The sequence below is a fragment of the Benincasa hispida genome, chromosome 11 (assembly GCF_027475165.1).
Source record: "Benincasa hispida cultivar pf3 chromosome 11, pf3_genome.v1.1, whole genome shotgun sequence".
Taxonomy (NCBI): domain Eukaryota; kingdom Viridiplantae; phylum Streptophyta; class Magnoliopsida; order Cucurbitales; family Cucurbitaceae; genus Benincasa; species Benincasa hispida.
Genome location: NC_143488.1, coordinates 58,564,803 through 58,636,891, shown reverse-complemented (window position 1 = coordinate 58,636,891; position 72,089 = coordinate 58,564,803). Strand labels below are relative to the sequence as shown.

Here is a 72,089-nt window from a genome sequence, read left to right as displayed (position 1 = left end):
CAATGCATAGCCTATCATTAACGCATATCAAGCCAATTCACTATCATTACAATTCAACTTTGTCATCGCAAGGATTAGTCATCACCAATGCATAGGGTGACCGTCCATCCTCGAGCATGGCTCACTAGGTAGCATTGCACGGCTTGTTTGGCATAGGCGCATGGTGCTGGCCATCAATGCATAGGCGCGCGACATAGGCTGGTCGCTCGACGCATAAGCGCACTTGGTCGCATGGGCTGCGCATGACACCTTGATGCTTGGCCGAGTGCTTCAGCGCATAGACGTTCTGGTTCAACGCATGAGCGTGTGACGTATGCTGGCCATCGCTCGCTCGCTCGGCCACATGGGCGTGCTTGGCTGCATGGGTTGTGCGCTTGGCTGCACGGCAGGGCACCTCGACGCACGACATGGCTGCTCTATAGGGCGCTCACCGCATGGGCGTGGCTGCTCGACGCATTCGCAGGGCGTGCATAGGCAGGGCGTCTGGCCGAGGCTGCTCGACGCATGGCATAGGCGCTTGGCTGGCCGCTCGACGCATGGCTGAGGTGCTTGGCTGGCCACTCGACGCATTGGGCAACGGCGCTGGGCGAGGCTGCTCGACACGTGGCTGCCTTCCAATGCATGCCTTGCCTACCCTTGTGCCTTCCAACGTGTCATCTCCATTTTCCTTCTTCAGCTGCATGCTCTCACCAACAACCCTTCCAATGCATCAACACCACCCTTCCAACGCATCAACACAAAAAATTCTATACTTAGACAAGTTTTCCAAATTTTCCCCAAAAGTCAAACTTCCAAATTTCCTCTTTTCTTTTAATTTTCCACTCTTTTCTCTACCATTCACACTAGTTTCCATATCAACCTACTCATCACACTGATCTCAATAGAAAATATACTCAAGTAGAGAAATTAGGATTCGGGGTTCACAGATGCCCATGCCCATGTTGTGCAATGCGACAAGTGTTAGAGAACAAGGAACATGTCCAGACGGGATGAAATACCTTTGAATTTGATCTTAGAAATTGAACTGTTTGATGTATGGGGAATCGACTTCATGGGCCCATTTCCGACTTTAGAGGGTCATCAATATATTTTGATTGCGGTTGATTATGTTTCAAAGTGCTTTGAGGCCATCACATGCACTAAAAACGATGCGGCCACGGTGCGAAATTTCTTAAGAAAAACACCTTCACGCGATATGGAACGCCCTGTGCATTAATTAGCGATGAAGGCACACATTTCATCAACCGCATCATCACCAACCTGTTGATCAAATTTAATGTCAGCCATAGAGTTGCTACTGCGTATCACCCACAAACCAATGGGTAGGCAGAAATCTCGAACAGAGAAATCAAGACCATCTTGGAGAAGGTAGTTAGTACCTCCAGGAAAGACTGGTCACCCAAGCTTGATGAAGCACTATGGGCATACAGGACTGCCTTCAAAACTTCAATCGGTATGTCCCCATATGCCCTGGTCTTTGGAAAAGCTTACCATCTGCCTCTCGAGCTGGAGCACAAGGCAATGTGGGCAATTAAAAAGCTAGATTTTGATTTGTCAAATGTAGGGGAAGTCTGGAAGTTGCAGTTGAACGAGCTGGTTGAGTGGCGAATGAATGCCTACGAAAATGCCAAACTTTATAAGGATCGAACCAAGAAATGGCATGACGACCGCATAAACAAAAGAACGTTCTTCGTGGGTCAATGGGTAATTTTATTTAACGCATGTTTGCAATTGTTTCCAGGAAAGTTAAAGTCCTGCTGGTCTGGGCCATTCCGCATCAAGACTATCTTTCCCCATTGATAACTTGTAGAAATACAAGTTATTTATACTGTTTTATTTAGATATTACAACTAAAAGAAAGGAAAGTTGTGTCGATTATATAGAAATTGGCTAAGAAATGCGAGAATTATAAATTGTCGTAAATACACCCACTAAAACCATTACGATGGTAGAATGGAATGTTTTGTTTCTGTTTTGCAGGAAATCAAGTCACCGCATGCGTTCATGGCTCAAGATAAAATGAACAATGCATCTACGTCGCATTGCGCCCATCTTTCAGGAATGAATAGATGATCAACGCAATGACGGCGGATGCGACAATCAATCATGAGCTAAGCGACCAATGCAATCTCAACCGCATGGGGTAATAAAAACCAACACCGTATACGGGCGAACGATCAAAGATGTAAAGAGCAATGCAATTACTTAACAGAAGGAATTGATTGCGTACAGCTGACCGTTGTGCATTTCTGATGGGATTGATTGCGTAACAGAAGGAATATTCACTTCACCATTTCCGGAACTGCCATAACAATAAAGTGGGGACCACACTGCAAAGAGTTAAGCTCGCCTATAAATAGCTTCTGAAATTTCATTGAAAGACATGCTTGAATACATAGAAATGTGTATATACTGATCTGAGAGAGAAACTGGTTGAGTGACTAATCAGAGTAGATTTGGGAAGAATCAAGAGACAAGGCCGAGAGGTGAGTCTCCGGGCAAAGAATCCTTCCGATCCCCGCCGTTGAAGCTCTGTACGAAGGTCACTTCTACGAAAAGAGCAAGCCTGAGAAGGAAGCTTTCCCCTTCATCCATTCCACACGCCGGCAAGCAAAACCCCTGACCAGATCTGTGTCAAGACGTTGGCACTCTTCTGTATTTGTTTCTATCTCTTTATCATCACTTGTATTCATCTTCTTAGTCTTTCATTCACACCACGTATTGGACTCTTAATCTTAGTATTGAATGTTATGATCATTTTCATTATCATCTCTCTGCCTATTTCTGTTCATCCATAATTCATTTTCTCTACGATGTTTTCTTAATCCCTTGGATAGTTAGCAATAATTAAGCAAGTAAATTAATTGGGTTAAGGAAATAATTAAGTTTAGTCAAAGCATGCTAGATGGAATCTTCACCTGTGAGAGTAGAAGTGAAGATGCTATTCCGCCTATCGAGAGGGTTGGAAGAATGCGTTAACTAAAGCTAGAAGTACTTCCAGAAATGGAAGTAACCTTGTGTTCATCATGTTCATCCTTGTTTCACCATAGAGATATGGGAACGCGGCCGATCACCAAGAGGTGTATGCCAAGGGAAAGCAGAACCTTAGTTGTATCTTTAATGCAATTAACAAACTTGCGATGTTTTTATTAATTATCCTTTCTATTTCTGATTCATCCATTAAGACTTGCCATCGCATACAACGATCCTTTGTATAAACTTCACAGTCAGTTTCGAACTCAGTATCATGTATATTTTGTATCTTGTATCTTGTATCACGTTAGCTTAGGACTTTATTTTCATCGCAATTTATTTTATTAACGCAATTTTATTTTACCGCAACTTTAAATTCATGTACAAACCCAATTCTTTATTAATTGTAAAAACCAGTCGCATGTATCACGAAAGTAACACACTAACGAAAACAATCCTTCTGTTCGACTTTAGATTACTCTGAGAAACTTGCGTTGGAATTATACTTAGTTTTAACGCAAGGAAAGTTGTGACAATGCATTACTCCATAGCATACTACAAGCATATTATTAACAACGCATACATTTAGAAGTAGTATCGCATAGAGTGAGCATAAGCGATAACACAACATCACATTCCACAATTTCACCGTTACGAGTTTATGGCAACATGAGCTTGTTGTTCATTCATCTATATGCATATTTGTTCCATGCTGTAAGTAGAAGACACATTTTAGCGTTACACCCATGGTGCAGTGGAGTTAACAAACGAGGATGGAAACAACGCATTCAGAGTCAATGGGCAACGAATTAAGCCCTACTATGGGGGCAATGTGGAACGACGCATGGAGACCATCGACTTAGGCAAGCAAGAATGATCACTTGCGAGGATGCGGATGCGGTAACCCTTAAGAATCTTTTTCAATTAGCATCCCTATCACTATCTTTACCGCTTTCTTTACTGCTTTCTTTATTGCTTTATCATTGTGTTATTTAAATCAGTTTATTGCTTTCTTAAATTAGTTTTCCTGCTTAATTAAATTTACTTCTATTTCAATTCTAGCTTGCGTTAATTTAATTTCATGCCTAGTTGAATTTAATTCCATTCCAATTTGCATTGATCTCAATTTTCTGTGAATGAATGTTATAAATGAACACCACAATGCCTTATCAATTTGGTTTTGGGATAAGTGTTGCGATGTTGGTGATACATAATAACGTCAGGTATGCATTGCAACGACGGGTGTATCTTGCGCTAATAGATACACTTTGCGCCCGTCTTCCAAAAATGCATTGCGGTGACGGATGAGTTGTGCACGTATGTACACTGCGCCTTTCATCCGCAAATACGCATTATGTCGATGATTGTGTTGCACTGGTAGAAATATCGTGTGCCCGTCCTCCAGAAATGCGTTGTGTTGATGGTTGTGTTGCGCTAACGCATACGTTGTGCCTGTCCTCCGCAAATATGCATTTGCAGTAACGGATGTATTGCATTAAACACTTAATATTGTGCCCGTCCGATTCAATAAAAAAAAAAGATAAAATATTTATAGAGAAGGTAGTCGAATCGCTTCAGCTTCCGAGGGAATTATTACTTAGCAGATGAAAGGACGTCCTTTCTGCTAAGTCATAATGGGAGGGGCGCGCAACAGGCCTTTTGGGAATACCGAAGCCTGCCACGCAGCGATCGCGTTGGGCCCATCAAGGCCCAACCTATAAATCGCACCCTTTCAAGCTCGATGAGCTCATTTGTATCTCTTCGTGAAATAAAAACTCTAAGCAAAAGTTCTCTCTGCATACCCATTCCCTTCCAAACCTTCTTCCAAAGAACAATAAATTTCCAGTCTCTTTCACTTCACTGAAAAAATGGCCGGACAAACTTCCCACTCTTTTTCCCAGCCATCATCCTCTTCTCATGCCCCGTCACCGTGTGGGAGGTGACTTTCCTTGATGCCAGCTACTGTCTCACCGCCCAGCCAAAGCCATCAACAAGAATCGTCAGAAAACCCTGACAAAAAACCTCAGTAGCCGCAAAATCTGAGGTGAGGAATAAAACAAAAGGACAGTAGTGAACCAGCCCCTGCCGTTAAAGGAGAAGTTGGCGGTGGCTTCGCGGAGAATGGCTGTAGCTGTTTCGGATCCTAAGGAGAATCTCCCAATAGACTCCAATGAGGGACCCATCAGGGCTGTTTTGGAGGTTGTAGAGGCGTAGAAGCAGACGGGGATGGCTGAAGAGAATAATAGAAAATTGAAGAAAAATGGGTGTAAGACGATGAAGTTGCCCGACTAAAGAAGGAGAAGAAAGAAAAGAAGAGAAGTGAAAGAAAACAACGCAGGCGAGAAGAGAAGCGCCTGAAGAAAGAGGAGGAAAGAAGGAAGAGGGCGGTTTAGATTTCGATGGAGAATCAACCACCGCAAGGGTGGAAGAGGGGATGTCAGTGCAAGCTAGAGCATCAGCGCAACTACCAGCTTCATCGCTGCATACTAGATTAGTTGCGTCTGAAGACAAAGAAGATCCTGACATCACCCCTCTAATGCGGCGTCACAAGGAGAATGCACCGCAAGGGTCCACAAGTGACCCAACATTTTTTTAGCGCATAGCAGAGGAAAAGAAGGAAAGAAAAAGAGAATTAGAAGAGAAGAAAGAGAAGATATCACGTGCACGCCAAATCATCGCATCAGGCGATTTGGCCAGAAAACTTCACAATGAGAAGGTTTTCCGTGACAATGCAAGGGTGGAAGAAGAAGAAAGAAGAAGGCTTGAGGATGAGCAGCGCATTGTACTCACCTCGGAGCAATTGGAAAGAGAAATGAGAGAAGAAGAAGAAGTGGAGAGGAAGAAAAAGGAGGAAAAATAGAGACGCCGCAAAACAAATGTTCAGCGCGTCAGAGAGAGGAAGAGAAAATAAGTGGAACAATGGAAAAAGGAAAAAGAAGAGCAACGCAAGGAGAATCTCCCGCCTTGTGGTTGCTCAAGAAAAGGGCAAAGCTAACGTGGAGAACAACGAACATGCGTCGACCAGGAGGCTCCTAGCAACCAAGAAAGAAAATGATGATCTATGGATGGAAATGGGCTTCTTTTCTGCGTCGACGCCACTACCGGATCTCATCGCTAGCGTGGTGGTAGAACATGGGTGGGAAACTTTCTGCCAATGTCCATCCATTGTTATTCCAGCGGTAGTGAGGGCCTTCTACCACGGCCAGCTCAACGACACCAAAGATGCAGTGATCGTCGAAGGGAGGGTAGTGTCGTTCAGCGTAAAGGACATCAATCAGCTCTATCAGTTGAAGAATTTCCCAGAAGCACTGGGTAACAAACGGATTGATGATCCTGAAAAAGAGCATATGGAAGATGTGCTAGAAGTATTAACGCAACCAGGCACCAAGTGGATGGTGTCCCTGACAGGCATAAGAACCCTCGCCTCCAACCGGCTGCTACTAGAAGCACGCCTTTGGGTTTATTTGGTGAAAAGGCGACTCATCCCAACAACGCATGACAAGACAATTTCAAGGGATCGAGTTATGGCTGCATATTGCATAGCGCGCGACATTCCGATTGATGTGGGCCAGCTTCTTGCAAAGAAAATTCAAGGTTTTGTTGCTCGTGTGAGAGGTAAGTACTTCTTCCCATGGACTATTTCAAGCTTATGTCTATATGTGGGTGTGGGCATTGAAGAAAAACCCATGCCAGAAGTTCACGGCATCATCAACATGAAGATCTTGAGAATGCTTCTCATGGATTCACCGCATTGCCCCAAGCTTCCACCGAAAAGGCCCCTCATTGATTTAAATGCGCCGTAACCACCAAGATCAAAGAGGAAGCACCACAATGACAAAGGGAAAGAAATCGTCTAAGGAAGTTCACCGCAGAAGCAAACTAGTTTACCCTTGGACCCTTTGCCTTTAGTCATTTGCCCACTAAGCCCGCAAAATGAACCCCTTTCCCATCTTCCCAAACAATTCACAAACCTCTTCCTTGCCCCCGACTCAAACCTCGCATCTCTAGTAACATCCACCAGCCATCCATCTCCACCCCACTTCTCACCGCCAACATCGTTGCATGTTGATGACCCAAACAGTTTGGGAGAAGGCCCTTCCGCTCAACCCTAAACCGGTGCTAGTGAAACATCGACGACGCAACCCTCCACCGCATCCCTTGCTGCTGCATTAGAGAATATGAGAGTCTTCTTATCTCAAGAGCTCACCTTCTTCCACCATTCATTAACGAAGTTATGAGAGAGAAACACAGAGTTGCGACAGGCGATGGTCAATATTCAACGTAACATTTTCACCATTCGCTTGAATCAAAGATATATGGCTGAGCGCAACCTTGAGTACTTCAATTTCTTAACGGTATATCTACACGGTCCCATGGTGCCTCAACATTTGCAGCAACCTCTGCAATTTCAAGAAGCGCCTCAAAGGGCTCCTCCGCAACACCCTCCTCACTAAGAGCCCCCGCCGTAACTCTAAATTTGGGGGTGTACCATATTCTTCATAATTTTTCATTCTTTTTTTTTTTGCGGCCATTCATTTTTTTATAGATAGTTGTACCTTGTATTCTTTTGTACATGCTACAATTTTGTGTTTGCAATAATTATAATTCTTTGTGTATTTAGACAAATTTTATACAAATGAGTAATCATTCTTTCCTTATGCGTTGGCCTCTTTACTTCTATCATCCTTTGTCAATTCATTGCGGTAATTCTTTTCTTTTCTTTTGTGTTGTTTATTTGTGCTGCCATGATGAGTAGTATGTGTAACCTTAGCAAAAAATTTTTATACATTGCAATTTCTGCCTAACACTTAGATAATTCATCGCAATAGCTCTACTTTACCTTCTCTATTATAAGACTCTGTTCAAACCTTCTTTTCAAAAATTTGACTGAGTGTTTTTTCTTTTCTGTCCAAAACAACGCAATGAGGACCTTGCACATCTCTAAATTTGGGGGTAGGGAAGGTCTGAGAAAATGCGATCAAGCAGATGCGGTCATATCAAGCAAATGCATTCATCATCATCATAAAAAAAAAAAAAAAACTCCGCTGTCAGCGCAAGGGAAAATCCCAACCTGATAAAAGCTAAGTCGTGAAAGGAAACTACTCGTAGTTTGATGTTCGCATGACACCCATGAGAGCAAGCCAAAACAAAGGTAGGTTACCAGGATCGATGCAATACAAAAAAAAAAAAAGAGAGAGAAAATAAGAATAAAAGAGACAACTCCACTGACCAGCAAAAGTAAAACATGGCTAAGGATCAAGAGTTGAAGTTGAGCTTGGTACACAACCAAAGTTGGATGTTCGCATGACACCCGTGGGAGCAAGGCAAAACGACGAGTGTAACCATGATCAACGTTTTCAATAGGATGATGCAAACCAGGCCACTGCATAAAAGATGCACTTCGTTGTATTCACAAAAAGAGGTCAAACATTCTTTTCAAAACAAGAAGAGAACTTTGGGTAGAGGTTTTTCTTAGATAAGAATAAAGTAGACCATGTTGAAGAAATGCCAAAGGATAGAAGGAACTTGTAGGTTGAGAAATTATGTAGAGGTGGAACATTCGGAGTAGCCGATCGACGCAGTTAGGATAAGATTTGAGCTAAATTGCCTTAGTCGAGGATATGCTTGAGGACAAGCATATATCTAAATTTAGGGGTGTGATAACTTGTAGAAATACAAGTTATTTATACCGTTTTATTTAGATTATGTGGAAAAAAGAAGGAAAAATTGTGTCGATCGTATAGAAATTGGCTTAGAAACGCGAAAATTGTAAAGTGTCGTAAGCACACCCGCTAACCCCATTGCGATGGCAAAATGGAATGTCCCAGTCTTTGTTTCGTAGGAAAATAGGTCACCGCATGCGACAATCGCTCAAGGAAAAAAAGAACAACGCATTATCACAGCATGCGGCAATCATTCAAGAACAAAGAAAGAACAACGCAATCGCAGCGCATGCGATGATCGATTGTGGACCCAAACAATCAACGCATTTCCACCGCATGTAGCAATCGGTAAAAGATCAAAGCAATTACACCGCATGCGGTGATCGATCGAAGATGTAAAGAGCAACACATTCGCAAGGACTTCTGACATTGTACAGCTTTTCTGTTGTACAATTCTGACAAATTGAACATGGAGCAGAGTGGACGTTTCCACTATGCCATGGCAGGAATTATCAGCTTTTCAGAGCGGGACCACTAATGCAGAAGAAGCCAAGGTCTATAAATAGCTTCATCAAATTCAAAGAAAGAAGGCTGGTCTGAAGAGACAATTCATAGAAATCCGAGGAGAAAGACGAGACAAGACCGAGAGGTATGTCTCTAGAGCAAGCAATTATTTCCATTCCCAAAGAAGAAGCTCTATGCAAAGGATTACTTCTACCTGGAAAACAAGCCTGAGAGGGAAGCTATCCACTCCATTTCTACCACACGCCGGCAAGAAAATCGTCTCTGATCGGGATCCGTGTCAAGACATTGACACTCTTTTCGTGTTTGTTCTTATTTTCTATTCATCTACTGTGTTCATCTCTAAACTTTCATTCACTATCTATAACAAACACTTATCCTTAGATTTTAAATATCATTACCGTATTCATCGTCATTTCTCTGTTCCTCTCCATACATTCATTATCCATTTTCTTCATCATGTGTAACTAATGCCCAAGGCAAGGGGAAGGATTAAGAGAGTAAGTTAATCTTTGTTGAAGAAATTGACTGAATTTAGCTAAAGCATGCTCAACGGCATCTTCACCTGTGAGAGCAGAAGTGAAGATGTTATTCCGCCTCTTGAAAGAAGGTTGGAAGAATGCGTTAACTAAAGCGAGAAGTATTTCCAGAGATGGAAACAACCTTGCATTCATCACGTTCATCCCTGTTTCACCATAGACGTATGGGAACGCGGCCGATCACTGAAAGGTGTAAGCCAAGGGAAAGCGGAACCTCAGTTGCGTCCTCAACAAGATTGATGAACTTGTGATGTCCTTTCCCTCAACCCATTCTTTTTCTGACTCATTTCACAAGACTTGCCACCACATTCATCAAATACTTTTGCACAACTTCACAGCCAGTCCTCAACTTGTGTATTATGTGTTTATTCATTTATTTATCACCGCATTCTACTTTGTTACCGCAACTTTAGTTTATCACCGTAGTTTATTTTATCATCGCTTTACTTTTATTATCGCACTTTATTTATCAGCGCATTTTATTCTCTATCGCAATTTACTCTTTACCGTAATTTACTTGTCAACACAATTCATTATTCTTTATGTTTAACCGGTCGCATATACCACATTAGTATCACAACAATCCCCGTGTTTGACCTCAAATCAGTCTGAGAAACTTATGTTGGAATTATACTTGGTTCCAATGTAAGAAAACTTGTGACACGCACTACACGAACGCATACTACACAAGCATTTAAGCATCACTGCATACATCATTTAAAACATAGTATCACATATTATTATCATCGCATACATATATACACATACACACGAATACAACATCAGCAACCTCACAAGTTGTTTGACGTCAACACAATAAAGAATCAAATTTGTATTACAGATGCCTGGTAGCAATTTCTTGCTCCCCATGGCTTTTACACTGTGTTTTACTCTACTCTGCCCAAAAGAATGTTCTTGCTTTCACAAGTATCGACCCTCTCTTTGTTCTCAGCGCTTCCTGACAGTCTCTCGAGCTAACCAGGAATGATCTTTCGGCATCTTCTTCTTCTCTTCGCTCGCCTCTGCCTTCTTAGTATAAGAATTACAGATGATGGCTATCTATGATCTATCTTCTACGTATATGGCGAACTATGTATATTTCGAACTCCAAAGCTCCGAACTCCATTAACAGTGGTGGCCTTCTGTATTTATAGAGCTTCAAGGTGAAGAAGCTTTTCTCTCAAGTGATTGCAATGATGGGAGGTCATTAAATCTCTTTCTGATGGGCCAATTAATGGTCACTGAAAAGTTGAATGTACTTGCTACAGTATGTCATTGACGGCTTGTCAACTAAATTCGGATTTGACCATCGTCAGCTTTCCATCCCATCATGATTTATTATGCTTTCAACTTGATGTGCCATCTTTATGCGGCCACCTTCTTGAGTAGATCTTCGCGAGCACATACGATTGCATAGCTTTGCGGTCGCAATCTTCTAATGCGCTCAGGTGCCAAATTCCTTGGATCACAATTTTCTTTGTGCCAATGCATTTTCCTGCACAAAATAAATAAATTAGCTGCTTTAATGCAATGGACGCATTCGATTGTAATGTTCTCAACTTAATACTTTTTGGACACGATTTTTCATGTTTTTACCGTTGCATTCCCACATTGTTTTATATCTTTGCATTGTAATAACGTGCATTTCTACTCGTGATCACACCCCCAAATTTAAAACAATGCTTGTCCTCAAGCATAAACTAAAGATTTTCTTTAGAGAGTCAGCCACCTTCTCCTTACCTAGATTTCTTGAGGTGCCTTATTCAAATCTTATGAACCAAAATCTCCTTAATTTCTATTATGGTCTCTTCTTAAAATATTTCTAAGACATAGGGACCGCAAGTTTAACCTTCAAAAAGACTTTACTTGTTTCTAGGACATCGCATGATTTATTTCAAGAACTTTTTCCAACTGGGGTGTTTCCAAATGATTTTTATCCTTGCATAGTTTAGATATTCTTTTCATGACCTTGCGTTGATCCAAGTGCCTAGCCTTCGTTTTGGCTTGCTTCCACGGGTGTCATGCGAGCATCCAACTACGATCATGACGCTCTTTCACAGTCTAAACTCAGGCCCATTTAGTAGTGGAGTTGCGATCATTTTATCATGCATTGATCATGATTCCTACCTTCATTTTGGTTTGCCCCCACGGGTGTCATGCGGACATCCAACTACGAGTGGGATCCGATATCAATGTTATTATTATTTTTTTTAGAGAGATGTCTAAAAGTAGCAAGGCTGAAAATAAATACTGGCACCCCTAAATTTAAATGCAACAATGTCCTCATTGCTAATAGACTGAAAGAATTCATGCGATGCTCTTAGGAAGTTTCGTAAAAGTCAGTTAAAAAGAAAGCTGGTGGACCACTAACTTCTAGAAATGTTTCATGATGTGACTGTCCTGAAATTGAGTTGATTCTAGTACATGCGATGAGAAATGGAGGCATGCGTTTCATCATTGAAATCATATTTGGTACGGAAAAAAAATGTGGTGACTAACTAAAGTAATCGTCATTTAATGATTGTGCCAACTAAAGAGGATGCAATGATAAAATTATCAAAGTTAAAAATGAGATGCGAGGATGCAAAATTTGGAGTAAACAAAGTTAAAGAAAGATACAACCCCCAAATTTGCTCTGTTGCCTGCATCATCTGTGATCACATCCCACTTTGCGGCGAGCCGATTTCTTCAATTGCGAATGGCTGCACGAACTAGTTGCATTTTTTGGTTATTGCGTAGCTCTACCTCAATTGTTTACCATGATCGTTGCTAAAAACATCGAGAGGGTAAAAAATATAAAAGACAGAGTTAAAAACTTTTTTTTTTAATGTAGAATGATGGCGTAACAAGGATATAAAAATGATAAAGGATATAAAAAGGTGGAGTGAGTTCATGAACTGAAGATTTCAAAGGGTACTTGAGAAAGATTACGTCCTGATGAGTTTGAATTGTATGATTGCTCAGGGACTGGCCACTTTTTCTTTAGTCAGAATTCCTCAGGTCCATAGAGGTTTTCTCGCGATGCAAGTCTTCTCTGTGATATATTTTGACTCTTTGCCCATTGACTTTGAATGCGTTGGTCCCGTCCTCATTGGATAACTCAACCGCTTCGTGCAGGAATACATCTTTGATTATAAATGGACCAGACCATCGTGATTTAAACTTTCCAGGAAAAAGTCGTAGTTGAGAATTGTACAACAAGACCTTCTATTCGATTTGGAAATTCTTCTCGCATAGTTGTTTGTCATGCCAACGTTTTGCACGCTCCTTGTAGATCTTGGCATTCTCATATGCTTGAGTTCTCCATTCGTCAAGTTTGACCAACTGAAGTTTTCTTGCCTCCCCTGTGGTCTTCAAATCAAAATTGAGATTTTTCACTGCCCACATTGCTTTATGCTCCAATTCAAGTGGTAAATGGCATGCCTTTCCAAACACCAGTGCATACGGGGACATGCCTATAGGTGTTTTATAGGTGGTTCTATATGCCCACAAGGCATCATCAAGCTTCATTGCCCAATCTTTGCGTGAAGGCTTCACCACCTTCTCTACGATCAGCTTGATTTCCCTATTGGACACCTCAGCTTGGCTGTTTGTCTATGGATGTATGCAGTGGCAACCTTATGGTGGATATTATACTTAAGCAGCAATTTTTTGATGATGTTATTAACAAAGTGGGAGCCCTCATCACTTATTTTGGCATGTGGGGTGCCAAAACAAGTGAAGATATTTTTCCGCAAGAACTTGGAGACTACTGCCACATTGCTGCACGATACCGCTTCAACCCATTTGGAAACATAATCGACGACCAACAGAATGTATTTGTGACCATTTGATGGTGGCAATGGCCTCATAAATTCTATGCCCCATACATCAAATAGCTCCAATTCTAAGATGATATTCATGGGCATCGCATTCTTCCATGAAATGTTTCCCATGCATTGGCACCGGTCGCATTTCATTAAGTAGTCTCTTGCGTCCTTAAATAAAGTTGGCCAGAAATATCTACTTTGTAATACCCTTGCTGATGTGCATTGGCCTCCAAAATGTCCACCATACGGTAAGTCATGGCATTGGGATAATATGCATTGGTGAGCAGCTTCTAGTACGCATAGGCATAAAATCTGGTCTGACCCCCTCTTGTAAAGACTTGGCTCATCCCAATAATATGATTTACATTCGTGTCTAAGCCGCCTCTTCTGGTGGGCTGTGTAGTCTCAGGAAACTGTTCGCAAACCAGATAATTTACCATATCTACATACCATGGTAATTCTTCAATTTTGAACAGGTGCTCATCTGGGAAGGTTGTGTTCACCTCTGATTGATTGCGGTCGATTTTCGAATTTTCTAATCTTGATAGATGGTCCGCAACTTGGTTCTCCGTCCCCTTGCGATCAATGATTTCAATGTTGAATTCTTGAAGGAGGAGAACCCATCGAATTAACCTCGGTTTTGCATCTTTCTTTGTCATTAAATATTTGATTGCCGAGTGGTCGGTGTGAACGATCACTTTGGATCCCAGCAAGTAAGCTCTGAATTTCTCCAGCGCAAAGATCACTGCAAGAAGTTCTTTTTCAGTGGTAGTGTAATTTGTTAGGGCAGGGTTCAAGGTTCTACTCGCATATGCAATGGGGTGTCGCATTGTTTTCTTCTTTTGTGCTAGTACCGCCCTATCAAGCATAATTTGAATTGTGTTCTCTAAATAAGCATGTGGATGGTGATGAATGATGGATCATACAAGCTCATGTTGCCATAAACTTGTTGACTTGGAATGGAAATGGAATGTGGATGCTGTGTTATGCTTATTCATACTTTATGCGATAATACTTCTAGATGTCTGCATTATTAATGAAATGCTTGTAGTATGCTATGTGTTGTCACAAGTTTCCTTACATTGGAACCAAGTATAATTCCACCGCAAGTTTCTCGATGTGATCCAAGGTCGAACATAGAGATTGCTTAGTTAATGCGTTACGTTCGTGATATATGCGACAGGGGGTTTTTCAATTAATAAAAGTTGTATGTGTACAGGTATTTAAAATTGCGGTAAAGTAAAGTTAATGCCTTTCCTCACGCCTGCGCTCTTTCCTTTCACTTCTTTCTTTCCTCCTCTTTAACTTGGTCTCCCCATCTTCTTCATCCTCCTTCTTTTTTATTTTCTTCTCTGCTTTGCGATGATGTGATGGCTCACCTTCTCCAGCCTTCTTTTCTTTGCTCTTCTTTTTCTTCTTCTTCTCCTCAGCCACCTCGGACTACTTTTCAACCACCATTTCCTCCAATGCAACTCTGAAGGGTCCTTCATAGGATTCTGCGTTGGTAGTCTCCTTAGGATCCACGATGACCAGAGCGCTTCTCCTTGTCTCCTCCTCTTTTGCCTCCTCCATAAGAAGTGGTTAGTTCACAACCCCAGCCTCGGGCAGTCCTCCTTCTTTCTACAGGTTGCTAAGGATGCTCCCAAACACCTCCTTTTCATCTTGTCTCTTCTTTTCGCTCTCAGTGGAGAGTGTTGGTGTTGGGAGTGTGGTGCTTTCAGAACTTTGCCTCCTTTTGAACTGGAATGGCTTGGCTGCTAGAGGGTTTCGCCTGAGTCTTCTGGCGACTCGAGGGACGGTCTGTGGTTGAGCAGCAAGACGGTGACTGGCAGCAAGGAATGCTGCTTCTCGCATGGAAAGTTGGGCTGTTGAAGGTGTTGAGGGTGAAGCGGATGGCTGGGAAGTTTGATCTGCCATGGATGCTTGAGTGAAAGAAACTGGAAATCGTTAGGGTTTCTGGAAAGGAAGAAGGGCTCAGTATGCAGAGGCGCTAGGGTTTCTTTTTTTTTTTTCCACAAAATGAAGGAAATGAGCTCATAGACGGAAGGGGTGTCTATTTATAGGTTGGGCCTTGATGGGCCCAATGCTATTTTTGTGGTGGCAGGCCTCGAGACACTTAAAAGGCCTGCCGTTTACACTCCCTACACTTATGAGGTATCAGAGAAAATGTCCTTTCGTTTACAGACTTATTATGTCCTTGGAAGTTGAATCGATTAGACTTCTCAATTTTGCAAAAAGAATTATCTTTAATGTTTTATTCGAATGGGTGCAAGGTAAATATTAACGCAATGAGTTCACCAACACAAATGCATCATTGTAGAGGACGGGTAACAACACATGCATCTCTGCAACACACCCCTTAACTAAATGCATTTCTGGAGGACGAGCGCACGGTATTTCTACCAGCGCATGACTACCTCAACATAGTGCATTTTCTCTAAGGACGGGCAAAGAACACATACACGTGCAACACACCCCTCAGCGCAATGCATTTGGGTTGGATGAACGCAAAGTGTATCTTGTTGGTACAAGATGCGTCCATTATCGCAATGCATACCGGGTGTTGATTGTTTTATTATTATTATTAATTTTTTTTCATCAACGTAAGCTGCTATGACTTGCGGTAAGAAATTTCTTCTTATTACTCAATCATTCACCAAGTTAAAGAATAACACATTAAATACAGAAAAGTTAAAGAAATTAAAGAGAGTACAGAAATAAATGCACGAGAATCAAATGAATCATAAATTCATAAAGCATTGAAAGACAAATTAAATGAAGCAATAAAAGACAAAGTTCATAAATCAATAAAGACAGGAATTAAAAGAAAGCATGTAAACATAGATTTGAGATATGGACCAGAAGATAGTTTTCTTTGACGAACGCAAACCACACATCCGTAGGCGGTCCAGCTTGCCTACCCAATGTCTTCAGGGACATTGCTCCTTTCCGTGAGATCCCAGGGCTTTAAAATTGTTGGGCAACGTTCCAGGTGTTTATTTCGGAGCTCAGATGCCAACTGCCCCACTTGAATCTCTAAATTTTGAATTGAAGACGCCTGCACCTACATCACTGCATCATTTTTATCAATGTATTGCTTGAGCAGGGCCTTCAATGAGCTTCCGGAGGTGTTTGAAGATGAGGGTTGTTAGTTATGCGACTGCCTTTTTTGGCCCTGATTCAAATTGTGGTGAAGGGTGGAGGGTTTCCTCGATTCCCTAAATTGCCACTTTGATGGTTACTTGGCTCACCTTGGTTAGGATTCCCTCCCCAACCGAAGTTAGGGTGGTTCCTCCAACCCGGATTATACGTGTTGTTGTAGGGATTGTTTTGGATAGCACATACTTGTTGCAGTTCGATGGGCACATTTCTGCCGCATGGGCCCCTCCATAATTAACACAACTGATTGCAGCCACTTGAGCCGACGCAGCGGGTTACACTGTTCCTTTTTGGGAGAGGGCACCTTGATTGATTGCCATCGATTGGAGTATAGAGGTCACTGTGGCCATCTGGGCGGCCAAAGTAGTCATTGTCTAAACAGGGATAATGGCAGTTTCATTTCTTCTTCTTTCGAAACCTTTCCTCCATAACCATCATCAACCCAATCATCCATATTCCGTGAAATGTGGTCAAAGATGACCTTGGCCTCGGTGTACGTCTTATCCATAAAACCTCCTGTCGCGGAGGCGTCAGCAACAACCTGCGTTGATCTGTTCAGGCCATTATAGAATGTCTCCATCAAAACGCAATCGGGTATCCCGATATGCAGAAAATTCTTCACTAGTCTTCGAAATCGCACCTAGGCAGTGCTCAGGGTCTTGTTATTCATTTGTTTGAAGTTCAACACGTCCTTCCGTTGCCTTGCGTTGATAGCCGGCGGGAAGAACTTATTTATAAATCACTCAACCAGCTGATCCCATGAAATAATCTCATTTGGCTTCAGTAAGTGAGCCCACCTTTTGGTTTCATCCCTCAAGGTGTAAGGGAAGAGATATAATTTGATACAGATTGGGCACCGCGTAGTTCTGCACATCTCGACAAAACTGGTCTGGTGGGCATGCGAGTCTTCACCTTACAGACCCCCAAATTGCTCTGCATTCTGGACCGTTTGGAGCATGACCAGTTTGATCTCGAACCTTGCCTTCTCCTCGACGACCGGCCTTGAAATCCCGGGCAAAAAATCATACAGATTGGGCGCCGCGTAGTTCCTCATGGGAATGTTGCAGTCAGTGGCAAGGAAAATCGGATCTTGCGCTGGCCGTCCTACCCTTGATTTCCTGTGGGAGCCACGTTATCGTTATTATCTACCATGTTAGCCTTCTTTCGCCTCGCTCAGTTCTGACGTGCCCTTGCGCGAAATGTACACCCGATCTCTGGGTCAGCTTCAAATTTTGGTTCGGTCCCAATACTCATAAACTGTCAAACTGCTCTCCGCGATGAACAGCCAGTACAAAGAGATCTGTCCAGCAAAATACCACAAACATACTCAACAATAACCATTAACCAATCCCCGACAACGACGCCATAAACTTATCAAGCATAATTTGAATTGTGTTCTCTAAATAAGCATGTGGATGGTGATGAATGATGGATCATACAAGCTCATGTTGCCATAAACTTGTTGACCTGGAATGGAAATGGAATGTGGATGCTGTGTTATGCTTATTCAAACTTTATGCGATACTACTTCTAGATGTATGCGTTATTAATGAAATGCTTGTAGTATGTTATGCGTTGTCACAAGTTTCCTTGCATTGGAACCAAATATAATTCCACCGCAAGATTTTCGATGTGATCTGAGGTCGAACACAGGGATTGCTTCCTTCTTCATTGGAAACCCTTTACCTCACTTTGGCAAACCAAAAACCCTAAGCGTCTTGCATCCTAAACCTTTCTTTCTCCCCATCAGCTCAAGTTTTTACCAAACCTTTCCAAGCTCATATCCATGGCTGACCAAACCCCAAACCAATCCGCTTCACCTTCCACCCTTGATCAAGTAGCCATGCGAGAGGCAGCATTCTTGGCTGCTAGTCGTAGGCTTGTCGCCCAAGCTCACACTGTCCCTAGACTCGTCGGAAGAGCCCGAAGAAAGCCTTTGGCTGGTAGATCTCCTATGTTTAAGAGAGGAGGAAGCACCAAGAGCATGCCTACGCCAACACCTGCCGTCTCCACTAAAAGCGAAAGGAAGAGACGAGATGATACGGAGGTGTTTGGCAACATCCTAAGTACCTTGGAGCAAGAAGGTGGACTGCCCGAGGCAGGGGTTGTAAACCAACCACTGACTACGGAGGAGGAGGCGGCAGTAGTGGCGGATGAACCAGTGAAGGATGGAGTAGTGGTGGTGGGAGAAGTGGTGGTTAAAGAAGAAGAAAAGGAGAATGATGTTCTGGTCCCAGAGACTCAGGAGGCAACTATCATCGCAGAAATTTATGACGAACCTCCAAAATGAAAAGAAGAAGAGATCGCAATCGAGGAGGCCAAGGAAGCGAAGGTTGCATTAGTGACCCCTGACATTGCGATGGAGGAGGTTGCAGAGGATGCACGGCCAGAAAAGGCCGAGAAGTAAGATAAGAAGAGAGAGAAGCAACCAGAAAAGCTGAGAAGGAAGATAAGAAAAAGAAGAAGAAGAAGAAGAAGGGAAAGAAGGCTAGAGAGGTGGAGTCTTCACATCATTGCAAGGCAAGAAATAACAAAGAGCAAAAGGATGATGATGAGGATGAAGAGGCTAAGAAGGAGAGGAAGAAGAAGGAGAAAGAGAAGATTGTGCCGACGTGAGAAGAGGCGCCTAAGAGAAGAAGAAGAAGCAAGGCAGAGGGCTGCGAGCCCTAAAAAGGATGGAGAATCAACCTCCATAAAGGAGGATAGGGGGGAAACAACATAGTTGATGGAACCGGCGCAACCGAAAGCAATGCAATTGGTTACGATGGATGAAGGAGAAGAAGCAAAGGGAGCCCCCCTAATGCAGCGTCGCAAGGAGAATGCGTCGCAAGGGTCCACAATTGACCTCAAAGATTAATTTTGGCATTGGAAGAGAAAGAGAGAAAAAGAAAAGAAGAGGAGGAGAAGCAAGAAAAGATGGAAAAAGGCAAGCTCATCATCGCAGAGGGGGATAGAAGAAAAAAATTGGAGTTTGAAGAAATGTGACGCAACAATGAGCTTGTCAGACTTGAAGGGATCCGAAAGCGCGAGGAGGAACAACGCCTGTTGCTGGCCTCTGAGCAATTTGAAGAAGAGTTTGCGAGAGAAGAAAGAGAAGAAGAGGAAGAAGAGAGAAGGAAGAAGGAAGAAAAGGACAGATTGTTTTTGGAGGAGAAAAGGAGGAAGCGTGAAGCCAATAAGAAGCACTTATATAAGAGCAAGGGTAAAGAGCTCGCCGAACGCGATAAATGGGTGTAGGCATTGATGAGAAGCCCATGCCAGAAGTCCACGGCCTCATCAACATAAAAATCTTGAGGATTGTCCTCAAAGATTCTCCACACTGCCCCGAGTTGCTAACAAAGAGGCCTGCGATCGATTTGAATGCGCCGCTGGAACCCATACCAAAAAGAAGACGAAGAGAGGATAAAGGAAAAGAGAAGGTCCAGGAGTTACCAACGCAAAATCCTGAACCTATGGACCCTCTTCCCTTATTCATCCGACTTCCAAGCCCGCCGAGCCTGCCAGCGCAACCCTCTTTCCCCTTACACGAGCATTTCATAAACCTTTTTCTTATCCCCAACTCTCCTGTTTACCCAGCAGCCCCACCTTCACCATTAGCATCATCATCACAACCCACCATTCCGCCGCTGCAAGTTGATGACCCACATGGTTTGGGTGAAGGCACCTCTGCCCAACCTCAAAACAATGCTGGCGAGACATCGCAGGCACAACCCTCCATCACCTTCATGGCGGCTGAGTTAGCAGAAATGAGATCCCTCTTCTCCCAACAAAAATAACTCTTCTCTCAACAACAACACTTCTTCAATAAAAAATTTGAGGTAGTAATAGAGCGCATTGATGAGATTCAACGCAATGCTGTCATATCAAGAGAGGCATTGATCAACATGCAGTGCAACATTTATAAAGTCCATATGCACCAGAGAATGATTACGGAGCATAATCAAGAGTACTTCAACTTTCTTACCGCATATCTTCATGGTCCAATGGTGCCCCTACATCTCCGGCAGCACTTAAACTTTGAAGAAGTACCAACTGCACCACCTCAAAATCCGCCAGATCCCCCTGCTCCTCAACCTTAATATTTACATTTTCTTCCAATACGATTTTTTTATGCGGCCATTCTTTATTTGTATTCAATTCATTTATTATTTGTAAAGTACTCAAATTCTTTGACTCTTGTATAGGCAATAGAAAATTTTGTAATGCGTTCTTTTGTAATTTATTTGTATACTTTGTTAATAGTCAATACAATTAGAGTATATATTCACTCCACTTTTTGCCTGTGCCTTTTTCTTTATCTTCCTTTGTCAATTTTTGTAATGTTCTAAATCTCTTATTTTTACGATCTTCATTGCATTGCTATGATTTATTACATGTTTATACTTAGAAACATTTCCCACACTTAGTAAATTCTGACTAACTTAGTTAATTCTTAGTTTAGCAGTACTTTACCTTTTCTCTTTCAAAGTTCTGCTCAAACCTTCTTTTTGAAATTTTCTTTTAAGTGTCTATCTAGTCTCTCCAAACAACGCAATGAGGACCTCGCTCATCTTTAAATTTGGGGGTGGGGAAGGTCTGAGCAGATGAGATCAAGATTATGTTGTATTTTAGAAAATGTTTAGAAAATGTGTCCATTCTCATTTTTTAAAAAAAAATTATGCAAAATTCCAATGTCAGCGCAAGGGAAAACCTTAAAAATATTCCCAACTTGATAAGAGTTTAGTTGTGAAAGGAGTCTGCTCGTAGTTTAATATTCGTATGACACCCGTAGGAGCAAGCCAAAACGAAGACGGGTTTCCAAGAACAACGCAATACAAAAAAAAATGCAAAAGACAACTCCTCTGATCCTCATGAGTTGAAATTGAAATTGGCACACAACCGTAGTTGGATGTCCGCATGAAACCCATGGGGATAAGCCAGAATGAAGAGTGTAACCATGACCAACAGTCTCTAAATAAAGAAATGACGTAAATTTTTGTTCAACACATATAGATACATCAAGTTGTTTTGACAAAGAAGAGATAAACATTCTATTTTGAAAACTAGAAAAGCATCTTTGAGCAGAAGTTTGTCATATAGAAGAATAAAGTAGGGCTTCCTAAGAATTAGCAAGGATAGAAGGAAATTGCGATGTCAAGTAATGTGCCTAAGTGCAGCATTCGGAGCAACCAATCGTCGCAAAAATAGAGGATAGGAATTGAGAATGATTGCCTTAGTAGAAGATATGCTTGAGGACAAGCATATATTTAAATTTGGGGGTGTGATAACTTGTAGAAATACAAGTTATTTATGCCACCTTATCTAGATATTGCGGCCAAAATTTAGTAAATATGCACCTATTGTATGAAAATTAGCCTAGTATTACAATAATTATAAATGTTTGCAATTACACCCACTAACACCATAAAGATGGAGAACCAGCCAAATTTTACTCTGTTTTGCAGGAGACCAAATCACCGCTTGCGCTCAAGGCTCACGAGAAATTGATCAACGCATCTCTGTCACACTGTGCCCGTCAATCAAAAATGAAGAGACGATTACCGCAATGACGGCGCAATGCGACAGTCGATCCAAAGCTGTGTTTCAACCGCATGCGGTAATAAAAGCAACACCGCATACGAATCCAAGATTGAAAGATGCAGCTGAGCAATGCAAAAGCGGAGGATTGAGACACGTGTACAACTAACGGTTGTGCAGAATTGATGGTCTTATTGCATAACAGAAGGAATAATATCCCTCCATCTTCAAAATTACCATAACAATCAAGTGGGGACCACAAGGCCGGAGTCAAAGATTTGCACCTATAAATACCCCATTGATTTCAGAAAAAAAGTATGCTACGGGATACGGGGTAAATGCTACAAAACTGTTGAGAGAAAAGGCTGAGCTAAGTGCTTAAGAGAAGAAATCCGGGAAGAAGATGAGATAAGGGCATGAGGTGAATCTCATATCTAATCTGCCAAACACCCGATTGTAAGCTATGTGCAAAGGTCCCTGCTACCGATGAAGCAAGCCTAAGAGGGAAGCTCTTCCTACCATCAAATCCATCCTATCCGACAAGCAAATCTCCATCAAATCAGTGCCAAGACATTGGCACTTGTTTGTATCTGTTCTATCTCTTTCATCGTTGTATTTCACTGTTTCTTTATCTCTTCATTCACACCATGTATCAAACGCTTAATAGAGATATTAAATGTTTCGATAGCTTTCATTTACCATTCTCTGTCTATTTCCATTCACCCATCCATCCCTTTCTTCATGATGACTTCTTAATTCCCTGATAAGCAATGTGAATTAACTAAGTACTTAATCTGTGTTAAAGATTTAAAATGCGTTTAGCTAAGGCATGCTGGATGGCATCTTCACTTGTGAGAGCAAAAGTGAAGATGTCATTCTGTTCCATCGAGAGAAGGTCAGAAGAATGCGTTAACTAAAGTAAGAAGTACTTCTAGACATGGAAGCAACCTTGCGTTCATTACGTTAGTCTCTGTTTCACCACAGACACGTGGGAGTGCGGCCGATCACTGAAAGGTGTACACCAAGAGAAGAGCGGAATAGCATTTGTAGCTTCAACGCAATTGAGAACTTGTGTTGTTTATGTTATTTGTCTTTCTCTTTCTATTCTATTCATAAGACTTGCCGCGGCATCCCACGTCTTTGCATAACTTTCACAACCAGCCTTGACCCAAGCATCTTGTACATAAAGCCTGTATCTTGTATCATCTAACTTAGGTTTACTGTATTTTTATGTTATTATCGCATCTTTACTGCTTTCCTTTATTTTATTGCAATTTATATACCTATACAAACACATTTTTAAAGATTGAAAACTTGGTCGTATATATCATGAATGTACCACAATAACCTAAACTAGTCCCCGTGTTCAACCTCGGATCACACCAAGAAACTTACGGTGGAATTGCACTTGGTTCCATCGTACGGAAACTTGTGACAGTGCATGGCATACTACATGAACATCCATAATTAATGCATAAGTAGAAGTAGTATCGCATCATCATGAGCATAGAACATCATCAATCATACCTATCAAAACCTGCGTTACAGAATGCGGCTGATCACTGAAAGGTGTACGCTAAGGGAAAAATGGAACTGTGTTTATCACTTTAACGCAATTAATGAACTTGTGTTGTTTATACTAGTTATCTTTCCCTTTTTGCTTCGTACATAAGACTTGCCATCGCATCACATGATCTGTGTATGATCTTCACAGCCAGCCTTGACCTCAGTATCTTAAAACATGAAGCCTGTATCTTGTACTATCTTAGCTTAGGTTTATTGCACTTTATTTTATTATCGCATTTTTACTGCTTTCCTTTACTTTATCGCAACTTTATATTCTTGTACACAAATTCTTTTATTAAATTGAAAAACCTGATTGCATGTATCATAAACATAATGCAGTAACCTCAAACAGTCCCTATGTTCAACCTCGGATCACACCAAGAAACATGCGGTGGAATTATACTTGGTTCCAATGCAAGAAAACTTGTGACAACGCATAGCATACTACAAGAACATCCATTACTAACGCATATCTAGAAGTAGTATTGCATGAATTAGGTCAAGTCAGGTCATTAGTGCATAACATTGGACTTCAACCGTGCCTGCATATCATCGCATAAATCCAACGTTACAAGTTTATGGCAACATGAGCTTGTAGCACATCATCTAAGCATCGCATACATTTTGCGTTCAACACCTTGCGTCAACATATTTTCCTGCATAAAATACATAAGTTAGTTGTTTTAATGCGATGGATGCATTCGATCGCAATGTTGCAAACTTAGTGCTTTTGGACGCAATATTATGTATTTTTACCGTCATAATCCTGCATTTTTTTATAACTTTGCGCTGTAATAACGTGCACTTTTGCCCGTTATCACTATGCATGGGCGAGTGTGCGCATGTGCGAGGTGTGCACGCAGAGTGAGTGTGAGGTTATGTGTGATGGTTGAGGCGCGCCGAGGGTTGCGGTCACAAGCATTCATCGCATAAGCAAGGTAGGCGCATCCTGGTGCCAATAAGCACCTATGTGCGTGCTGCCACCCACCAACCTAACTGCATGGGCAAACACATATAGGGGAAGCTTACAACCCTTTGAGGAAGTAACTCAAAGACAGTGAGTGTCCAATTTTCATTAAGTTAAACTTGATTTGATTTCCATGAACTCAAGCCTATATTTTACTAAGTTTTCCAATGAGGTTTCCAATGCATAGCTACTTACTCTACAATGATGTTTACTTTTCAAAAACATGCTCTACATTAAGTAGCTTTCAACACATGCTTTGATTGTGGTTTGATAGGTGGACGCACGGTCCCTTTTCTTTTACAAGTTTAAGTTTTTATGTGAAATAAAGCATGCCTTCAAGGAGTTCTATTATAAGTTATAAAGTATGCTTTCCTAGCTTTCAAAACCAAGTTTAAAGCTTATGTGTGATGAATTCTAAAAGAGATTTATAAAGCATACTTAAGTTTAAATGCTTGAAAGCATGTTTTTACTAGCATTCCATGAGTATAGCTATTCTTTATGATTTTGATACTTGTGATATGTTTCTACTAGAATGCTTGAGATCATTGAAGTTTAACTTAAACAAAGTTTTATGAGGTTTTACTGAGGCAACCCAATACTGAAGGTAGGAAGGTATTCAAGTCCCCTGATACCTAAGGGATGACGGTATCCAGGGCATATGAGTAGCCTTTAAGGCTTGACCACGTGCACATAGGTTCTATATTAACGATGTTGACTGTATTGAGATTACTCTACATTAGCTAAGAAATTCGACGTTGAGTGATCGAGCAACTCCCTCAACTAAGGCTAGAGAGTGATGTTTTCCAAATGAGGTGAATGTTATTCGAGGTTTTCAAGTTTCCTAAAAGCATTTTCAAAGATGTTATATTTCCAATGTTTTAAATGTTTACTGACTCCTGAGTTAATGAGTTTATGCTTTTGATGTGAATATGTTTTCATATCAAGCTTACTAATAGGCATGTTTTAAGAAGTCACTCAATAGGCAATTAGCTCACTCTTTCCAATATTTTCATTTTCCCTGGTAACGGTCAACACCCCGGAGTCTAGCTCATCTTCCAGTCTGCCACTCAAAGATCAAGATTTCTATAGGACCCAAAATATAAGGAGCTTAGGTGGTTAATCTTGTTTTGTTTAAGTAAACTTCCATGTACATATTAGGGACCAATGGTAGACTTGAGATGAGGACTCACGGTTGTGCAACTTGTGTGTAGGTATGTGGTTATGTATGTATTAAGTTTGTGCACCTGGTTTTAGCTACATCTGAATGTCGAGTGTTGAGGAAATGTATGTTTACCAGGTTCTTAGGGATTTGGAGATCAGATTTTGAGAGTTGAGATGAGCAGCTGATGTCATAAGAGGGTTGGCATCTGCTATCTTCACATCTCCTCCTGCATTAAGAAGGTAATCTGGGAAGGAGTGTGACAGTATGTATATGGGAAACATGGTCTCGAACTCATTGAGGTGCCTTCCTATTCGTCTCGGGTCAACCTGTTATACACTCGTGTGCATGGCTCTCCCGCGTGTGCCAGGTGAGCATCAAGGTAGCCCTCTCGTGCACAACATGTGCGTGTGTGCCTTGTCACTTTAGTGCTTGACACACGCCTTCATTGCTCGCTTATGAGTGCATTGTTGCCCTATCTAGGCTACGCTCGTGTTGTGGGCATCTGTCGATATGCATTGCGCATACCCCTTGTGGCACTCATAGGGTGGCAGACATCGGGCGCCACATGAGCCTGATTGTGTCATGTGCTCTACTTGTTCCAACTTGAGCGCATGCCTTGGCACTCTCATGCGCCACGTGCATGTGGAGTTTCTGTGCTAACCTCTAAGCATGGTGCGTGGGCCACTTGTCCACATCATGCCCAATGTCGTGTTAACCTCTTGTTAGCCTGATGAGCTAACCCACATGCCTATGACACCCTGGGCATTTGTCTCAGCTAACCTTCAGTTAGTCTTGGGCGTGCTCTCTGCCCGTAAGACATGACCCTTCTGCCACATCATATGCTTCAAGACACCTTGCCATTAAGTTGTGTTATATAGTTTTAAATGATGAGTTCTATACAAATGGCCACCCCAATGAAAATTATCAAACTCAACATATCACTACCACCTCATTTAAAATTTATCCATGTCATTTTTTCATTAATCAACTATCAGTCAAATTAACTTAGGGACCATTTAGAAGTACTTTCTTCATGTTCATTTTGAAACTTCACGACAAGATATATTTATATATCATTATATTTTATTTTTTTACAAATGTCGTTATTGATTGAGCATTAGCATTATTCACGAAATAAATAATAATAATAATAAAGCATTTTAAAGAACATTCTACGTACTACTGCCACCTCCCTATTTATATTTTTAAAAAGGTAACAATAAACTCACAAAACCTCTTACAAACTTTTCATGGCCCCATACAATTTGGAGAGTTATTTTAATGGAATCCAATGGATTTAGCGAATCAAACTAAAGTTCAACGGGTTTAAATTCAGAAATTTTTCTTAAATATGTACACAAACAAGGGTTACTTGCAAACATAACATTTTGACCTAAACTAATTGCAGATATAACATTAACCAAAAAATATAACAAATATGACTAAATTTGATTCCATCCCATAGAAAAAGACTAAAAAGCCCATCAAAATCTAATAAGCCCAAATTTGATTCCATAATCAAATGCATCCATCCAATCAACCGACGATTTGCCTTTCCATTCATCCATGAAATCTTCTTCCAGTCGACGATTCGTTTCCATCCATCTTCACGATCCATCCATCCACACCCAGCTTTTTTTATTACAAGCTCACGATCAATTTCATCGACTAGAAGCCCTAACTTTTCTTCTAGTTTCGTTGACGAAATTCTTTCAATTTTTTTCGGAAAACTCTAAACCTTTTCTCCCAGTTTCATCGACTAGAAACCCTAATGTTTCATCGTCTATCTTTAATATTTCCAAAACCATCAGTCGATGTTAGGTTTCTATCCATCAATTGATTGCACAAGAGAAATCTATCGTGAAGTCATTGATCGCACAAGAGAATAAGTTAATTTTGAGTAAAATTCCTCTCTAATAGCATTGTAATCGATCGTGAAATCGCACTTAAAAGTAAGAAAAGTAAATAAATGTATAGTTTCATTGTTGCTTTTTTTTTATTATTAGTGTCTATGGGTGATATTTTTCTATCATTGGTAGACTTCAAGAATGTTGAATTTATTTTAAGAATATTGAATTTATTTTCATGGAAAGTAAGTAAATGTATAGGTTGATTTTTTTTTTTTTTTTTTTTTTTGGTGTTGTTGATTAGAGTCTCTCAGTGATAGGTTTCTGTCACTGATAGACTTCAAGGATATTGAATTTATTTTCATTGAATGTAAGTAAATGCATAGTTTCAATGTTGTTATTTTTTGATGTTGTTGATTAGAGTCTATCAGTGATAGTTTTCTACCACTGATAGCCTTGAAGGATGTTGAATTTATGTTCATGGAATGTAACTAAGTGCATAGCTTCACTGCTGTATTTTTGGTATTGTTGATTAGAGTCTATCAATGATATGTTTCTATCACTAATAGGTATGAAGAATGCTCTCTTAGATTTCAAGTGTGTTTGTGATTGAAGTCTATCAGTGATAGGTTTCTATCACTGATTGACTATTCTTAGTGTGATTAAAGTCTATCAGTGGCATATTTTTATCACTGCTAGATTATTGACAATTTCTGTGATTCTTTTCATTGATATACTAATACTAATATCTACAAAAGATTGGAGATAATGAGGAAGAAAGGGACAAAGAATGTGAAAATATGTCAAAATTGGTGCATGACAGAACAAATAAGGTATGATTGATATACGCAATATATATTTATAAACTTCTAATTAAATATTGACATTTCAAATTTTCAAGAAAAGACAAACACAAGAACGAAAAGCATGGAAATAGCAAAGAATGTTGAAAATGTTAGGTTAAAGAGAGAACCTAAACCGTCAAAGCAAATATTGAAAAATGCAAAAGACCAAAAGATTGCAAGAGACCAAAAGAATGCAAAAGACCAAAAGAAAACTTCTCCAAAATAAACGAGAAAAAAGGATTTTACCCCTAATTTTGACTTAAAAATCTCTCAAATGCCAATGTAGTACAGTAGTTTTGTGGATATTATAGTATCTTAGTCTTGTGGATATTTTTAATATCTCAATGATAGAAAAAATAAGTAATAAACTTCACAATGACATTATTTTACATGTTCAGTGTTGTCGTATTAATATAGAAAAGTGTTGGCAAGTTTAATCATTACAAGTTATGTGTCTTTATGTTTAGATTGAGTAAAACTTATAAGAATTAAACATATGTGACTCTTTAATTGATGCTAAAATCTATCAATAATATGAATGTTGAAGTCTATCAATGATAGATTATATTAAAGATAGACTTCACAGTGACATTATCTTCATATGTAGTTGATTTTATCATGTTGATATAAATAAAACTATTAGATCACAGGTTGAGTCATTGCAATTTATGTGCCTTTGTGTTTTCATTGAGAAAAAATTGTGGATTATACAGTTGTTACCATTTAATAGGTGCTAAAGTCTATCGATGATAGACCATATTAGTGACATTACTTCAAATTTATGCGACTCTCTTTAATATGTACTTGATTTTGTATTTTTACTATAGAAAAATGTTGAGTCATTGCAAATTATGTGCATTTGTGCTTTTATTGAGAAAAAGTTATGTTACCATTTAGTTCGTGTTGAAGTCAACACTAATACAAACTATGAGTAAAGTGCAAAAGTTATGTTATTATTTAGTACATGTTGAAGTCTATCACAGATAGAAACGATTAGTAAAGTCTATCATTGATAGAAACTATCAATGTTAGACTTCCCAGTGACAATCCTAGTCAATGAGACTTCAAAATGTATTGACAAAAATTGTTGGTTATCATTGAAAGACTTGAGTTACAAATAAATTGAATGTATTTACTACTAACAAAATGGAGAAAAAAGAATGTTCTTTACTCATCAAGCAGAATGATTCTTATCGACAATATAATGGTTACACTTTCTACAATTATGACCAGCACGACGACAATGACGACATTTTGAGTGACTTTTCTCCTCACCAATTGATAATATTCTTTTTTATCTTTTGTTCGAGGTCATCATGCTTGACACTTGAAAACTAGAGGTAGTATATTCATGGCAATGTCTATAGACTTTCAATTAGCATGGTTCCCAACTACTTAATCATAATTCTAAATTACTGCAAAAAAAAACACACAAACAAATTATTGATATCAGTCTATCCATATTGAGAAGTCCACTGTTTGCACCAAAAAAAAAAAAAAAAAAAAAAAGTGAAGCCTTAACCTAAAAACAAAAGTTAACTCATGGAGCCTCAAGGGAAAAATCAAAGTAGATGATTTGTGTGCAATTCTTCCTCTAAGATTAAAATCAAATTTCAATTAAACAACAATGACTAGTATAATCCTCAAATTGACTAGTATAATCAACCGACTCCAATTAAATAGTAATGAAGCACACAAAAATACAAAATAAATCCAATTTCAAAAATTAGATGAAACTGAATGAAAAAATTGAAGAAACATCTAAAAACATAGATGAAATCTGATCAACTAGCATAGTGCTTGTACTATCAAGCTCGAGATTAGAGGTTTAATTCTCTTACCCCACGTATTTAATTCAATACCTTTGCGGAAAAAAAAAATCTGAGAACAAATCCAAAAACTTAATAATATGCACGGGCAAGAAGCCTAAACAGAGATGCATCATGCCTGCAAAAGCATAAACTGAGAGGAGAATAACTAAAAACAAAACCAAAAAATTAAGTTTGATCACATAAGGAACTGCCCGAAATTGATTGCACAACCTATCAAATGCAAAGAAACTATCGAACGCAAAGAAAGGGGAAGAGAATCGCCGCAGAAGCAAAATTGAACGGAAGAAAATCTCTTGTCGAACAAAAAAGAGGAGAATCGAATGCAAAATTTCTGTTTTTAGCAGAATCTCCAGAAGAAATCGAAATGGAGAAATGGGGAAGAGAAAATCTCCCCAATTATGTAGAAAATTGCGTGAGTCAATGTTCTCTTGAGAGAATGAAGAGAGAATCGTGCGTGATTTTTTCCTTTGAAATCAAGGATATTTTAGGAATATATAAAAAGTAAAGCAGAATATTGGGGGAAGATCTGCTATATTTGTAATTTGTTTTAAAAAATGCTATATTATTAATTAGTTTCCATAAAAAGGATACTCATTACAATTTTCCCACATCACAACTAGCACGAAAATAGCGTTTAGAAGCCAAGACAAGTTCCACATTTTAGGCACAAAGAAAACAGAGAAGCTTATTTCAAAGTAACATAATATTTATTTGAAGAGTTGCACAATACAAGATTAAAAAGGTGATGAGATTTGGGGGCAGTGAAGGAATTAGGCAATCTCTATAACAGCTCGACCCAAGATTTTTCCTTCATTGAGGTCTTGAAATGCTTGGTTTGAATCCTCAAACTTGTATTTTCGAGAAACCGCATCGCTAAGATTGAAAATTCCTGATTCTGCCAATTTAACCAACTTAGGCAGATCCTGCCTTGCTCTTCCTCCATAAGACCCAATCACTTTTATCTGCACCAAGTAACACATGGTTAACACACTCAAGCTCATATTGTGCATAAAGAGATAAAGAGGCAAAAACTTCCAACTCGTGGAGCCTTGTTTGTTAAACATATTCCAGCTCATGAAGTAACATTTAATCTACATGTTATGTCTTCAGGGAGAGAAACACCAAAAATACAGCAAGAATATACAAATGTAGAGATGCTACAATTGTAATCTATAGCAAGAATATAAAGGAGCGTTTAGAACGCTGAGTTGGTTATTATAGTCGGTGGTTATTATAGTTGGTGAGTTATATAATAATTAATATTTGGTGTGCAGACTATTTTAGTTTGAGTTGTAATAGTGTTTGAGTGTAAACTATTTTTGTTTGGATAGGAAATAGTAAATACTGTAGCAAAAATGAAACTAGAGGATGAATAACATAGTAAATATTGTAACCTTGAAGGTTTTAAAATTGTCACTATACTTAATTATAGGTTATAAATAGTTGTACACGCCACCGATTATATTTGGTACCCCAAACATAGAGTGAACTATAATAACCCACTCCACCAACTTCTAGTTGGTGCCCAAACGCCCCTAAATTGCTACCCTCTTTTCTGTCACCCATTCTAACTAACTACTTCACTCAATTCCCCATTTTGCCCTCCTAGTATACAGATTAATTCCCCATTTTTCCCCTTCCAGCATACACGTTAACACCACAATACCAAAGTTAGTAAAACCACATACTCCAATTAAATTGGAGAAATAGAAAACTGACGCTGAAGAAACGTGCAGCAATGCTACCTCAGGGAGAGAGAACATAAACAAAAGAAGAAAAGGCTGACCTTTCTACGAACAAGGCGGTTAATATCAATCTCGCCTACAGAACCAGCTTGAGCAAGTCCAATCATTACAGCTTTACCTCCATCCTTCACACTTTGTGTACACTGCATGAACGTCTGTGGCCTTCCCAATGCCTCCACAGCAATGTCCACTCCCATTCCACCTGTTATTTCCTGTCAGCACCTCAGTTACATTGCAGCGATATGGAATTACAAAAAAATGCCCCTCCAATTGCATAAACAAAAATTTAAAGAATCATTGACATTCAAATACCTTAAAAGCCAAAATAATCGAGTTCCCCCTTTCTCTTCTGATCCATCGAGTGGTGGGGGAAGGGAAGGATTTTTTTAGGGAAGACCAATGGGTGGGGGATAGACCCCTCTGGTTGGCATTCTCAAGTCTCCATCATTTGTCTTCTAAAACTCGTGTGGTGTCCGATTTTTTAGTTGGGTCATGGAGCTCCTAGTCGTCTTTGTTTGGTTCTCCTCGTTTTTTGTCCAATAGGGCACGATGAATGTAGTCTCTCACTTGGCCTTGCTCAAGGCAATTGTCTTTAGATCGGGGAGAAATAACCTTAGGGTGCGAGTCCCAACCCTTAGGAGGGATCTTCTGTAATTCTTTCTAGCATAGTCTCATTGATCCTTCCCCTTAAGTGAGTCAGTTTTTTCTGCTCTTTGGGGGATAAAAGATCCCAATGAAAGTCAAGTTATTTATCTAGCAAGGTTTACATAGAAGACTAGCCACGGTGAACCGGCTTGCAAGGAAGATGCCTTCGTTAGTTGGTTCCTTTTGTTGTATTCTCTATTCAAAGGAAGAAGACTTGGATCACATTCTTTGGAGTGGTGAGTTTGTGAGGCCTATTTGGAGTGATTTCTTTCAAACGTTTGGTTTCTCACTCGCTCTTCACAAGGATACTAGTGACGTGATTAGGGAGTTCCTCCTCCATCCACCCATACATGAGAAGAGTTTTATCTTTGACTTCCTAGGTGTGTTCAATTATGTGGGATTTTCGGATGAGAGGAATAATAGTGTTTGGAGAGTTGGAAATGGATCCTCGTGATATTCGGTCCCTTGTTACTTGTTAAGTTTCATGTTTCCCTTTATTTGTTAAGTTTCATGTTTCCCTTTACGCTTCGATTTTGAAGACCTTTATTACTGGTTCTATAGCTAGAGCCTCTTCGTATAATTTGGCTCCCCTTTTGTCGGCTTGGTTTTTTATGTCTCTGTATTTTTGTTTTTACTCAACCAAAGTTGTTTCGTCCAAAATAAATAAATAAAATAAGATAAAATATACAAAACCACACCTTATACTGAAGTCAACTTAGTAATACACCTCATGTAATCCATTGGAATCAACAATTATTTTTCCCAAACTTTGAATAACAAACGCAGCCTTTTATAAAAACACAAATTTTGAATTAGATGAAGCACTGAGATGTTGAAAAACCAGGACATGTAGATAATTTGAAGAATGAGAACAAGGTCTCTTAGTAAAAGAAAAATACGAAATTGAATGCGAGAAAAGAGTATATTAATCAAACACGACAAAATAAATAAATACATAAATAAAGAGGATCATTTGAAGATGATTCCATCTACCGTGCATATTACTGGTTTCCCATGATTCATGATCCATACGACAACTTGTTCTTAGGCAGAATCCTGGAAACTTTTACCAAGGAATTTACTAACAAAGTACATACTTTTATCTTTTCAATAGCATCTTCTTTACGAGAATTAATGGTATGAATCTTGGAAACTTCTACTAAGGAATAAAGTACATACTCTTATCTTTTCAATAGCATCTTCTTTACGAGAATTAATGGTATGAGTAGCACCACTTGTCTTCGCTTTTAGCAGTTTATCATCCTGAACATCAACGGCAATAATATGAGAAGCACCAAAGGCTCTTGCTATCTGCAAGCAACTGGAGAAATATAATGTTACAAAAAGAAGGGAAAAAAACACCGGATTGGAAATTGTGTATACTTCCGGGATACATGCCTTCCTAGAATGTTGTTTAAATGTTGAATCTCTATAATTCAGATATGATGCTCTGACTTTCACCAAATTAGTTTTGCAATCTTTCTTTCTTTTTCATTTTTCCTATATATTTTACATACTGTGTTGAGCATTCTAAAGCTACAAAACATTTTTTCTTTTTGTAAATATTATTTGAAAGATATATTCAACCGAAACTGAAGTATTTATTATAGTATCACATTTCTTAAATATTTGGAAATGATACGGATAGCAAGGGGATTGCACACATCAATGAGAATACTTTAGTATGGTTAGAGCAGTTGAGATATTGCTATGACTGAGCAATTGGTATTCAACTCGTTTAGAAATTGGAGTGTCCTTATGTTCTTGTCATGTCATGTGAAGACCGTGCCATGCTCAGCTTAGGGATGAGGGAAAATATGCTTCATAAATGGCTACATTCACAAGACTATTCCCCAAAAAAAAACCTGGACATTGTCCATGAAATCAGCTTCGAAGATGTTCCAACTCTTTTTCAAGAACCTTACAGTGGAACCATCAGGAGTATGTGCTTTGTTGGAGCCCATATTCATCAACCATTTAATTTCCTTCACCTCGAAAGGCCTAACAAGGAAGTCTTTAACCACCTCCAAAAATGGGAGACCATCTAAGCTTAGTGAGGAACCACAAAAAAGAGTCGTCCCGAGCAAATAATCCTTCATAAACTCTCTTTCTATATCTCTGCATCAAGAACTAGCAAGTTATTGGCTGCTAAAATTTCTAACAAGTAAATCCTCAGGTAAACAAAGAATCAAAACTCGGGTTCTGGAAATTGCAAGGCTGCAACCATCCAGTTCAGAAACGTCAAGTATGATCTGAAATCCAAAAGGACAATTCTTCCTACAGTTGCACCACTGGAAAGTGGACTTCCTCCTTTAAGAATTTTTCTTTTTGAACGAGAAATGACTTCTCATCGAGGTAATGAAAAGGAATTGAAATTTTTGGAGATACAAACTCTCAAAAGGACATAAAAAGAAATTAAAAAGATATGATACAAACTATTGAAAATAAGAGAAGAAAAAAGAAAAGGTTTACGTGAAAAACCCTAGATCAGGGAGGAAAAACCACGATTAAAAATCCTAGAGCCGTAGACACAAGTAAAAAGACAAAATTGTCCTTTAGGACAAATACATCATATTTCAACTCCCCTCAAGTTGGGGCATAGATATCAATAAGACCCAACTTGCTAACACAAGTGTCAAAGCTCTATCTTGGTAATCCTTTGGTGAGAACATCAGCAATCTATTGGCTCGAAGGAATGTAGGGAATACAAATACTGCCACTGTCCAGTTTTTCTTTGATAAAGTGTCTGTCAATCTCCGCATATTTGGTTCTATCGTGTTGCACAAGATTGTTGACAATACTGATAGCAACCTTATTATCACAGTAAAGTTTCATGGAACCATGACTGTCCTGATGAAAATTAGCCATAACCCTTTTTAACCATATTTCTTCACATATTCCTGGTCTCATAGCTCTGTATTCTGCTTCAGGGCTACTTCTAGCAACAACACCATATTTCTTCACATATTCCCAGACTCGTAGCTCTGTATTCTGCTTCAGCGCTACTTCTAGCAACAACACCCTGTTACTTACTTCACCAGATAACTAGATTTCCCCACAAGGTACAGTACCCTAAAGTAGATTTTCTATCTATGACAGAACCTGCCCAATCTGAGTCAGTGTAGGCCTCAATGCACCTTTTGTCATGTTTTCTGAACATTAAGCCTTTTTCAGGAGTAGACTTCAAATACCTCAAAATTCGGGTAACAACTTCCATGTCTCTCATAAGGAGCCTGCATAAACTGACTAACAATACTGACAGCATATGATATATCAGGTCTGGTATGAGACAGGTAAATCAATTACCCCACAAGACGTTGACACCTCTCTTTATTTACAGGAACATCTTCAATAAATCTCTCAACTTGCTATTAACTTCCACAGGCGTATCAGCAGGTTTACCCTCAGTCATTCCTGTTTCTTTCATCAAGTCCACAGTATAACTTCCATAAGCGTATCAGCAGGTTTACACTCAGTCATTCCTATTTCTTTCAATAAGTCAAGAGTATACTTCTGTTGAGAGACGGATATTCCTTCTTTTGATACTTCCGTTGAGAGACGGATATTCCTTCTTTTGATCTTGCTACCTCCATCCCAAGAAAATATCTCAGACTTCCAACGTCTTTGATCTCGAATTCATCCCCCATCCTTTGTTTTAATTTGACAATCTCAGCGGTATCGTCACCTGACAAAACGATATCATCAACATAGGCAATCAAAACAGCAACCTTCCCTGATGTCGATCTCTTAGTAAACCAAGTATGATCATAATGCCCTTGAACATACCCTTGGGACTTAACAAAAGTAGTGAATTTATCGAACCAAGCTCACAGAGACTGTTTTAAGCCATATAGGGATTTCTTCAGTCTACAGACTCGACTATCAAAACGTGCTTCAAAACCTGGAGGAAGGCTCATATAGAACTCTTCTTCTAACTCACCATTCAGGAAAGCATTCTTTACATCCAGTTGATGTAAAGGCTAGTCTCTGTTAACAGCAACCGAAAGAAAAACTCAAATCATATTAAGCTTCGCCACTGGAGAGAAGGCTTTCGAGTAATCTACCCCATATGTCTGAGCAAACCCTTGTGCAACCAATCTGGCCTTGTACTTACCAAGAGTCCCATCAAACTTATATTTAACAGTGAACACCACTTGCACCCAACGGTTTTATGACCTTTAGGAAGTACAACCAGATCCCAAGTTTTATTTGTTTTAAGTGCTCTCATTTCTTCCATAACCGCAGCTCTCCATTCGGGAATTCAAGGGCAATTAGCAAATCAAGAGTAACATCATAATCACCATGTTGTTCTAACTGCTCATCAGTACAAGACTAGTGACGAGGCCCACGTTCATCCTTCTATTGCAAGCTTTCAGTCTCCTGAGTACCCCCTGGTAACTCATTACCATCCACGATCTCGACTTCATCTGAATTCATCTCATGAACCACATCACCCCCAACATACTCATTTATATCATCAGAAACAGAGGTACCTTGAGCTGGTGCCGGTTCCAACTCTTGGACAATTTCAGGTGGAGCAACAGGGAGAACTATTTCCTTTCTAAGATTCTTTTTGTAGTATGTTATCCAGGGCACTTGTTTCGTAGAAAGGACAAGGTTGTTTGTATCTGGGATAGGCTCAAGAAGGTCTATAGGAAAAGAATATATGGATGTGGATGTGTTAGCCTCTTCACTAATGGTCTCCTCCTGAAGAGGACTAACAGGAAAAAAGGATTTATCCTCGAGGAACGTGATGTCCATAGTGACAAAGTACCTCCTAGAGGACGGATGAAAACACTTATAGCCCCGTTGATGAAGAAGATAGTCAACAAACACACACTTTTGGGCACGAGGAGCAAACTTAGTTTGGTGAGGACTGTGGTTATGAACAAAGGTGGTACACCCAAACACCCGGAGGGGAACATCTGGAAAAAGATGAGTGGATAAGAAAGAATCTTTAAAACACTAAGGGAGTGTTTGGAATTTAAGAACGCGAGAGAGCATTCAATTGATGAGGTGAGCTGTAGTGAGTACAGCATCCCCCCACAGATACGAGGGTAAAAACGCAGGAATCATGAGAGATCGAGCAACCTCAACAAGATGGCGATTTTTCCACAAGATCACGATTTTTCCATTCAACCACCCCATTTTGTTGAGGAGTATAGGCACACGAATTTTGATAGACGATGTCTTTCATAGTCAAAAACTCATGAAGGGTATGATTAACAAACTCCAGCCCATTGTCACTTCGAAGAATGGCAATTTTAGTATTAAACTGGATTTCGACGGTAGTATAAAATTGTTGAAAAACAGGCATCACTTTTGATTTATTAGTAAGGAGAAACACCCATGTAAGATGAGTGTGATCATCAATAAAATGACAAACCAACGCTTGCCAGACACAGTCGTGACATTGGATGGACCCCAAACATCACTATATATCAAGTGGAAAGGTTGGGAAGGTTTACAAGGCTGAGAAGCAAAGATAACCCTAGGCTGTTTTGCACGTATACAAACATCACAAAACAAAGAAGAAACATCCACATTACGAAAGAAATGGGGAAACAAGTACTTCATATATTGAAAGTATGGATGTCCAAGTCGAGAGTGCCATAACAAATAATCTTTTTCAGAAACAGTAAATGACGATAACAAACTAGTCCTAGACAAAATCCTAAAGGAAACATCATTGGAAAGAAAATAGAGGCCCCTATCATGCTAGGCAATGTCAATCATCGTCCCCGAGCTCAAGTCCTGAAAAGAAACAGTATCTGGTGAGAAAATAACTCTGCAGTTTAAATCTCTGGTTATTTTACTTATAGACAACAATTGTAAGAAATCTTCAATACGTGCAACACATTCTGTAAAACCAATCCCTGAAACGGAGACAAATGACCCCACAACGGGAGCAAAAGACCCATCTGCAATTCGAATTCTCTCACTTCCAGCACTCGGAGACTAGGAGAGGAATTGATCAGATGATCCAGTTAAGTGATCGATTGCTCTGAGTCAAGTATCCAAGATTCATTTCCCTCAATAAAGAAACTAAAAGATTGAGGAGTACCTGATTGGACAATAATGTCAATCCCAATAGTACCTGAGTCAACTGGATTGGTCACCTGAGACTGCGACACAGCATCAACAGATTCACTCACGAGAGCTCGGCCAGACTTTAACTTGTCATTCGGAGGGCGACGTTTGCCATTTGGAGGTCGACCATGGAGCTTCCAACATTGATCCTTCGTGTGCCATGGCTTTTTGCAGTGCTCACATACCAGAGGAAATTTCCCATTCTGCTTGTCATTATCAGACCCAGAGGACTTGACCCCAAAAGTTGCAGAGTGCACAGTAGTAACCACGGAACCGTTCATAGCACTTGTCCTATCCTCCTCTAATCGAACCTCAGAACAAACTTCCATAAGAGACGATATCGGCCTTTGTCCCAACATTCGACTCCAGACACTATCAAATTTTGAGTTCAAACCAGCTAAAAAGTCGTAACACGATCAGTTTCCTCAATCTTCGAATACTGGACCCTACCGCATGAGCAATTCCAGAAAATTTCACGACACAGGTCCATCTCCTGCCATAGTAGAAACAATTTATTGAAGTAGGCCATCACGTCCATGGTCCCTTGTTTGCATTCATGGACCTGTTTCCGCAAAGTATATAGACGTGAAGCCTTCTGCTTTTTCGAATACAGTTTTTGGACCGCCTCCCAAATATCCCGAGCAGTAGCTGAATAGAGAAGGGGTTTTCCGATCTGAGGTCCATGCTGTTAATCAGTATTGAACGGAGGAGAAAGTCCTCTCCCTTCTAGACACGCTCCTGAGGGTCCCCCGAGTTTGGTTTAAGTATCTCACCAGTCAGATATCTGAACTTATGTCGCCCCTCGAGAACCATTTTAACGAATTGAGACCAGGAGAAATAATTTTGGCCGTTTAGTTTCTCTCTTATGGTTATCCCTGCAGAATTCCCCCCAGAACCAGACAACATATTTGCAGTAGGTAAACTAGGGTAAGCTGTTACCAGATTTTCCAAATACAACGGAAGGCCAGACGTCATGTCAGGATGGGAATGTGTCTAAAGATTTGTCGTGGTCCCAAAGACTGCCCAGAGTGCTACAATCTGTTGCTGAAGACTTACTAACTGTTGTTGGATTCCAATGGAGCCGCCATAACCAATTGACCCATGCTGAGGAGAAATATATGGTGTCGGTGTGGGATGCTTCTGCCCACTTGAACTAGAAAAGGAGGCCTCAGTTGTGGGAAGGGCAGAAACGATTAAATAGGGTTGCGCTGGAATGAAGGACCCGACTGCGGTACAGCTGGAAAAGAGGAGAGCAGTGCCGAAGTCAGGTACCCACTGGAAGACGCGGCTTGAACAGCGGCTACACTCGACGCTGGCGCAACTGGGGCCCGATCGACTGGAGGATAGCACCCAAACGATTGAGCAGTGTTGGACCCGATTGGCTGGAAGGTGGCTGGAGACCCGACCGACTGTAGGAATGGCGTGGTTGGAAATGTTCCCGGCTAGGTGGTTGCGTCTGACCCGATCAGCTGCAGGAACGGCATAGTTGGAAACGCCCCCGACTGGGCGGCTGTGTCTGACATAGACAACAAGTCGACTAGGTGAGTTCCGATCAGCTGTTGTGTCTGCATCGAGCTGAGAATAGATCGAAGGTATCAGTCGACAACGGCCTAAATCGCAACATTGGTTGAAGCTTCAGTGGAACCTGTCGACGTTCAGTCTACCATTTTCCGTAGTGGAACCTGCCGACGTTCAATCTACCATTCTCAACTCAAATGCCCCACACCCTCAATTCCTCCCTCAAAGCCCCTCTACAAACCTCCATGTTCGTCCCTCATTCATAACCACAATGGTGCTTATATTCATAACAGAAAATGTCGTCCCTATACTCCTCTGTCTCTTGAGCAATTCCCTTTTTATCCCTTTCTACAAAAGTGTAGACAATTGGAGGTCTTACATTAATCTCCTCCACTAGGTCTAGGTTGTATAGCAACCAACACTGTATTTCTTTGAAATCAAACCCAAATGTCGTGTGGTTAAGTAGGTTGTCCCGTGAGATTAGTCGAAATACATGTAAGTTGGCCCAAACATTCATAAATATCAAAAGATGATGATGATGATGATACCAACACTGATAAATAAAATAAAACAAAAAAGTTGGCTATTTGATCTCACTCTTTAGCATTGGAGAATGAGAAATAACTAATAAGAGCCCAATTTTCGACCACCCAACGCCTACCACATAATACAATAAAGAATGAAATAGTTTACCTTGAACCAACACCTCCAATTCCAATAATAGCAATGGAATCCCCAGGGCGCACTTCAGCTGCATGGGCCATGGCACCATATGCAGTAAAAACTGCACATCCTAGAATTGCCGACTCTGTGTATGGTAATGATTTTGGTAAAATAGATACTCCATGCGCTGGAGTGACACAATATTCAGCAAGGCCTCCCATACTATACATATATATTGGTTTCCCTACACAAATTAAACTCCTCATCAACTCAAAATTGTGATATTCAATTGTATGCACATTATGAACGCCCCCAATAATAATAATAAAAAAAAAACCAAGAAAGGAATGAGCTGATATTAAAATGAAATTGAAATAACCATCGGGGTCACAAGAAATATAAATTTCTCACACAGGAGAGAGGCAAGAAAGATGTTGATTCCTAATTGATCAACTTCAGTACCATTCTTAAAAAGCATGTGAATATTCTGGTTAAAATCCAAATAGTCCTAAATCAGAAGCTGGCATCTATATACAGTTGCCAAAACAAAATCTAACCCATGGATGAAAAATTGCACAAATCACCCTTAAATTTTTGTTATTAGAATTATTTTTTAAAAAAATAAGATTATATTGAAAAACGAAAAGAGAAGTACAAACTCAAAAAAAAACATAAAAGAGCACGAAAAAGAAAAATGTTATAAGGAACTTTATTGATAGTTTATAGTCCCGAAGGTATTTTAGTATTTTATTTTGCCCTAGGTTTATTTCTTTTTTTTTTGTATCAACCTATAAATATGGCTTCTTTTGTAACTTTCATTTTATGTTAAAATAATAAAGAGATTCTCTATCGTGGTTTTTTTCCCTATTCTAGGGTTTTCCACGTAAACAAAAGTGTTCTCTATTTTCTATCTTTTAACGTGGTATCACAGCGTGGTGACAAAACCCTAGCCGCCATCGGCTAAAACCAACCGGTTCAAGATAACCTTAGTTCTGCACCAGCCCCGCTTCCACCACAGCTGGTGATGTGGCCTCTAACCACCGCCGCTACTACCACCGCTGCTATTGCCGTCCAAGCCGCCGTTGATCGGTATCTTCAGTCCTTGCATATCCATCCAACTCTAGCGTTGTCGCAACCCTTTGATGGAAACCCTAGCGTCGCCGCCCTTTTTCACAATGTCGTCGGCACTCCTCCTTTGTTACCAAGTGTCGCCACTATCTCTCTCTCCAACCTTGTTGCCGGTAGCCGAAACATACACCTTGAAGCCGAGATTGGTGAGTCGTCCGCCTCTGTCGTGGCAACAAGGCCCTTGCAGCCACCGGGAATCCTCGACTCCTTTCCCTTCCAGCCGCAAGCAACCTACCTACAGTCGTCAGGCCTTCCTCATTATGTGCCACCTAGTTATGAACATCAAGGTTCGATTGGTTTATCTCCGATAATAGTTCAACAACAGTTGGCTAATCTTCAGGCAAGTTTTCAGCAACAAATTGTTACTCTTGGGGCAGCCCTAGGTACTTCCACAAACATAAATTCCAGTATAGTGAATTCTGACATTCCTTCCGGTCTATCGATATATCTAGAGAATCTGGTAACCTCTTTTCCTGCTTTAACTACTACAAACTATTTGTCTAGATTTATGGGAAATTCCTCAGGGTAAATTGCAGGAGAAAAGTTGAATGGTCAGAACTATTTCTCCTGGTCTCAATCCATTAAAATGGCTCTTAAGGGGCTTCACAAGTTTGAGTATCTAACGGGTGAGATACCAAGACCTAGGCCAGGGGATCCTCAGGAGCGCATTTGGAAAGGAGAAGACCCCATGCTTCGATTACTACTGATTAATAATATGGAACCTCAGATAAGGAGACCGTTGCTGTATGCTGCAACTGCTCGAGATATCTGAGATGCAGTTCAGAAATTATATTCTAAGAGGCAGAATACGTCTCGTCTTTACACTCTGCGTAAACAGGCACACGAGTGCAAATAGAGGACTGTGGATGTCACTTCATACTTTAACAAATTGTCCCTAATCTGGTAGGAGATGAACCTATGTCATGAAATTATCTAGGATTGTCCTTGTGGAGGCGTCCGGTATTCCAAGATTGAGGAAGTCGATCGTGTTTATGATTTACTAGCTGGTTTGAACTCTAAGTTCGATGTAGTGTGAGGCCGTATACTGGGACAGAGGCCTATACCTTCTCTTATGGAAGTGTGCTTTGAGGTTCGTCTAGAGGAAGACAGAGTTAGTGCTATGAACATCACGACTGTGTTAAGAACCTGCAATTTTTCTTTCTTTCGACTAAACACACAGACAAACAAACCAGGGAAATAGATGATAGAAGAAGAATCGAAAAGCAAAACTATATTCCAAAGCTCTTTATTATCTCCCAATGATTCAGCCAACCAAACTAGCTGGTTTTCGAGAGATGCTGGGGAAATCTCTCCATGAAGAATTCCTCTTCCTAATTCAAAATTTTTCCTTTCCTTGCCCTTTTTGATCAATCCCCCGTGGTCCCCACTCCAACGCAATCCCTCCTTATTTCTGTTGAAACCGTTTCAACCTCTTCCACTACCCCCTTAACCAAATTCATTTGTGAACTTCCCTTTTTACCCTTCCTTTTATAGGTGTAGACTATTAGAGGTTTTACAGACTGTACCTGGTGTTGATTCTGCTACTTTTAATGCAAAATTATCTGGTTCTAATAATAACAAGAAAATTGGGAAACAGACCCCGGTGTGTGAACATTGTAAGAAACCCTGGCATACAAAAGATCAGTGTTGGAAGTTACATGATAGACCACCGAATGGCAGAAGACATCCTCCAGATGACAAGCCCAATCCTAGTCGGGCTTTTATGAGTTAATCTGCGAGTGCCTCCCAGTCACAACCTCAAGTGAATTGCCAAAGTGACCCTAGTGTCTCTTCTCTTGGGGTCGTTGCTCAATTAGGTACCTCTCAATCCTTAAGTCTCCTCAGCATAAATGGTAAGAAACCATGGATACTTGATTGGGCTACAGATCATTTGACTAGATCTTCTGATAATTTTCTATCATACCTTCCGAGTGCTAGTAATGAAAAGATTCGGATTGCAAATGGGTCCTTTGCTCCAATTGCAGGCAAGGGTCATATTTCTCCTTTTGATGGTTTAACTTTACAGAATGTGCTGCATGTACCCAGAATATCTTAGAATTACTATCTATTAATAAGATAATTAAAGATCTGAATTGTCAAGTTACCTTCTCACCAGATAATGTTTTCTTTCAGAACTTGAGCTCGGGGAAGACGATCGGCACTACCCGACACAATAGGGGACTCTATTTCCTTGATGATGATACTTCCTCTAGGAACTGTTATAGGACTAGTTTGTTGTCTTCTTATTTTTCAACTTCAGAAAAAGATTGTATGTTGTGGCATTTTCGCCTTGGTCACCCAAATTTTCAACATATGAAATATTTATTTCCTCATTTGTTCAATAAAGTTGGTGTCTCTTCTTTATCTTGTGATGTGTGCATTCATGCAAAATAGCATATGGTCACCTTTCCATTTTATCCTTACAAACCTTCTCAGCCCTTCACCCTTATTCATATTGATGTTTGGGGTCCCTCGACTATTACCACCTAGTTAGAGAAAACTTTGGTTTGTGACCTTTATTGATGATCATACCCGTCTTACATGGGTTTTTCTCCTTGCTGATAAATCTAAGGTTTCGTCCACACTACTGTTAAGACTCAGTTCAACACCAAAATTTCTATCCTTCGTAGTGATAATGGTCGTGAGTTCCTTTTTTTAAAAAAAGGAAACAAGTTTCTTTATTCATTAAGAAAATGAAGTGAGACTAATGCTCAAATTACAAGAAAATCAAAAGGATCAGCAAGTGCACCCAGGCATCTCAACTAGGTTGACACCCCCTTAGCACCCATCATAACATCCGAACACTAGAAAATCCTCTAAATTAAAGCAATACAATGGGATACAAGGCTTAAAAGCGAGAAAGAAAAACCGAGCTGGAAAAGAAAAAGAAAAACACAGCCTTATGAACTAAAGCTTCTTTGTAGCTTGGACTTTAGAATGCCGGAGAAAGAAATGAATGCCAATTTAGACTAATTTCCTAACTAGAGTATGCTGCAAAGGAGCTTGTGAGGGAGCACCAAAGAGAGGCTTTCAGCTTGGCTGCTTCATATCTTGAAAACCATGGAGTTTCCTTGTCTTGGAAGACTCTTTGGTTCCGTTCAAACCACAATTCAGCTAACACAGCCTTTACAGCATTGACCCACAGAATTTGATGAGATTTCTTAAGAACCGGACCTATCAACAGCTGCTGGACATTAAGTCTAAAATCTACCCCAATAGCCCAACTCAAATTAAAGACATTGAAGAGCGAAAACCAGCAGTTTTGTGCATAAAAGCAATCGAAAAGGAGGTGCTGGAGGTCTTCCCAATCCTTTTTACACAAGGCACATCTATTGGGAGAGATGTAATGGGAGACAAGCTTCGTTTGCAGGACGCTTGAGCAGTTTAGGGTTCCAAAAACCATTATCCAAAGGACTATATTTACTCTCCCCGGACTTTTGGACTTCCAAAGAGCTTGACTTAAGAGGGGATCAATTCGAGGGACTTTGCGAAGGTACTTGGTTAAGGATTTAACCGAAAAAATTCCATTGGATTCCAATGACCAAGCCTTTGAGTCAGGGCGATCTTGCATCTTTAGATGAGAGATTAGGCTTAACAAATCTTGAAATTCAGTAATCTCTTCATCTTTCAAAAGTCTTCTAAAAGAAATGCTCCAAGAATTGGTGCTATGATCCCAATGTTCCAACACAGAACCATTTGGTTGAGTAGACAATCTGAATAAGCTGGAGAATTTGGACCTTAGGGGGATTGCCTAGCCAAGCATCTAACCAGAAAGCAATTTTAAGTCCATTACCTAATACGTAAACCGCCAGATTTTCCACTTTCAGCCAAGCCCTTGATATGCTGACCCAGGGGCTTCTAAGGCTACTTCCTGCCTTACCGGATGTGTGACTCCCAAACCTGTTACTGCCATGAATACTTGTGACCACTCTGCATCGAAGGGAGGAGCCTTCATGCTGGAATCTCCAACCCCATTTTGCTAAAAGAGCCATATTTTTCTCTTTCAAGCCTCCCAAACCAAGGCCTCCTTCTTGAGATTTAGCCACTTGTTCCCATTTGGCTAAATGGTTTAATTTCCCCCTTTGTGGCCTTCTCAAAAGAAGTTCCTCAAAATTTTTTCTAAGATGGATAACACTTTTCTTGGTATCAAGAAGGAAGACATAGTAAGTGGGGAGATTTGAAAGAACTGACTTACAAAGAGTTGCTCTTCCTCCTCTTGAAAGGTTGTACCTTCTCCATTTATCTAGATTACCATCAAGTTTATCAATAACTGGCTGCCAGAAAACTGTCTTTTTTGGATAACCCCCCAATGGAAGACCGAGATAGACTAGAGGAAGTTGTTCAGCTTTACAATTGAACTTAGCTGCCATCAAATTCAGCATGTCTAGGTCTACATTAACACCACGGAGAGATGATTTCTCCCAATTAATTTTCTGACTAGAGCACCATTCAAAAAGATCAAGGGTGGTCCGAAGAGATTCTAGCATAGCAACATCATATTTGCAAAAAATAAGAGTATCATCAGCAAAATTGAGACATGGACTTTGTCCTTTCCTACCAAGAAACCTCCCTAACTTCTTTTCTCATGTAACCGGTTGATTAAGGCATTTAACACTTCTCCCACAAGGATGAAAAGGAAAGGAGAGAGGGGGTCTCCTTGCTTTGAGTTCCTTAACCATACCCTTCGTGATTTTCTGTCTTCTAATGGTATTGTCCACCAAAGCTTGTGTGCCTATACCCCTCAACAGAATGGGGTGGCTGAAAGGAAAAATCGTCACCTCTTCGAGGTTGCACGATCTCTCATGCTGTCTACTTCACTTCCATCTTACTTATGGAGGGATGCAATTCTGACGGCAGCTCATCTTATTAATTGAATGTCTTCCCGTGCCCTCCAACTCCAAACCCCTCTTAAATGCCTCAAGGAGTGGTGCACTGCCTTTGTCCATAATCATGGCCCTAACCAAACTAAGTTTACCCCTCATGCTCAAAAATTTCTCTTTGTTGGGTATCCCCTTCACCAGCGAGGTTATAAATGCTTCCACCCTTCTTCCCGAAAATACTTCATCTCCATGGATGTAACATTCCTTAAGGATCAACCTTTCTCCCCATTAGTCATCTTCAGGGAGAGAGTACTAGTGAAAAGACCAACAGGTCCACATCTTCGGTCCCTACTGACCTTCCTGAACTCCTTCCTAAACCCATCCTGAGTGCCCATGACACCAAATCCACTAAACAAGTCCCTTGGATAACTTACTACAAGAAGAATCTCATAAAGGAAATGGTGTCCCCTACTGCTCCGTCGGCTCCGGTCCCTGAATCTGAACCAATACAAGCTCAAGGTACTACTGGCCCTGATAATACTAACTTGTGTGTTGAGGATAATATTGTTCCAAAGAATAATAGAGTTGCATGTAGTGATGAGATGATATTGTCTTGTCAGGAGATGATACTACCTTTGTTAAGTCCCAAGGTTTCACTCAGGGACACTCTAATCACACGTTTACAAAAAGGTCAGTATTTGGAAAAATTGCTTTTCTAATTGTGTTTGTAGATGATATTGTCTTGTCAGGAGATGATACTGCTGAGATCACCAGGCTAAAAAAAATGGCTGACGAGTTTGAGATCAAAGATCTAGGGAATCTAAAGTATTTCCTTGGTATGGAGGTGGCAAGATCAAGAGAAGGAATCTCTGTCTCATAATGAAAATACACTCTTGACCTGTTAAAAGAAACAGGTATGACTGGATATAGACCTACTGACACTCCTATTGAATTCAATGTGAAACTGGGAGATTCTGTTGACAAAGTTCCTGTTGATAAAGAGAGGTATCAGCGTCTAGTGGGAAAGCTGATTTACTCATCTCACTAGGCCAGATATTTCCTATGTTGCTAGTGTTGTTACTCAGTTTATGCAGGCACCCTACGAAGAACATATGAAAGCTGTGAATCGGATTCTGAGATATTTGAAAAGCTCTCTAGGTAAAAGTCTGATGTTCAGGAAAACTAACAAAAAATGCATTGAGGCTGAATATAAAGCTATGAGTTTGAGAATCTGTGAAGAAATTTGGTTGAAGAAAGTTCTGTTTAATCTTTATCAAGACAGTGTTTTACCTATGAAGCTCTATTGTGATAATAAAGCGGCTATAAGCATAGCTAATAATCCTGTACAACATGATAGAATGAAACGTGTGGAGATTGATAGACACTTTATAAAAGAGAAACTGGACAATGGCAGTATCTGTATTCTGTATATTCCATCTAGTCAACAAGTCGCTGATGTTCTCACCAAAGGGTTACTCAAGCAAAGTTTTGACTCATGTGTTAGCAAGTTGGGTCTAATTGACATTTACACCCCAACTTGAGGGGGAGTGTTAGAAATAAGGGACTTTGTTGATAGTTTATAGCCTCGAGGGTATTTTAGTATTTTACTTTACCCTAGGTTTATTTCCTTTTTTTGTATTAGGACTTGCTAGAGCCTATAAATATGGCTTCTCGTAACTTTCATTTTATGTTAAAATAATAGAAAGAGACTGTCTATCGTGGTTTTTTCTCCCTGATCTAGGATTTTCCACGTAAACTTAGTGTTCTCTATTTTCTATCTTTTAACAAAAAAATATGACAAGAAATCTGTAAACTCTTTAAAAAAATCCCCCTGATAATTACATATATCATTAACAGTACTATAAAAGAAATTGGATAAAAGAACACCAACAGGGAAGCTTTAATATTGATAATCTCAAAATGACCCATCCATCCCACGAAAGACAACTGAAACTACATTCTTTATATCGATAATCTCAAAATGATCCATTTATACTACATTTTGAAGGAGCTCGAGTTAAAGCTTCATCTTGGTATTCTCTCTCCAACTTTGATGTAGATTATTCCATCCAAGATCTATGCGTTTCCTTATATTGTTCTAAGAAGCACGGACACTGACACACAACACGACGACACGCCAATTTTCAAAAAAGTAGGACACGACACGTCGGGGACACGTTATTTTTTTTTTTTATTAAAAAAATTAAATATATGTCGTGAAATAAACATATTGGAAAATATTCCATTTAAAAACACCATTAACAACCATACAAGATACAACCATGGATAAGATGAGTAGATGACTAACGATCCAATGTCATAAGTCGTAACAAGTTTAACTGTTTGAGTAATTAGTTGAACACCATAAAAGTTACAAAACCACAAAATAGAATCGAAGAAGCCAAGCCATATTTTCTTCATTCTTGTCCAATGTCCTCTTAACTACTCGAAGCTTCATTCTGATCACCATCATCAGTAAAAACTACAGCTTCCAATTCTGGTTCGTCCAAAGATAAACTAGCTACTTCAAGCACTCCTGCACCTTCAAATGAATCAAATGAATCTCCAGCAATGTCCCACATTTTCGTCTCTCCTTTGAAATATTCAGGAGTTCTTCTTGATAAAAGACGTAGATTGCTATGGATGTACACCAAGTCTTCTGCACGTTTTGGTGTCATCTTGTTCCTTCTCATGGAGTGCACAAATGAATATGTACTCCAATTTCGCTCACAACACGAGGAAGAAGAAGGTTGAACAAGTAACTTCATAGCTAGTGATTGTAAAATTGGAGTAAAGGCACCATGGATGGCCCACCAACTCTACGGAGGTATATTATATCTATCACGTATGGAATCATGTTCAGCAAACTCTGAAGACATTGTAAAGAAATTGGCAAATTCAATGTTTACTCTTGTTCGCTCATCCTCTGAACTAAAGTATCTTTTGATACACTTCATCCTCTCTCTTGATACTTCTAAGTCTTTATGTGGTGGAACTCAAGTCTTGTCTTCTTCTAAGCATAATGATGGTAGATGCAAATCATGTTTCTGCTACTACAAGTAACTTCAAAGACACAAACTCATTGAACATAGCAAGCCTCATGGAATGGTTCATGATAAAGTGCTTGACAAACATAACATCATCAGAAATTTCAGAAATCCAGCTACACTCTGCAAATACATGTTGATTACTATCAATATTTCTTGCAGCACAAATATTCTTCAAAGCAAGGTTGAGGGTATGAACTACACAAGGTGTCCAAACTATGTTGGGGAATTGTGATTCAATAATTTGTCCTGCACCCTTACAATTTGCAGCATTGTCAGTGATTATTTGAATCACATTCTCATATCCCACCTCATTTATAACTTCTTTCATCAAATTTGCTATGAAGTATTTGTCTTTAGTCTCACCTGAGCAATCTACAGCTTTAAGAAACATTGGTCCTCCTTCTGTAATTGCCATAAAGTTAATCAATGGTCTCCTCTGTGAATCGCTCCATCCATCACTGACAATACTTACCCCCTTTTGAAACCATGTACTTTTCACAGATTGCAACAATCTCTCTATATTTGCTTTTTCTTTTTGGAGAAGAATCGTTCTCAATTTATTATACCCTGGAGGTATATAACCCAACATAGTATTATTTGCAACCAAAGAAAATATGTTGACATAATGTGGATTTCTAGCCAAGTGAAAAGGCAAACCTGAAGAATAAAACATTCTAGTTATCTCCGAATCTACTTGATCACGAATTGCCAAGTTAAATGATTTCTCTAGTGCACTAACATTTCTTTTCCTTTTCTTTTGTTCCATTGTTGAATAAGAATTTGAATAGCTACCCATCATACTTCCACTTCCAGTTCCAAAAGATTGAGATTCAGTTTGTATATGCCGTGAAGGTGGTAAAGGAACTTGTTTAGGTGCATTCCTTGCAATACGTGTCTTAGCTTCATCTTCTAATTTTTGCATTTCAGCAAGATCTTTAGGGGTGATTTTTTTACATATTCCAATCCCAAATCCACTTAATTTTAGTGGTTATTCTATCCAAGATCTATGCTTTTCCTTATATTGTTTGCATCTTTGCTCTAACTGTATTTGACTAGTTTTACTTGTTTTCATTCCCTTTTGTATTTAGACCATTAGTCTCTTTTTGTAGTTGTTTCCTTTTCAAAAAAAAAAAAAAAAAAAGATCCATCCATCCAAGATGTTAAGAGAGCATATAAATGTCCGTTTGTAATTTTGTTAGTGTTTATTTGTTGCAACTGTATATTGAACTAATCTGAATTTCTATTGTAATATTACATCTCGTTCAAAATCCATTGCCATTTAGGTAATCCGTTTTTTGTTCGTGTTGAAAAAACTTTATCCAGAATTGGTGTACGTGTACCCTAAGAGAATAAAAAAAAATTCTCTCCAAGAATCAAGTCACAAATCTTATTATGCATAAGAGTTATGGAATACAACATAAAGATTCTCTATTTATAGAGAATTAAAAGCAAACTAAAATTCAAATAGAAAATTAAACAGGATTTTTTTTATAGGAGACGAAACAATGTATTCATGAAAAGAGAAAGGGGAATGACCTAAGGGCAAGGCGTAGAGGTTACCCTTCCCCACCAAAAACAACTATATAAAACCCTTCCAATTGTTAATAATCATTTGAAGACTGTAATTACAAAAGAATTTAGAATGATTTGTACACCACCAAGAAAACTAAAAAAGGATTAACTAGGGATTTAACAAAGATTGATATGAATTACCGTAATTTACCCTTAATGCTAATACATCACAAAGGATATATGGTTGAATATCCATGAAAAACTTACAAAATTTAAATCCCACTCAAACCCAACAAGATAAATAGAGTATACCTTACATGGAATGGATTCAAACCAACAAATTAAAACTACCATATATTGGCCTATTGGTCCATGAGGCTAGTGGAAAAGTGGAAAAATAAAGGGTCTTAAAGGAATGGATACAAACACAATGGTAGTCACGTACCTAGGATATTCAATTCAAAAAGTTTCTAACAACCTAAGTGTATAGGGTCAAGCAAGTATCCTACCTAAACACTCGCTTGCAGATATCCCAAAAAGAAATAGAATTGAAAAGAAAAAAGGGTTCAGCTAATTGCACAAAAGACTCGTAATTTTTTGGGAAAAGGCAACTGAAACTCCTCCAAAGGATTCTAGATTAGCCTCAAAATTTCCAATAGTAAATAACAACTACCTCTACTTCACCACTGATATAATACTCATTCCCTGGCGCAACTAGGTATCTTTTTAATGGCCTAAATGCTAAAAGTGCAGATTCAAAGGCTTGGATAATAGATTTAAGAGTATCAGATCAAATGAAAAGTCTTTCTTACTAACTAATTTTAATATGAGAACTGCAAGTCTTCTTATGGCCTTATCTAAGGTTCTAGGAACCAGGACTATTCACCTTTGTTTTTCTTTTGATAAGAAGAAAACTATTCACCTATCTGAAAACCCCTTTTTATAAAATGACCCAAAAAAACAATAAGGGTGATAAACTAAGAGACATGCTCCTCTTTTTCATTATTTGTTTAGGATACATGTAAACTTAACATAAATACTAAATTTACTCCACGAAAAACGTATAAAATGTCAAGTTATTAAACAATTGTAGGAGATGAAATTTTTAGGTTTTTCAAGTTTTTTATGTTTGTATTTCTTATCTTTGGTTAAAAAATGAACTTTTATTTTATATTTTTTTTATCTTTGGTAACATTTAATTGATTTGGGCTTTAAATTTGGGTCCAACATAGAAGATTGGACCATTTTCTCCTTAAAAATTTCCAGTGGTGTCCTGGAAGTTTTCTAGTCATGTCCCCACATGTCCGAAATTAAAAAAAAAAAGGTAAAAATATGGCATGGAAATTTGTGTATCGGACATGTGTCCAGATGTATATGTGTTTGATACGTGTCCAACAAGGACACTCCCCTTAAAATGGAATGTCCATGCTTCATAGGTGCTAAACTTCAACAATTCATTAAATATCCACAAACGCTTTAGAGCTTCCTTCTCCAAAGGCATCAGAAAAGTTGCAGCTAAAACAACAATGATAAAGATATAATGTTAGATAGGTTAATAACATATATTACCATCCCTGCGAAGGAACAACCGAGTTTCACCATCATAAAGTGTTCCTTTGGCCCGGTTATAAGCAAAGAAATCTTCACATAGATCATCATGGCCCTTTCTCCAATTCAGTAATCAAATTGATCAAATTAGTTCTCCACACGTTTTACCACGGATATTGTCAGCAGGCATTTCAAAAGTCAAGAATCAGGATTGAAGGATTATAATAGATAAACTGAAGAGAAGCACGAGCATGAAAATAGTACTAACCTTTGAACAGTAGGAACAGTTTCCACAAGGCATGATGAAAGCTCCTACAACATGAGCTCCAATTGGAAGTCTGAAATAGCAGGAAAACGTAACAAATAAACTTGTAACTCCCTTTCTAGTCAACCATCCTTGCATATTTAAGTTTGTTCGTTATTTCCTTTATTTATAGCAGATAACCAAGAGCTTGCTTAACTATCTTATATTATCTGCAATGAGCAAGAGGTTGAAATATTTTATTTCTTTCATGCAAAATCACATCTAAATAATAACTATGCTAAAAATCATTACGAGAACAAAACCTTTCCATTGTTTTCCTGTCCGTGAGAGGTCCATGTTCGACAACTTCACCAGTGATCTCATGGCCGACTACACAAGGGCTAGGGAACGGAATCTCGCCCTTCATAACGTGCAGATCAGAATGGCAAACTCCACAAGCTGCATTTGAAAAAATGTAATGCCATTTAAGGAAAAGTAATTGGAAGCTGAAGAGCAATCACATGCAGTAGAAAATGTCTAAATTACAATGAAAACCGAGGTCTGAAATAGACAAAAATGATGAAGAAGTGCTTCAGGATGCAAAGTTTGTAATTCCCGCAAAAAAGTACAATTAGAAAGAGAAACAAGAAAAGGGATGAAAAGAGGTGGAAACCCTTGATTTTGATGAGGACTTCTCCAGCTTTGGGACGGGGCATGTGGAATTCTTGAATGGTAAGCGGCTTATTGGGCTCGGAAAACACAGCAGCACGCATGTATGAGGGCAAGGAAGAATATGAAGAAGAAGAAGAAGAAGAAGCAGGGGAGTGGTGGATGCGTGTAAGTGCATGATGGAAGGTTGAGGAAGAGCGAAGAAGATGGAATCTAGTGGAAATTGCTCTTCGGATGAAGGGAGAAAACGCCATTGTTGGAATCCGGAGAGAGAGAGGGAGAGAGAGATCGATTGATGGATGGATTGGGATGAGCATAATGGTTTGTTGAGTTGGATTCTTATATTTTAAGATCGGCGTTGACACCAAACTATATTTTCAGCCATTTTGGAATCTTCAATTTCTTGTTTCAATCTTCAGGTGCTGGTGCCGATGCCGTGTAGGCTTTGGCCATGGAAGATCAAGAGTTGCCACGTCCGAAAATCTCATACCAAATCATATCCAACAATCACCACCATCATCATTGGTTAATGCAAGTATGGTCCAAATAGACCAGTCTGATTCTTAAAATGGTAATCTATATCTAATCCAATAAATAAATAGGTGGGATTGAGTCAAATCGGTTACAGGTCGACTTTCAGCGAAGCTTTGATCAAATATAAGACAGAATTTAAGCTAGCTTTTGGATCTATATCTAATCCAATAAATAAATAGGTGGGATTGAGTCAAATCGGTTACAGGTCGACTTTCAGCGAAGCTTTGATCAAATATAAGACAGAATTTAAGCTAGCTTTTGGACTTTTGATTAGGTTGATCCAACAATATCTATAATTTTTAATAAGAGTAACAATTACATCCTCAAACTTTTTATTATAAAAATTGAGCCTCAAATTTATATAGGTGATAAAATTGGACGCTCAAATTTATATAGTTGTAGAATTAGACTCATAAACATTCAAAAAAAATTTGAATCCTCAACTTATATATAATATTATGTTGCCTAGTTATATGCTCGTTAAAAGGTGTAAATACTATGCTTAAATTTGCAAGTATACACAATCAAGAGTAAATAGACAATGAGTAAATTATTGTTTTCACTAAAACTAGTAAAGCTCGTTGTTCATGAATATACTTTGATTAAGTAGACTCAATCATGTCTCAAATACAAGTTAAAGAAGAAAAAATTAAATCAATCCTTCATTGTTGCAAACTAAAGAAAACTTCAACAATGCACAAAAGTGAATAAATGAAACAACAAAAACAACTTAGTTTATTAGACGAGTATTGAGGTAAGATTAAACTAGGATAGGTTTGGATTAGGACGATTTAGCTAGCTTCTTAAAACAAATTCTGGAGCATTTAACCTTCCAAGATCAGCTCACTAACAACCTCTTGGAAACCTCCCATAATCATAAATTGAGTAGTTTAACTTTCATTAATCTACACATTTTTTTTATGTGGTTGACTCAATGCTTTAGGCACTTAATCATCCCTAACTTCACCGCTTAGCTTGATACTTAATCTTAAATGTTAGCTTTTTTAGCTTCAAACATATCATATGTTCTAGTGATAACAAATATTTCTTTACTAATGATTTTAGTGTTTTAAGGTATTCATAGCAAAAACTCGGAGTGACAATTTCAATATACTTTGATCATTCAAATTAGACATTAAAGGAAGAAGTTGTGGCCAAAAGAATATTTTAAAGAAAAATTTTATATGGTAATGATGTGACACATGGACCAGTCACATGATGATACGGGTTAAAGAGATATTATACATTGGCGAGATAATCAAATCAATTTGACGACTCAAATCATGACAAATGCCGCTATCAAAATATTTATTTTCAAAATTAAAAAGAATTTCAAAAGTGAAATTTTTTATACAAAAAATTAATCGATTAATTAATTTTGACCTATTTTTTTTCTTCTTCATCATCATTATTATTTTATTTTAAATTCAAATTCTATTTCTATTTAAAACACATATGCTCATCCCTTTTTAAAAAAAATCTCTCATCTCCCAATCTCTCGATATCATTGAAATTTCTCTCCAAATTCTTCATTATTGATAATCCTTCAAACTTTCATATTCTTAAAATTATTTTTGAACTTCACCCCCTTCATTGGTTCGACCCGATCCTAAAAAGTAAAGATTCAAGCTCAAGGACTTTAAATATTATAAGAACTTAGATTAGGTCGATACAATTTCAAAATATAGGACAAATTTTATTTTCTCCCTTATTTTAGGTCATCCATTTGCTGGACCATATTTGACATTTTTGAAATAACATATTAGACAATTGAAACTTCATAAACTTGTTGGATAACTTCTAATACAAATATCACTCTTCACTCTAATGCTAATTTACAAATTCCTCACCTCTTTATCTTGTGATCTAATGGAAATTTAACCAGCTTGGTCCAATTCAGTTTCACTTCAATGATCGATTATTAATATATACATAAGAAAAACCCAATCAATTTGTTGTATTGAATGAAAAAAACTGCTTTGTGATCATGGTCACCAGAAGTCAGAACAGTACCAATAGATTATTGTTGAATACTACATAGAAAAGAAAATTATTCTTACCTAAAAATATACAAGAAGAAAAGTTGCATTTCATGCAAAGATTTCAAGGGAAATACTTAAAAGAAAGGCCCTTAAAACAAAGTTTAAACTCCAATAAACAGTATGACTGAAGATAATTATTTTATACTTTCCCATAGTATTATATAAAGTTAGAGTGACTATAATAATACAATTCTAATGTTTATTCTATATGTGGAGAAATATATTACTATGGATTACAAAATTAAAAATTGTCATTGTTTACTACTAAAGGCAATGGGCACAATGAATGCTAAAATAAAAACTTGTCCAATACATGATGATGCCTGTCCATGATAAAAATTTCATCTGATGATGAACTCGGTGAGGTAATTAAAAGGGAGATTGTCACATCACCTCCCAGATTCACCTCTTTCTCTAGAAAGGAGATGTGAGGACAGCAGATGTCAACCCTTTTATGACATCCACTGCCAAGTTAACTTGTTAAATTAACATCTTATGAACCCGTTTTGCTTTAGACTTAACTTGTACACCTGTGTACAGCATAACTATCACAGTACACAATTTAACTCATTTCAACATAATCCTATGAACTATTTTACCATATAGAATATAACTTATTACAGACCAAGCCCTGACTCTTCTTTCATAGAGGCCAATTAATTACATCCCAGACATATACTAACTTAAGACTATTAAACATTTTGGGAGGTGAACAGACTGAACCTTTCTATCAAGCAACCAGCAATCCTGGAATCCTTGAACTCTCATGCTACTTGGGGAGGGAAAGAAAACAAAACATAGGAAAGTGCGAACTGTGAAGCTCAGTAAGTGATATGCTTAAAAGAACATACGCTTTTACATCAAATAAATCCTTTGGAAATAATTATAGTACATCAAGATTATTTGAAACAAATCATAGCATAAATCATTCAGCATGTCTTTCATACTCTAGCTTTAGATAGTCGTTGGAACATATAGTCAACATAGAACATTGTATTCGTAAAACATCTCAGTGAAAATCAGAGATCAACTTTTACATAATAATTCTAGTTACTTAATAAAATCATATAGTCAACATAGAACATCGTATTCGTGTCAAAGAACTAGACAGCTCGCAAAACGTGATAATTCAAACGGTGACTGATAATGGGCAAAAATGCACGTTATCATAGTGCTAAGTTCTTAAACAATGTTGGATTGCGTTGATGAAATATGTTACTTTGCGTCCATTAAGCATCAATTTCGTAATATTGCGGTCGCATGCATTCAGCGCATTAGAATAGTTGATTTTTGTATTTTTATTCATTGGTCGAGCGCAACTTCACCTCAAGGCTTTACGTTGATCGTGCTCGCAAATATTCGCCCGAGAAAGATCGCCGCAACTTGGTTAGCACAACATGGTGGGCGCATCCGGGTGAAAGGATAATTAAGAGTGATGGGATAGAAAGCTGATAACAGTCGAATCTAAATTAAGTTGACAGCCGATAACGGTCACAAAGTACATTCAGCTTTATCGGTGAGAATTATTCAACGTATCAGTCAGGAATTAAAGTTGTCCCATCTATACAACCAGGAGAAAGAAGCCGCCTTTCACCATGGATGTTCTATAAATACCAAGGGCATTCTTCAGAGAAGGGGTTGATCAGTTCACGAGTTTAGCAGTTAGAGATTTCATACTTCAGTTCACACACTTTAGTTTTTAGCTTTCTTTCATTTTAAGGAAGAAGTTGTGCCGGCAGATCATTCTGGTAAGCTTGAGAGAGCGTCAGAAGCTTCAAGGACAGAGAAAGGGTCGACGTCTGCGGAAGCGAGAATGTCTTTAGATAAGAATAGAGATTTCAATGTAAAAAGCCTCGATCAGCAAGAAATTGCTACCAGGCTCTCTACCTTTAACTTCCATTGTCATTTTGTACTTAACTCATTTATAAAAATGGAATTTCCTTCTCTATACTTGTTCACTCTCTATTATTCAGCATGAGTAGCTAAATCGGTTGAATGGGTTGAGAAGCATTTAGCTAGCACAACTAGGGAATCTTCATTCTTTGCGATTATCTTATTTATGTATGCTTCATTCGTCCATTAAGGATACTCGGGAAGGTAGTCTAAGGACAGGATCTAGACTTGGGAAGGTCAGGTTAGAATCTAGACTCGGAAGAGCCAGATTAGAGCGCATAAACAAGAGATAGGTGCTTAGGAATGAGCATTATTTGTTATCAACGCATCGCATGCATCCTAGAGATAGGATATGATTGTATGCGGTCACCTTGCTTTTATGCATTTTACATCATCGCATAGGACAAGAGTAGAGACTTAGAGATGAGCTCTATGGACATTTTACATTCCACACATGCGTTCTAGATTTAGGAGCATCACATTTACATTGGAAAATGATTTGCTATGCATGGTTGTAACATGATCGCATAGTCTGACGCATTCCCAAGTAACGCTAGCTAAAGATCTTCTCAACCCGTTCATCGCATACTCATTGAATCTATCAATGCAATTGTCTTTTCTCAACTCTGCCGCATTTGTTTATTTCTTTCCATCAACGCAAACAACAAACCCAACACTTTATTTATTTATTTGGTTATTGCAAAGTTCTTCACAAAAATTACCAACGCAAACTATTTTCACAAGTCCCTGTGTTCGACCCTGGACTTGTCAGGAAACTCAGAGGAATTTACACTTGGATTCTATTGGGGAAACTTGAATGCACAAAGAAATTCCATCAACGCATATCATCCATATTTCCATTTCATAAATACAAGCATCAAGTTTTTGGCACCGTTGCCGGGGACTTCGGCAAGATAGTTTGCTAATGGTTTTTTTTATTTATTTACAGACTCTCAATCTCTAGCGAATTATGACCCGGAGATTGAGAGGAAATTTACAAGGAGATTGAGAGACCGCCAACAGGAACCACAATTCGATAAAGAAGAGATAGCGGAGCAGCCTGGAAATGAAGCACCAAATGATAATAATGTCATGACGAATCCAATTCTGTTGGCAAACGATCGCAATTGGCCCATTAGGGACTATGCATCGCCAAATCTCTTTGATTTCTCTCCAGGAATTATGAGGCCTGCCTTCGATGGAAGTAGATTTGAAATGAAACCGGTGATGCTGCAGATGATCCAGATTGCAGGTCAATTCGGAGGAAGGCGTGGCAAGGACCCGCATGCTCACCTCCGAAGTTTTATTGAAATCTGCAATACTTTTGTGTTCCCGAACATCTCTGCTGAAGAAGTTCGATTAAGGTTATTCCCATTTTCTCTCTGTGATCAGGCTAGGAAATGGGCATATTCTCTCGAGTCAGGAGAGATCACTTCTTAGAAACAGGTAGTGGAGAAATTTATGAAGAAGTATTTTCCACCTACCGAGAACGCCAGGAGAAGGAAATTAATAACAAATTTTGAGCAAGAAGATGACGAATCGCTCAGTGATGCTTGGGCGAGGTTTAAGCGGCTGGTAAGAGATTGTCTACACAATAGCTTACCAAATTGCCTGCAAATGGAGATTTTCTGCCAAGGATTGAATCCCTCTTCACAAACTGCTGCCAATGCGGCAGCCGCTGGTGGTCTGCTCGACAAAACATATGAGGAGGCAAAGAGTATACTTGATCGCATCCAAAAATCATGAGAACTAGAAGAAAAGCGATCAGAGATTAAGAATAAAAGGAAATGACGCAAACAATGGGGTCATTGCATCCCTGCAAAATCAAATGACTGCGATGATGAGTTTAATACAAGGCATTGCAATTAATAATACAGTAGCGAAGAAAGGGCAGGTAAGCGCAATCACTCAAACGACCGCAAGTTGTATCATTTGCGATGATGCTCACCCGATGAAGGAATGCCCAACAAACCCGCAGTCGGTATGCTTCATGAGAGATAATCCCTATTCCAATACATATAACCCCGAGTGGCGAAACCACCCAAATTTTGCGTGAAAAAATCAATAACAAAGCTTTCAACCTGTGGCACAAAAAGGAGGGCCACCCGGATTTTTTCCGCAACGATCCAGCGCAAAGTCAAGCTAGCAGCTCACAACCACCGCAATATTCATCTTAGAAAGCTTGTTGAAGCAATACATTGAGAAAAACGAATCAATGCTTTAGAACCAAGCTACATCCATTAGAAATCTCGAAATCCAAATGGGACAAATTGCGGATGAGCTGAAAAACAGATCGCAAGGAGCATTACCGAGCTCAACTGAGCTCCCTCGCAATGCTGGGGGTAACGGGAAGGAACAATGCTTAGCAGTTTCCTTGCTAAGCGACAATATGACTGCGGAAGTAGGGAAAAAGCACATTGCGATCAACTTGAATACGGCGACAGCCGAAGACCCGTTGACCTATAATTTGGAGAAGCCCGAGAAAATAGACCCTAAAGTTGCGTCCACCTTAAGCCTCTAGATCTTGGAATAGAAGAAGTCCAACCACTAGTAACTCCACAAAGACTGAAAGAGGAACAAAATGAGGAAGGAAAGATCGCAATAGTGGTTGCAGCGCAAAATACTATAATCCCACCTAAAATGGGTGACCCGGGAATCTTCACGATCCCATGCTCTATCGGAGGGACCTTCAGTGGCCAAGTACTATGCAATCTTGGGGCAAGTATAAACATAATGTCGCTGTCAATCTTCAAACAATTGAATGTCAACACACTTACACCCACAAAGGAAACTCTCCTGCTCGTGAACAGATCTCGAATACACCCTGAAGGAAAGTTGAAAAATGTCGCAATTCAATCGATAAATTCATCCTACCGGCAGACTTCTTCATTTTGGATTATAAAGCGAACGAAGATGCGCCCATCATATTGGGATGACCATTCCTTTCAACTGGTCGCACTCAAATTGATGTGCACAAGGGGGAAATTGTAATGAGCATTCATGGGGAAAAACTCCGGATTAAGGCAGTAAAGATCCCAGAGGACAAAGAAAAGAGAGAAAAGCCATCATGGACGTGAACAAACTAGCTAGAAATAAGTAGTCCCTGAGTATTATATGATTCAACCTCATCAGGGACGCAAGTTTTGGGAAACATCGATTCTTCAACTCTTCTTCACTATTCGGAATTTTCGCTATATCCTTTCAATCTTTATCTATCCTTATTTTACTATTTCTATTTCTACGAAGAAAAGAAATGCGATAACAAGTTTTATTTGTTTAAAATAATTTGACCCTCTCTTTGTTTTCTTGCAACGATCGAGACACTGGATTGCGGAGATGTTATGCGAAGAAGCACTTATCTTACTCCATCACCGCAATCCAAGGAAGAGAGATCGCCGCAAAGATGGATGCGTCAATACATAATGCGAGCAAAAACGTAAAATTTGGGGGTGTATTCTTCCTTATCTTGATTTCAAATTTTGCGCTATCACATTGCATTTTAGTTTTCAAAGTTTTATCACCGCATCCTCTTTAATCACCGCAATCATTTGAAATAGATAAATTTAGTAGTTCACCACATGATTTTTTTTGCCGAGTATGATTTCAATAATGGAAAATATGCTTCTATTTCTTTCGTATATACTAGAGTCAACTTAGTTTTAAGATAGTCACCTCATGAAATATTTCTCGAAGTTAGGGGTTTGCTAGCTTTCTTTCAAACTCTCTTTACAACGCATTCTAGAACATCGCATGACTTATTTTCATCTTTTGGCAATGAGAACATTGCCGCATTTTTAATTTGGGGATGAGGTATTTATTTTCAACCTTACTATTCTCTAAAAAACAATATTGATAATAACAACTCCACTGTCAATGCAACGGAAAACCCATGTTGATAAGAGTTAAGTTGTGAAGGGCACTTACCCGTAGTTGGATGTCGCATGACACACGTGAGGGCAAGCCAAAACGAAAGTAAGTCACCAGGATCAACGCATAAACAAATGACCGCAACTCCACTGCCAAATTGGTATTAGTTTAGTCTGAGAAAGAGTGCATTGCTCATAGTTGGATGTCCGCATGACACCCGTGGGGGCAAGCCAAAACGAAGGTAAGGCACTTGAAGCAGCGCAAGGTCAGAAAAAAAAAATATCAATGAAGAAAATTTTTGTGCAAGGATAAAATCATTTGACACCCTGGTAGAAAATTTTCTTTTTGAAATAAATCATGCGATGTTCCGGAATTTAGTAATATCCTTTTGAAAGTTACGCTTGCAGTCCCTAGGTCTTAGAAATATTTTAAGAAGAAACTTGAATAAGACTTAAGGAAATTCAGGTATATAGGATTTGAATGAAGTATCCTTAAGAAGTCTAGGAAAAGAACTTTGCGGTTGACTTGCTAAAGGAATCTTTAGCTTATGCTTGAGGACAAGCATTGTTTAAATTTGGGGGTGTGGTAACGGGTAGAAATGCACGTTATCATAGTGCTAAGTTCTTAAACAATGTTGGATTACGTTGATGAAATATGTTACTTTGCATCCAATAAGCATCAATTTCGTAATATTGCGGTCACATGCGTTCAGCGCATTAGAACAGTTGATTTTTGTATTTTTGTGCAGAATATGCGTTAACGCAATGCAAAGATTGCGATCATAGGAATTCATTGGTCGAGCGCAACTTCACCTCAAGACTTTGCGTTGATCATGCTTGCAAACATTCGTCCGAGAAGGATCGCCGCAACTTGGTCAGTGCAATATGGTGGGCACATCCGGGTGAAAGGATAATTAAGAGCGATGGGACAAAAAGCTGATGACAATCGAATCCAAATTAAGTTGACAGCCGATAACGGTCACAAAGTACATTCAGCTTTATCGGTGACAATTATTTGGCTCATCAGTCAAGAATTAAAGCTGTCTCATCTGTACAACCAGAAGAGAGAAGTTGCCTTTTACCATGGATGTTCTATAAATCACAAGGGAATTCTTCAGAGAAGAGGTTGATCAGTTCATGAGTTTAGCAGTTAGAGATTTCATACTTCAGTTCGCAAACTTTAGTTCTTAGCTTTCTTTCATTTTAAGGTGGACGCGAGGGAAGAAGTTATACCGGCAGATCGTTCCAATAAGCTTGGGAGAGCGCCAGAAGCTTCAAGGACAGAGAGAGGGCCGACGTCTGCGGAAGCGGGAACATCTTTAGATCAGAATAGAGATTTCAGTGTAAAAAGCCTCGGTCAGCAAGAAATTGCTACCAGGTTCTCTACTTTTAACTTCCATTGTCATTTTGTACTTGACTCATTTATAAAAATGGAATTTCCTTCTCTATACTTGTTCACTCTCTGTTATTCACGCATGAGTAGCTAAATTGGTTGAATGGGTTGAGAAGCATTTAGCTAGCACAACTAGGGAATCTTCATTATTTACGATTATCTTGTTTATGTATGCTTCATTCGTCCATTAAGGATACTCGAGAAGGTAGTCTAAGGACAGGATCTAGACTTGGGAAGGTCAGGTTAGAATCTAGACTCGGAAGAGCCAGATTAGAACGCATAAACAAGAGATGGGTGCTTAGGAATGAGCACTATTTGTTACCAATGTATCGCATGCATCCTAGAGATAGGATATGATTGTATACGGTCACCTTGCTTTTATGCATTTTGCATCATCGCATAGGACAAAAGTAGAGACTTAGGAATAAGCTCTATGGACATTTGGTATTCAAAACATGCGTTCTAGATTTAGGAGCATCACACTTACATTGGAAAATGACTTGCTATACATGGTTGTAACATGATCGCATAGTCTGACGCATTTCCATGTAATGCTAGCTAAAGATCTTCTCAACCCGTTCATCGCATACTCATTGCATCTATCAACGCAACTATTTTTTCTCAACTCCGTCACATTTGTTTATTTCTTTTTCATCAACACAAACAACAAACCCAACACTTTATTTATTTATCCGGTTACTGCAAAGTTCTTCATAAAAATTACTAATGCAAACTGTTTTCACAAGTCCCTGTGTTCGACCCTGGACTTGTCAGGAAACTCAGAGGAATTTACACTTGGATTCCGCTGGGGAAACTTAAATGCACAACGAAATTCCATCAATGCATATCATCCATATTTCCATTTCATAAATACAAGCATCAGTGACTAAGTTTTTTAAAGACTTTCAAGCTACTCTCGATGTCGCCCGCACCGAGATTGCGGACATCAGTGTAAGCTAACCTCACCATGAGAGCGATGGGAAACCAAGCCCCAACTAGGGGTGCAATCCAATTCAATAGGGTAAAAGTACACGAGCCTAAGCCTTTCTGTAAGGTTCTTGACTCAAAAGCGCTAGAAAACTTTATCTTTGATATGGAGCAGTATTTCAGAGCTACGAACACAACTACTGAAGAGTCAAAGATCACGTTGGCGGCGATGTATCTAGCGGAGGATGCCAAGTTATGGTGGAGGTCCCATTTCATGGACATCCTAGAGGGTCGATGCACCATCGACACGTAGGAGATACTGAAACAGAAATTACATTCTCAGTTCTTCCTCGGAAATGTTGAAATTTTGACAAGACGTAAGCTACAAGAGTTGAAACATACTAGCGCTATTACGGACTCTGGAAAGAATATTGGGTTGATGTTGGACATATGAGTTATGTCCGTAAAAGACAAAGTTTTATATTTTTTCGAAGGTCTGAAACCGTGGGAGAAAACAAAACTATATGAACAAAGAGTACAGGATCTTCTAGCCGCGTATGCAGTAACCAAACGAATGTTCGACTTAACTGATGAATTGCAATAAATGAGGCAATACTCGAGATCCTCAAGTAGAGGGAGTAAAAGCAATTGCTCAAGCCCACCGAGAAATAGTGAAGGAGACAAGGACACTAGTGGGGATGGTAAACCACTTCAATAGAAGACTGGAAATATGTGGCGGGGACAAAATCAACAGAATTTTTATCGCCCTCTATCCTGTTATATGTTGGGGTTGGTGTCCTAAATCTCGTAGGGTCCTATAGTTTGTAATTGTATTGTACAAACATCTTATTTATCTAATAAAATATGTGATGTTTTATTTTACATTTAGTTGCATTAATCCACAAACCAATAAACTAACATACAAGGTTATCTTGTAGCTTAAACATGTATGTAAAGACATATGGGTGGATCATGTTTAAGTGATAACCTAAATGGTTTGTAGTAGATGGATAAAATTGGATACCTTATCCTGGTGACACTACGAGTACGACCCGCTTTGTAGATATTACAATTGTTGTAAAGTGATAGAAATGATATGATCCAAATCACTCATGTGAAGACATGTGAGCGGGGGTATTCTATACAAAGGAGTTTGTATAAGATCAAACTATAAAATGACTAGTCTCATTATATAACGACGTTCATAATAGAGATTTACATTTCATCATGATGACCATAGGTGACATGACCTGAATCCTAAGTGAGTTGTGAATTCCTATCTATGAAGGCGATCATTTGATTTGTATGGATGAAAGTGGCCAGATCGTCGACTCAACAAGCCTACCATTTTGGGGATTTTTCTGATTGGGGAGCTAGGAACACAGCTACACAAGAAAAATTCACTCCTTCCCCAACGTTAAGGTAACTAGATAAATTGTTTCCTTAAGGGCTGATTTCGGGGCTTGAACAATATGGCGCCACACCCTCTCTTGGCTCGAGAGGGGTTTGGTCATAGTTGGACTATGATTTATTGTCCATTAGAGGGATCGGTGATACTTAAGGAGTTAGATGTACTTACAGGGACAAAACGATCATTTTGGCACAACTGTACTTACGAGCAATTTGTGAAGGGTCATCGTATTGTTGACTGGTTATATCCAATGGACAAAGAAATATATCTATAGTGTGAAGAGTGCAGCTTTCGGTCTTTAGTGGAGTGCCTGACAGTTAACGGATGGTGAATAATTATGGTGAATAATTTAATTAAAGAATTTAATTAATTATTCACGTACCGTTGGAGCTTCAACATACAGGTCCATAAGGTTCCTTCTATAGCTCAACAGGAATTAATGAGAATCAATTTTTAGACTAATTTGAATTGTTCAAATTAATTGAGGGAATTAACTATATGTGATATAATTATTTTATTTTAATTATATATGATATAATTACTATAATGTATTTGATACATTATAATATAAAGTTTATTTGATTGAAATTAAATATTTGAATATGATTCAAATATTAATTATGTGAATTGGATTCATATAATTAAATTTAATATAAATGAGATTTATATTAAATATCATTGTTGAGAGAATTAAACTATAGGCTATATTGTTTTGGATACAATATTAAATTATAGATACATGTTATATTCGATATAACACATAGTTTAATATATATTATATGATAAAATAGTTATCATATAAATATATATTAAAGTATTTATTAAAATTATTTTTATTTTATTATTTTTATAGTTTGAAAAATAATTTTAGGGAGGGAGTTGTAACTCCCTCTCCCTTTTTCTTTCTACTACGTTAGTGGGAAGAGGGGTTGGAAAAGATTGATTTATTTTTCTTCCACATTGAGTTTTTTCAGAAAATTTATCTCCTCTTCCTCTCTTTAAAAATCCTTCTCTTTCAATATAGCCAGAACCCACACCTCTTGGATTCTCATTCGAAGAATACAGTAGAATTCTCGTGGCGGTATTCCATTCGGTTCGAGGGTTTTATAATTAAAGATCAATCTTCAAAGGTAAAGGATTCTTAAACTCATTTTTCTCTTCTATAAATTTGATTTAGCATGTTGTAAATTAATTGTTCATCAATTAAATGCATATTTTTCTATTTCTTTGCTGTAAAGTTATAATTTTATAAATTTTGGGTTTGGATCCGATCTCGTTTTCTGTTCAAGGACCTTTAATGGAGCGTTGTAATTGGAATTAGAGCGAAGTTTTTTGCCCAAAATTTATCAAAATTTCAGAATTAATTTACAGTGTACTGGTGGGGTTTAATCATTCTAAATTTTTCATGTGATGAATGTTTTAAGAATTTGTTTGTTTAAAATTATTGGATGATTTCGGGATTGGCACTTTAGTTTATTGCTTTGAATTTACAATTTGGATTGTAAGGCCCATGTTTTAGGGGATTTAATTGCTATCAAGTCTGTACATTTAAGCCCTTGAGTCATTCGTGGGTTTTCCAGTACCGATATGGAGAAAACGAGACCAAATTCGATGGAGAAATGATGGAGAACGCGACTGTACAATGGAGACTGTGCCGCAGTGTTGCAACGCTGCGATGAAGAACAACGTCGTGTTCTTTCCGTAACGTTGCAACGCTGGGTACAACTTTGTAACGCTCCGAGATGGAAAGAACAAACCGGTTCTTATTTGATTCGGTTCGCGGCTTGTTTGGTTCGCTAGCGGTTCGGATCCGGTTCGAAGGTTGGATGGTTCGGTTCGAGCGATTCAAGGCCCGATTCGCTTGTTTTGAACCGATTGTATATTTATTTATGTAATAGTTATATTTTTTGATTAATTAAATTAATATAAGTGTTATATTAAATTAACTAATTGTTTAAGTGTCCAATCCCGATCTAGTAATTTTTTTTTATTAATTATGCATTTGGTGTATGATTTTTATTTAAATATATATGTCATATTGTATGTCATATAGTATTAAATCCCACCATAGGTTATGCATTTAATTTCATGCATCATTTATATTATAATTTTTATAATATATGTTTAGTTGCATGATTTATTTTTATAGCATGTCCATGCAACATATAATATAAATGTTATAATATATGCATACATGTATTAATAACATATACATGCATTATTTATATTATAAGAGTTATAATATTTAGTATGAATGTATGTTTGAAGTATGCTATTAATAATTTCATTACTTTAGTATATAGTTGTTATATATGTTAGTAATGAAATGAAATTGAATGAAGCATGTCACCATTTTAGGGTAATTTATAATTGTTGTAATATTACCTAAGCATGCTTAACTTGCAATGTATGATTTTAATTTATTTCATTTGCTAATAATTGTTATAACAAAATGAACTTAGAAATTAAAATTGATAAATCAGAATTGTATGTAAACCTTATGTTAAATTCATTTTTTAAAATAGTTTTAAAATAGTTTTAAAATATGAATCATATAGACCTAAGATCACATTTCTAATGTAATTAGAAATTTAGTTTAATATTTTAATCAGTTTAATAGGATTAAATTGGTTTTCATTAAAAGATTAATATTGTAACAAACGTATCTATGAGGGACCTTTTATCTAAGGTTAGTTCCGTCTAGGTTGAGGTATTTAAGTTGACGGAAATGTAACACCCTTACTTGGGAACTTACCTGGAAAGGTGAATTAGATAGATTTGTTACTAGCATGCAATTATTAGTTAGCATTTGTTAAAGTGTTTAATGAACTTTAATCAAAAGTGTTTAACTATCCAAAGCAAATATTGCTTTTAGGCAAATTAAACAATCACTTAGTTAAAATCAGTAGACGAATTTTCCTAAGTTAATTCACCCTAGGTAAAACGCTCAATGAGAGAAAAATGAGGGATATGATACTTCATTTTATCATCTTCACGTTTCTCCCTAAAAGTTCACATCGTGAGATCTATACTTGTCCTCGAGGCACCTTGAGTGTCCCCTTACAGATGATGTTTGTATAGATCAATATCAAGGTGAATGGAGAGAATGTTTATAGAGATGTCCACGGGACAGGGCGGGGTCGGGGATGTCATTCCCCATCCCCGTCCCCCTCCCCATTTCATTCCCCATCCTCGTGAAATTCCTCATGAGAATCGAGGCGGGGATTCTCTGTGGGGAATTCGCGGGGATCAGGTTTGTCGCGGGGAATTTTTTCCCGTCACTTTTTTTTGTGTAAAAAACCAATTAATTTAAATCACTAATGTGAATAAATTTTAATTAAATAATTAACTTTATCACTAAATTATTTATTATGTTAGTTTTACATGACAATTTGAATTAAATTACTCAAATTTTGGCTTAAAAAAGCTAATTTTTTTAGTAAAAAGAAATAAATATAAATCAAATTATTCAAATATATAATCTAAATTTAAATATTTAATTTAAATATATTCATTATTTTTTCAATAAATAATCAAATTTGAAATTTAAATGTAATATTTATATAATAATAATAATAATAACATAACAATAGATAACTATACTAAATAAATATGTAGAAACTAATTGGGGTGGGGATGGGGAACGGGGCGGGGACGGGACGGGGAATGCATTCCCATTCCCTGTCCCCGTCCCCATTTAGCTCATGTGGAATTTTTTCCCCTCATTCCCCACCTAATTGAGGAATCTCCACCCCATTCGGGGCGGGGCCCCGTGGGTCCCCGTCCCCTGGGGAAATTGGATATCTCTAAGTGTTTAAAGTAAGTGGGAGTGGGATGTGTGACAAAACATCCATCGGTCTCTCTCATTAGTTTGAAGTAAAGTCTCATGTACGGCCTCATGGCACCTTGAGTATCCCCCTATGGATGACATTTTTGCGTGACGCTTTATTCAAACTCCAGAAATGGATAGGGGTTACTTTAGTTTTTGCCCCAATCGGTTTTTCCCTATGGTTGGCTCATTGGGGTGAACTCTGGAAACTAGAATGAGGGGTTACACTTACAAGAAACGTTAAGCAAGTTTAACTATCTCTAGACTGAACAATGGTGATTGATAATTACAGTAACAAGGAGTTGTTCTGTCTATTGGTTGAGATAGTCTTATTTCAATGAAGGGGCACCTGATCACCCTACGATGGTTTTTGTCCAGTCTCACTAAAGCATCATTACAAAATAGATCTCACTTAGGGTACAAGATTATTTTGATAAAATTGATCGTTCCTAATGGTTTAATGCAAATAGACTAATATAAATAATTTGTATGGTTTCAGCAAATTTATTCATGATGACTTCCGCGACTCTTAATTTACTCACCACCGACAAATTAACGAGAGATAATTGCACAATTTGGAAAAACACAATCAACACTATCTTGATCATCGATGACCTCTGGTTTGTCCTAATGAAGGGTTTTCCTCCCATTTCAGCTCCAAATGCAGCTCGAAATATTCGAGAAGGCTCGAGCATACATATTGGCAAGCATTTCTGAAGTCTTGGCCAAGAAGCATGAGCCCATGCTCACAGCTCATGAGATCATGGAGTTCGTGAAGGGAATGTTCGGACAACCGTCCACATAGCTCGGACAAGACACTCTTAAATACATCTTCAATGCCCATATGAAAGAAGAGACATCTGTTAGAGAATATGTTATCAACATGATGGTCCACTTCAACGTGGCAAAAATGAATGGGTCCATCATCGATGAAGCTAGTCAGGTTAGCTTCATCCTAGAAATTTTACTTAAAAGATTCCTATAGTTCCGTAGCAATGTTGTTATGAATAAGATTGACTACAACTTGACCACCTTGCTCAATGAGCTATAGACCTTTCAATCATAGATGAAAACCAAGGAATAGAAAGATAAGGCAAATGTTGCTTCATCATTTAAGAAGTTCTTCAGATGTTCGACCTTTGGGACAAAGTTTCTGCCTTCTTCTTCCGGCACCAAAAAGTAGTAGAAGAAGAAAGGTGGAAAGGGGAAAGCTAACCTACCAAGTAGAGGATTAATATAAATGAGATTTACATTAAGTACCATGAAATAGAAAAAGAGCTATGGTTTATATGTTTCATGAGATGAAATATTAAAACTATAGGTTATAAATATACTATGGTAAGTTGGTTATCATATATATATTTATAATTATATTAATTATTGGATAATTCTCTCTTTTTCTCTAATAACCAATTGAGTGGGAGGTTATTGGTAGTTTCATGGTAACTTTGAGATAAAAGGAAAAATGTTTTTCTAAATTTAGTAATTTTGAGAAAGTTGCTATTCTCGGCAAGTTACTCGTGAAAAGGCTGTAAAGTGAATGAGATTTACTAAACGATAGTTGAAGAGAGACTAGACGATTATGGAGTGACACTATACGATAGTTCACTCAACTGGCCGATAGCTAAACGATCATGGAGCTTTTGCTAAACGATTGCATAGCATTTGTTAAACGATTGGGCATCATCTATATGATAGATATCTGCCATCTCCCACTTGCTCAATCATTTATACAATTGTTCTTCCTTTGGTCTCTACTACTAACCAAGTCCACACAAAGCCCACACTTATGGATTCTCACACCGAGAATACTAAAGTAGCTATTGTGGTGGTGTCATACTCAACTCAACATAGTCGAGGTTTTTGGAGGTCGTTCGTTTAGTTCGCTGTGTTCGTGATCTTGGAGATCATTGAGTTCGTGGTCGCTATGATCGTGCTGTGGTGCAGTCGAAGTGTTTGAGCGTTCGTGATTGTTGTCTTGTTGTTTGAACGCGCGTTCGTGATCGAGGGTGTTTGAAGATGAGTCTTCAAAGGTATGTGAAATTTATCCCTTGATCTATTCTATAAAGCATGATGTAATTTCATTTTGTGCATGACTGATTAGTTTCCGTTTGTGTACTGTAATTGTTGTTGTTCAAATATGAATGAAATTTGGAACAAT

At 38.7% G+C, this 72,089-nt stretch overlaps 1 protein-coding gene and 1 pseudogene across 2 annotated transcripts; both read right to left on the bottom strand.

The window, feature by feature from the left end:
• Positions 1 to 30,942: 30,942 nt before the first annotated feature.
• Positions 30,943 to 54,591, bottom strand: LOC120090273 (GroES-like zinc-binding alcohol dehydrogenase family protein). The gene is made up of 8 exons (XM_039047840.2): positions 54,038 to 54,591; positions 53,688 to 53,823; positions 53,389 to 53,458; positions 53,142 to 53,235; positions 41,093 to 41,306; positions 33,971 to 34,112; positions 32,188 to 32,358; positions 30,943 to 31,363 (listed from the first exon to the last, which is right to left on the bottom strand). Exons 1-8 carry the CDS (start codon positions 54,348 to 54,350, stop codon positions 31,172 to 31,174), a joined length of 1,332 nt encoding a protein of 443 aa, XP_038903768.1. The 5' UTR covers positions 54,351 to 54,591; the 3' UTR covers positions 30,943 to 31,171.
• On the bottom strand, positions 49,309 to 51,195 carry LOC150032771 (uncharacterized; annotated as a pseudogene). The gene is made up of 2 exons (XR_016524285.1): positions 50,065 to 51,195; positions 49,309 to 50,006 (listed from the first exon to the last, which is right to left on the bottom strand). The product of XR_016524285.1 is annotated as an uncharacterized LOC150032771 (transcript).
• Positions 54,592 to 72,089: the final 17,498 nt, after the last annotated feature.

Bases quoted from the DNA above. Each gene is read 5' to 3' on its own strand.
- LOC120090273 (XM_039047840.2), bottom strand. From the start codon at position 54,350: ATGCTCATCCCAATCCATCCATCAATCGATCTCTCTCTCCCTCTCTCT. The intron at 41,307-53,141 runs GTAATATATGTT...TAATTTGTGTAG, and splicing joins GTTGTTCCTTCGCAGGGATG to GGAAACCAATATATATGTAT. The intron at 32,359-33,970 runs GTATGTACTTTA...AGGTGCTGACAG, and splicing joins ATGCTATTGAAAAGATAAGA to GAAATAACAGGTGGAATGGG.